At 36.2% G+C, this 72,089-nt stretch overlaps 3 protein-coding genes and 1 long non-coding RNA gene across 4 annotated transcripts; 3 read left to right on the top strand and 1 right to left on the bottom strand.

The window, feature by feature from the left end:
• Positions 1 to 2,415: 2,415 nt before the first annotated feature.
• LOC141627868 (uncharacterized) lies at positions 2,416 to 2,937 on the top strand. Its single transcript, XM_074441074.1, has one exon. The coding sequence runs from the start codon at positions 2,416 to 2,418 to the stop codon at positions 2,935 to 2,937; it is 522 nt and encodes a 173-aa protein (XP_074297175.1).
• Positions 2,938 to 30,939: 28,002 nt separating this feature from the next.
• LOC141627869 (uncharacterized) lies at positions 30,940 to 34,384 on the top strand. Its single transcript, XM_074441075.1, has 6 exons — positions 30,940 to 31,705; positions 32,021 to 32,106; positions 32,248 to 32,526; positions 32,635 to 32,892; positions 33,140 to 33,867; positions 33,976 to 34,384. The coding sequence occupies exons 1-6, from the start codon at positions 30,940 to 30,942 to the stop codon at positions 34,382 to 34,384; spliced, it is 2,526 nt and encodes an 841-aa protein (XP_074297176.1).
• A 13,131-nt stretch (positions 34,385 to 47,515) lies between these two features.
• On the bottom strand, positions 47,516 to 48,121 carry LOC141627870 (70 kDa peptidyl-prolyl isomerase-like). Its single transcript, XM_074441076.1, has one exon. It carries the CDS (start codon positions 48,119 to 48,121, stop codon positions 47,516 to 47,518), a length of 606 nt encoding a protein of 201 aa, XP_074297177.1.
• Positions 48,122 to 60,299: 12,178 nt separating this feature from the next.
• On the top strand, positions 60,300 to 61,229 carry LOC141626493 (uncharacterized). Its single transcript, XR_012536073.1, has 4 exons — positions 60,300 to 60,326; positions 60,452 to 60,524; positions 60,631 to 60,729; positions 60,934 to 61,229. It is a non-coding gene; the product is annotated as an uncharacterized LOC141626493 (long non-coding RNA).
• Positions 61,230 to 72,089: the final 10,860 nt, after the last annotated feature.

Here is a 72,089-nt window from a genome sequence, read left to right on the forward strand (position 1 = left end):
TCACGATCCTCTACTAAGGCCGAGTTTCGTGCTATTGCTGACACCACATCTGAAATACTATGGTTAAAGTCTCTTCTGTCCGAACTCGGTATCTCTTTACCTGCTGCTCCTACTATTTTCTGCGATAATCTTGGTGCAACAAATTATTCTGCAAATCCCATCTTTCACTCCCGAATGAAACACCTTGCCATTTCTTTTCACTTTGTACGGGAACAAGTCCAACTCAGAACCATTCGCATACAACATGTCAACGGTGATGATCAAATGGCTGATACTCTCACAAAACCGTTGTCCAAATCCCGATTCCTTCTTCTTACATCCAAGATTGGCCTTACTCTTCGAGCGTCCATCTTGCGGAAGCGTATTAAGGATATAAACACCAAATCTGTCAATGATAGCTCGAAGTCAAACAACCAACCAACTTGACTTATTCCCTCTTATATTTGTGTAACTTATTTAGTCAATTGTATTATCTTATTCTCCCTTGTTTATAGCTTCTGTTAAACATGTAACTAGGAGTTTGTTTAGCTAATTAGTTCTCCATATTTAGTATATATATGATAGCTTGTAACCTCTTTTATTTATCAATAACAATTATATTAATCGTCTCATTCTCTTCAATAGCACCACTGATTTCGAATATTATTACACTACGAAGTAATGCTCATTATTCTAAAGAGTAACATTGACTTTCTATGTAGTAACATAGATTACTCTATGTAGTAACATTATACATTAGTTATATATTATTAAAGGCTATTAGCTTAAATGGAATAGCAATGTGCAAATTCTTCACAGAGATATGGGTTCGAATCCCATATAGCCTAGTTAATTAAAGAATGTGGTGGCGATGAGTCGATAACTGGTCATGCAGCAAACATGTGTGGGCAAGTATTATTTCTTCTTCTCTTTCTTTTGTTAAGGTACCATTGATTATTTAATTTGGTAACACGGTTGAGGGCTGATTTTCATCGACGACGTTTTAGTAAATATCGACGACGTTTTAAAAAAAAAAGACGATAACTGCCCTTCCACTCATCCAACACTTTCTCTCTCTAAAAAATTTCCTCTCAAATTCTACTAAAAATCAACTAAATTAAAAAAAAAAACCAACAACAACAATTAAAAACATGACGGATCCCAAATCACCGGTACGTAAACAACTTAATCGCTTCATTATTTGCTTACTTTTCATTTTTTTTGCGCATCGTTAATTCTATTCGATAGTTGATTTACGTCATGTATTAACTTAGTAGTAGCGAAATTGCGATTTTTCTGCGTAAGTCTGAAATTTGTCCCCCGAAGGTTGAACCATGGACCAAAGTTCAGATCCAGCGTTCAGCCCATGGTCAAAACGTTGGAAACCAACGTTTACCATGGTTCAAACGTTGGATTTCCACGTTTGCCATGGTCCAAACGTTGGAATCCATTGTTTGGCCATGGTTGAACGTTGGAAACCAATGTTTGGCCATGGTTGAACGTGGAGTTTCCTTGTTTGGGCATAGTTGAACGTTGGAAACTAATGTTTGGCCATGGTCGATTGTTGAGTCTCGTGGTTTAGCCATGGATTACTCGTTTTATATTGTTTTGCTTTCGTATTACGCAATTTATTTAGGTTATGAATCTTTTTTATTGTCTTACTATAGTCCGTATTGCTTGTAACAGGATTCGTGGGAGACTTTTGGCGAGAATTAAATTGATTACAACCCGTTGTTTGAGACTACTATAGATTTCGAAACGCGTGACGATGCTTTCAATTGGGCTAATAAAGTTGCATTCGAGAATGGGTTTGCTTTGGTTAAAGCAAATAACGGAGCTAAAAACAGAAAAAAGAACGGGTTGTTGGCAAGTTATTTTCGATATAAAAGACATGGGTTACCAAACCGATCAGATGATCTTGAAAAGCCAAGGAGGTCGCAGAAGTGTTCATGCAAGTTTCGTATTCGTGCCGTTCAAAATTCCGTGTCTAAAAATGATCAAGTGACGATAGTGTGGAACATTGTAACCACCGAGGGTGGTGGACTACACAACCACAACGTAGCCGTTTATAAGGACGAGGATTGACACTTTGCGGGATTGGACGCGGAAGAGAAGGCATATGTTAGGCAACAAATTATATATGCTCTTCATTTGAAAACCCCAGAAATACCTCAACCGTCAAGCACCAAGCTATATAATAAAACAAGGAAAATTAGGAAAGAAGTTAGGGGTGAAAGAAACACCTCTCAGAAAATGTTGGCTCTAGCGGTAGAAGCGAAATACGTCCATTGGAATGAGATTAATTCCGAGACAAAAGAGTTGACTTATATTTTCATGGCACATCCTGATTCCGTGAAGTTGTTTCGGGCTTATCCTTATGTGGTTATCATGTATTCGACGTATAAAACCAACGCGTAAAAAAATCCACTCATTGAGATGGTTGGTGTCACACCCACAGTATCATCCTTCTTAATTGCATGTTCGATGATTCCTACCGAGTCTGAGGAGAATTACAAGTGGCTGTTGAAAAAGTTAGCTGACAATTTAGATGTCACGGAAGCGTCCCCTTGTGTTTTTGTCACCGACCGGGAATTGGGTTTGATCAACACTCTTGGGGCAGTATTTCCCGGGGTTGATCATTTGTTGTGTCGATGGCACGTGAACAAAGCCATCAATGGTAAAGCCTTGGAATTCTACCGTACTAATAGTATGAAGTCATTTATCATCACAAATCCAGAAGACGGTTGGAATAAGGTGATCAATGCACTTACCGAGCAAGCGTTTCGGCACGCTTGGGTGTGTTTCAGTCGTAAGCGGAGACGTATGTCCGATTATATACAGAGAGCTTGGGGTGAACACGCAGGGAAGTTTATTTTATGCTATACAAACGAGGTCTTACATCTTGGTAACACGGCAACTTCCCGTGTTGAGTCAGCACATTCTCTATTAAAGGCTTAGTTGAAATCTAGTCATCTCACACTTGATACCATGTGGTCCTATATCCACGGCATGCTAGAAGGTCAACACTCCAAGATTAAGAAAGAACTCGAAGATTCAATGAGTAAATCAAGGATAACATTCCGTACTTTCTCCTTATTGCAAGGGAACGTGTCTACTAAGGCCATAGAGTTAATGGAGAAAGAACTTTTGAGAGGCCTTGGATTGGGTATCAGGTTGGAGGATGGATTCCGACACGTGCTACGAACGACTCATGGATTACCTTGTGCATGCTATTTGGTATCTTTGCACTGAAGAGGTAGGAGGGTCTATTTCGAGGATATTCATGTCTATTGGAAGACATTGGTGTATGATATTCCTCAACAAATGCCGAAAAATGATGGTGATTTGTTTGAGGAATTAGTTGACGGTGTGAGAAACGGTGACCCGGTTAAACTAAGGGCAGTCATAAACTTGTTGCATGATTTCTCCCACTCGGAGGACCAAGAGATTTTGCCACCCCCTATTAATGAGCAACCGAAAGGCCGTCCGAGAGGTTCTACAACTAGAAACAAGTCGGGTTTCGAGCATGCAGAAAGGAAGTTCGGGACCCCAAGTACTCATGGTTCAACAAATGCAGATCAATCACAACAAAGACTTGGTGATTTCGAATCAGGACCTCCCGGTGCTCCTTTGGGATGGAACTTTACCATTGGCCTTATATCATCATGGGCCAAACAGTGGGGTGTTTATGAGGTTCTTTGGGGCCACTTCGATGGTTGGGTGGATGTTGGAGATGACGGTCATTGTGGGTTCCGAGTAGTATCTCACGCCTAGCGGGGCCAAGAGACAGATTATATAGTTATGCGGGAATGGTGCGCGAGGGAGATGAGGAGCGACGATATATACAGAGAGTTGTTCGGAATTTATCGATCACCGACCATCGGTATGACAGGGATTGAGGAAGCACTTCAACGAGTTGAGTTTTTTTAGAAGATTAGTTATGGGCCGGCTTACTGGATGTGTAGTGATAATTTGCTAGTGTTTGCAACGCTTTTCAACTGGACGATATGTGTGATTGGTCATACACTAGGGGAAGATGGGAAGAAAGTTTGGGACGGAAGTTGCAACACTATCATGCCTTTGAAGACCCGAACGGAAGGTCGACTACCGTATGGTATTATGAGGATTGTCCAACACCATAGCCATTGGATACGGTTGCATTCTAGAGCCCCACTTGAGAGTCTGCCTATGCCACCACTTGACCCCGCTTGGTTGACCTTCCGAGATGCTAGTTGTGAGATCCCTGAAAAAAAATCTCAATTTAAAAAAAAAATGGAAGGATGGAGTCGCCAGTAGGTTTTATAAAAAACATACAAAAATTAGTTTAACGGAAAAGCCCCTTTTGGTCCCTGGAATGGGGACTGATCCGTCACTCCGATCTGAACCAAAGATTGCGGATTCGGGAGTAAAGGTACGGTCAGGGAAGGTGTTTGGCACCCAGACCGCCCATCAAACTGACGCCCTCTACTATTTATTTGTAATATTATATATTTGACGAAATTAATAAAAGAATACGAAAAAGATACAAATTATTTACAAGGACAAATTAATAGGTTAGTTTATATACAATTATACGATAAATAAAGAAATAAAGAAAATAAATAAAAGAATAAAGTAAAGAAAACTTATTTGATGTCGGTACCCTCAGGCCTATCAGGATATTTGACTATTAATGAATTTCGACTTCGTCGTAAATTAACGGCTCTTATGCGCTTATAAGAAAACTGGGGCGATTTATTTGTGGATGGTTTGATTTGAAATTGAGATAGTATATTTGAGACGGAATATAAGAGTATAGAATTTCTGGATCTGGATATTTCAATAAGTGACTCGGTATATTTCATGTAACTCGCCCGTGAGTTTCTCGTCTGTTTGTATTTTTTGTCCCCTAGCTATTTTTTGTGTCCCTCTTATCCAGCTTGCTGAACATGTATTTATAATAGTCTTTTTTAGTTCCTATTCCTATTAAAACTCAATCACTAAATCAAGATCAGAGAAATAGGGGAATCTTTATCTTTTTTGGGCGTCAAATCATGTCCATCTCTTAGACTTGCAGAGTTATAGTGTAACTCTTGTACAATTCTTACCTTGTTCTATTCTATCCGATAAGTTATTACACAATGCGTCCTATTATTAATTGTTAACATACCGTACAATAGGGCTGAGCAAAACCGGGTACCCGATACGGTTTTCTAAACCGTATCGGGTACCCGGTTTCGAAAACCCCATTTTTTTCGTTCCAGATACGATACGGTTTAACCGGGTATACGGTTTTCGGGTACCCGGTTAAAGCGTATACACGAAATGCGGGTATACGGATACGGTTATCTGAATTTTCTATTAAAAGCAATGGAAACACAAATGCACGGATACTCACTACTCAGTAGCACCCGCCACCCTGTAGCATTGCAATGTCTTTTTAAGGCCAAATAAAGGCCTATAAGTTACAAGTTCAAAGTTCAAAAAACATAAAACACAATTCGAGAATACACCCAATAGTAAATATTACAAGTCTTACAAAAGATCGTCTACCAAATACGCAATACAGTCAAATTGTCTAATACTCGAAACAAAACAAAGCAAGCTAGGCTATGTAGTAAGGCACTAAGGCTTCAATTCTTCAAGATTCTATTTCCTCATCGACCATGATGACAGGATGTTGTATGATCAAGTCTTTCATATCTACAATTACCACTTAACAAACATTGAAATTAAGGAGATACAAAAAAAAGTAAAACTTCAAATATAAAAACAAAGTTTGAAATAAAACTAAACCTTCTTGTAGTCTTTCCATTTTATTCATGGCATCTTCTATGACAAGAGGAGAATTAGTAGTCCGGAGCCAATCTTGTGCACATATAAGGGCCTCCACCGTTGATGGAGCTAAGGAAGTACGAAATGAATCTAATATTCGACCCCCCGTGCTAAAAGCCGACTCGGAAGCTACGGTAGAAACTGGGATGGCAAGCACATCTCTAGCCATCAAAGAAAGTTTGGGATATCTTTTTTTATTATCTTTTCACCATTGTAATACATTAAAAGATGGATCCCTACTTTCCCGGTCATCTTCTAAATACTTCTCCCACTCCGTTTTTTCACAACTCCACCACCCATTTCTATTTCAAATTTATCACCCATAAGGATATCAAAATTGAACATATCATTACTCTCACACTCTTTTGACCTAACTTCCTTAGAAGTGGTAGTAGTAGAACTTGAAGACCATGAAGCTTCTTTGGCAGCCGTAGGGGCAGCATAGAAGTCGAAAAGAGATTGGAAAAAGTAACTGATATTCAAGGACAACATTTTACCCTTTTCCTGCCCATATGCTTTTTTCACCATCCAGTCAACATACCCAAACTTGCATCTTGGGTCAAGGATTAGAGATACAAACAAAAGCAAATTGAGATTCTCAATTTTACCCCAATATTTGTCATATTTCACCTTCATTTTTGCTGCCATTGTTTTAATGCCTTCATTTTCACGGAGAAGATGTTCAGATATTACTTGTCCAACACCAAATATCACATCTACAAAGCTATTACTAGTGACATAACAGGATCCCGACATTTTCAAAGTGGCATCATAAAAATTTTTCAAGAAAGGTAGAAAGTAAGACACTTCTTTCCAATCACTAGCTAAAAGGGGTTCTTTAAGCTTTCTCATTTCTTTTTGAAGTTGAGTGTCTTTATTAAGAAACAAACCAAATGCCTTTTTAAACTTCATGGCCGTGTCTAACATCAAATAAGTGGAGTTCCACCTAGTCTCAACATCTAAGCATAAAAGACTTTTAGTAGAAATTTTTTCCTCACGAGCACAAGCCATAAACTTTTGAGTTCTTGTCGGCGAAGACCTTACAAATTTAACTAAAGTTCGGATTTTGACAATTGACCTTTCCAGATCAGACAAACCCTCTTTCACTACTAAGTTCAAGATATGAGATGCACATCTCATATGCAAATATTTACCTTCCATAACATCACATTCTGAATTATTGAACTTCCTTCTTAAATAATCAACAGCAACATCATTAGAACTAGCATTGTCTACGGTAACCGTCAATACATTTTTCAAATCCCAGCCCAAAAGACATTTCTCAATACTTTGACCAATGACCTTACCCGAGTGACCCGGAATCTGACAAAAATTAATGATCCTTTTATGCAAATTCCAATCGGCATCAATAAAATGAGCAGTTAAACACATGTAGCCTAAATTTTGGCCCGAAGTCCAACAATCAGTTGTGAGACAAACTCTAGAAGACATGTTTCCAAAAAACTTATGTAGTTGTGTTCTTTTTTCAATGTACAGCTGATAACAATCTCTAGCAACGGTAAAACGCGAAGGAATAACAAACTGAGGATTCATATCCTTGCAAAACCCCTTAAATCCCTCTCCTTCAACCGTTCTAAAAGGCAATTCATTAATTATTATCATCTTAGCAAGTGATGATCTAATTTTTTCTTGATCAAAACTCCACATAGAAGGAACATCAACAGTTTGGGTTGTACCATCATCATTCACAACAGTTCTAGACTCCAAAGTAATAAGTTTTTGTTTCTTATCAACATTGGCAGGCATCTTTACACAACGACCTAAATGATTGCTTAATGTCCCAGTTCCATTACTAGACTTACATCTTATTATCTTGCTACAATGTATGCATTCAGCAAAATCGCGAACCTTAGCTTGCACATAATGATCCCAATGAGGTGATTGATTTTTTCTATTTCTAACAAAAGGCTGACCAGGGCACCAGATATTACTTACATTGCTAAAACTAGAAGGGATTTTTGGTGGTCTCGCTCTCTTTTGCTTGGTGGACGTCTGAGGATTTCCTTTCGATCGTTTATTTGAAACTTCTTCAAAGACGTCCTCATCATGGTCCTCAACATCAATGACTCTTTCATCAATGTGATTGAAGGTGTCATTATCGTCATTACTCGATTCCATTCCTAAGAAATAAGAAACATATTAAAATCAAAATACATATTGTGAAACCAGTAAGTCAAAATAAAACACTTTTATGTCGAAAATGTTGCATATTAAAATCAAAATACAATCTGTATTTGACTTGAATCTGACTAACCGTGATATTCTATTTAATTCAAGAAAATATAAACGAAATTAATTCAACAAATTACTAGGATACTGGAATATACATCATTAATCAAACATATAAATTATAAACTGTTTGACAACCTAATTCATATTTTATTACAACAATTAAACAACATATAAACAAAATCGATTAAACAACATATAATCAAACAAAACCAAACAGTTTGACAAATGACAACAATCCAACAATCAACATCTAATCTTAATACAAAAGAAAAAAAACAAATACAACGGAAAAAAAAACAAGGAAATCTGAACAAAAAATACAGAAAAAGCATACGAAAATCGAATTGAAAAGAAAGCAAGTGAAGTACAAACAAAAATTAATTAAAATTAGAAAACAAACCTTGTTAAAGAGATGATTTATTGATTTCTAACGTAGATCTGAATTGGGGACATGAATTTTAAATTAGGGTTTAAATTGAGGGAAATGGGAAATTGGGGATCTGATTTCTGAAATTGTGAAGGAGTGAATGAATGAGGCGGCGGTTGGTGAAGGATGGAATTATTGAGTAACTGAGAGTATGAGACTACTGACCCCGTGACCTAGGTCTAAATTGTTTAGTTTGGGCCTTTGGGGTTATTGGACTTATTGAGTCCTTTTTTTTTTTTTTTTTTTTACTTAAAACCGGGTACACGTTTTACAAATTCTACTGAACCGGATACGAAACGGTTTGTAAAAAACCGTTTCGGGTATACGGAAATTAAAATCGTATATACGGAAAACCGTATAATGAAAACCGTATACCGTATCATATCCGTATTTCAAAACCGTTTCGTAAATTTTTGCTCAGCCCTACCGTACAACACGTACTTAGATATGAGTATGCTAAGTTCTATGTGCCATTGTTTGAAAAAGGTGGATTGCCCTTTTCAATTCTTATTATTAGGCTTATTTGAGATAATATGTCATTTTAAGCGCGACCTCATTTATATATACGGTTTTATGCCGTTAATTGACAATGTGAATTAAGTGAAATAAAAGAGCTAATGAGTGGTTTTAGGCCATTTATAGGTAATTTTTCAGGAAACAAGCGTAAAGAGCCTTTAATTTTAATATCGTCAATTTCCATTTAGTCATTAAATTTAGCCTCATCATCGGGTACCCGTAAGGCTAGTAGACAACTTTGAGGTGTCTACACTAGTATTGCTCACCTAGATACGTTGTACCAACAGAACATTGAGAATTGGCAAGCATTCATGAGAGAGACACCGAGAAGACGTCGTTGAAGCCGAAATTTCACATGCTATCTTCAACCTTTTTGTTATTGTCAAATGATCTTCAATCAACTACGTCACAAAATATGAGAATCGCCCTTAGCCCGAGGCAAGCGGGCCCAAGCCTCGACTAGAGGACGGTCCTCAAGAAAGAATCCAGCGCCAGGTCGGAACTGGGGAAAGTACTCGTATATCCATGCCTGGAGTAACGGTAGACACCCACTAACACCAGTACTATCTCGGCGCGATGCTATCCCTAACTGTCGCTACAAGTAAGCCAAACAAGCGGCACCCCAAGCATAGGAACCAACCCGACTAAGACTATCAAACAAGGGCAACAACTGAGCGTTCACTCTATCACCACTCTTATCCATGAAAAGAGTATGACCCAGTAAAATCAAGAGGTAAGCCCGTAACGAGTCATGCGCGTTCCCTAGGTGAACAACATTCCTCAAGTCTTATGTAAGTAAACCGCCATTCTTATAGCATGGTGGTACAACCTCGGACTCAGGAACTCCATAAAACCTCGCAATCTTCCCCCCTGAGACCACTGTCATCAGCCTCGGCTAAACCGTCAATCACTAAATTAAGATCAGAGAAACAAGGGAATCTTTATTTTTTTGGGCGTCAAATCATGTCCATCTCTTAGACTTGCAGAGTTATAGTGTAACTCTTGTACAATTCTTACCTTGTTCTATTCTATCCGATAAGTTATTACACAATGCGTCCTATTATTATTTGTTAACATACCGTACAATACGTACTTAGATATGAGTATGCTAAGTTCTACGTGCTCCATTGTATGAAAAAGGTGGATTGCCCTTTTCAATTCTTATTATTAGGCTTATTTGAGATAAAATGTCATTTTAAGCGCGACCTCATTTATATATACGGTTTTATGCCGTTAATTGACAATGTGAATTAAGTGAAATAAAAGAGCTAATGGGTGGTTTTAGGCCATTTATAGGTAATTTTTCAGGAAACAAGCGTAAAGAGCCTTTAATTTTAACATCGTTAATTTCCATTTAGTCATTAAATTTTGGCCTCATCATCGGGTACTCGTAAGGCTAGTAGAAAACTTTGAGGTGTCTACAAAAACCTCCACTTTGACCGAGTCTGAGTAAGACGAAGGTCAAGGTAGTCTGGTCGGGACAAATAAAGAATAAGAAACGTACCTGGACCTCTTATATTACCTGTCAGCAGTAGCTGGAATCTGGATATTGACATAGCAAAACTTTGTTTTACTAATCTGGAATGAAGCTGGTAAAACTTTGTTTCACCAATCTGGATACTGGCATGGCAAAACTTTGTTTCGCCGATCTGGAATCTGGTATAGACAAGCTTGGCTTAGCTGTTTGGAATCTGGTAAAGCAAAACTTTGTTTTCCTGCTGGTCTGGAAACTGGTTTAGCCAAACTTTGTTTAGCTCGTCTGGAATCTAGTTAAGCAAAACTTTGTTTCACTTAAGAGTATACCTGCAAAATTTGATTTCACAAGCTCGAATGCCTGTCAGGGCCCGCCGATTGAGGAATTAAAAATTTTATTTTGAAAAGGGATAGGAATGTAAAATCTGATTTTACAAACTAGGAATTGCAAAATTTTATTTCGCAAAAAGGCAAGTTCAGAAAATTTTATTTTAAGAACTCAAATTGCATGTCAGGGCTTGCCGACCAAGAAATTCAAATTTGTATTTTGAAAAAGGATGGATAAGATCATAAAATTTTATTTTACAAACTTAGATGCGTGTTAGAGCCCGCCGACCGATAAGTTTGAAAATTGCAAAATTTTATTTCGCAAAAAGGCAAGTTCAGAAAATTTTATTTTAAGAACTTAGAATGCATGTCAGGGCCTGTCGACCAAAGGATTTGAAACTTGCAAAATTTTATTCCACAAAATTGTCTGGAGAATTGTAAAATTTTATTTTGCATAAAGATTAGACTTAAATTTTTTCACAATCATTGACTGAAATGGGCTGTAAATTTGCAAAATTTTATTTCGCATAAAGAATAGACTGAAATTTTTCATAATCATTGATTTTGAAATGGGCAAGAAATTTTATTTTACGAGAAAAATGAGACTTTATGAGAAGCCCCCACTTGGGATGAATCCGGAAGATGATTGACAAAGTAGTCGATTGCGAATAGTTAGTGGCAAATATATGACACTTAGAATGCAAATGCATGTCCTAGATATGATGTTATGATGAATGCAAAACTTGAGTGTTTTTTTTTTTTGAAAACATTTGGATTGAGATTCTTTTTTGCAAATATTTTGAAAAAGATGGGGTCTGGCCCAAATGTGATCCAAATAGAAGAACTGGACATTGTTACCCTAGAAGTAACTTTTAACAATTTCTCTGGTATGGAGAATGATTGTATAATTTTTGTAACACCCCCTCATACCAAGGTACCTTACCAAGGATTACCCTAGCATGAAAGACTGTTACCATCTCGGTTTCCCGAGATTAGTATATCAAAGTTACCAATTCCAAACAACCTTTATTAAAGTATAAAGAGTTAGTGATTACATGATTCCAAAACCAAACCAAAGTATAAATGTGAAGGGTCTAACAACTACAAAGAATGCAAGCTAAGTCTCTTGACGGCGGAAGCTAGACTCGAGTGATGACTCCCCATGGCTGTCCCATAGCTAAACATCTGCATTACCTGTCATAATCTGCTCACCATCCCCGAATGGATCACCGCAGGTTTTACAAAACAACAACACGGGGTCAATTACTGCATAATCAAAGTAAGACAAGTATGATAAGGTAATCAGCTGATCAACATCCACCTCCGTCTCCCAATCACACACAATCACTGACTACACACCGAGGTGTGTAGCCCTGCCAGATTACCCATCGCAACAGGTAATCCTCGCCGCCAGTGGGGGACCGCAGCCAATCTCCACCTAAACCCCGCTCATCAACGAGCGATAACCCTGTCCTATTAATGTGCACATCCTCTCCCATGGCGGGTTCCACCGAGGCAAAACTAGGGCGTGAAGCTACTCCCGCAAGTGACTCCACCCAGCCGAGGACGCACCTCGCGAACCATTATCATCATCAATCACCACAACACCACCACCAACTCCAATACTCCAACAACAACAGATAATCACAGCAACAATTACCACAATCCCAATACAAACTTAAATCAATTAAACAGGAACTGAATAGGGAAACCCTACCTTTTCGTAATCCGCTATGCTACAATCAATCATACAATGTGCATAACAAATAGCACATCGTCACCTACAACAATTATAATCAACAATCCCCAAATTAACCCAAAATAATCATTAGGGCAAAACCTTAAAGACAATCTATTAACTGATTACAAAGCACCAGAGACTCACCAACGAAATCGAGACAAAAGACGGAAGTGTAGACTTGCGATCAACCAATTAGCCTTGAGAGTGATTAGAGTGATTAGAGAGAGAGATTTACATCGTTAGGTTTTGGTAAAAATGATTTAGAAACTGTAAACATAATTTATATAATCTCTAATCACCTTAACCAAACCACGGAAAATAACACCCGTCAGACCGGATACTCGGTCGAGTATAGAGTACTCGGCTGAGTACCCTCTACTCGGTCAAGTATTCCACATACTCGGCCGAGTGTTCCTGGGCAGTAGCCAAATAGGATACACAACACACTTTACTCAACCGAGTAGGCCATACTCGGCCGAGTACCAGGCTTAGGAAAACCGTAGTATTACAGTCTTCCCTCCTTAAAAAGAACTTCGTCCCCGAAGTTCAAACCCAACCTACAAAAACATGGACACCTAACACTAACTCCACCAACCACGCTCCCTTCCATAATATGGCTCACGATATCGTTTCCACTACAGCATAGTCTCCCAATACTAACTCCATAATACCATCGAACGACCATAAAATAAGATTTGCCAACTCTGTCTCACTTCTATAATGCTCGCTAGCACTCTCAATTCCAAGACAATCCAACGGACAAGATCAACCATTAAAACGGAATGTTACATTCTACCACTCTTAAAACAAACTTCGTCCTCGAAGTTTACTCACACTCGTAAACATCATACTACTACAAGCACTGTCATTACCTGTAATAAAATCAACCCCAACACAAATCCATCCTTTACTCTACACCAACACTCAAACTTCCAATTATACTATAACATGTACAACAATCAAACTCTCTTTGTCGCATCCTACTCCTCTTAAGATACATGTTACGTCCCCGTAACTCATTAATACTAGGTCCTTTGCTATACCTCCCATAAACCTCATTACCATCGCATGTCAACGATCACCCACTATAACCTCAAGACCTACAACCATTTCTATATCTAGGGCTCTCTTTCTCTCATAGTTCTCGTGCCTCCAATTATTCTATACTCACATAACATATAACATGAAATCCTTAGTATCACCATTACTCCATCTCTTCCACATTACCGCAAAATGACATACTTCTATATACATATACACTCATCTCCACGATCTTAACTCACGATCCATAATTATTACACACACTCACATTAGCTTCTCAAGTTCACCTCTTTTATTACCACAAAACTCACTCTTGACTTGACATGATACTAAGTCCCAAAACTCCGTACTCACTGTCCCAAGAAAAGGTGCTAAACCACATGTAGTTGCAGTTCAATACCACACATGGTCCACAATTCTCTTGCCACAACTATGTCCACCAATGCCTCAACTAAAACAAGATCAAAAGTACTCCAACAACCTCTCACTACTGTGTCTCATTAACAGAATATTACTATACCATGATAACAACAAAACCATACCCAACTCTCTTTCATATCATACTCTATACTCACTCCCAAGCCGACACTGGTAAGAAACATCGGAAAACAAAACAACGGTCTATATGCCCCGACCGACACTGACAAGAAATAATAGTAAACAAACAACGATCTATGACAACACGAAGATACTCGTATCACAACACGAATTACCGTGCACAGTGCACAACAACCACATCGATAGCCATCACAACTTTTACAATCTCATAACAATGGTTGAGTACAACTTCCTTCACCAGAAGACTTTCTTAAAACCGCTGTACTAGATCACAACGCATCATACTACACAGAATAACAGATAATAACCTTATGAATACCATCCATACTATGACTCTTGAGGTCGGAACCTCACACCATTACTTTCAGATATCATACATACACATATAAGTATAACATATGACGCATAACACACATATAACGACTCGTAACTATCACACCACACCATTACTCGTGAGGTCAGGACCTCACACAAAGTTTTACACACCTCATGGACCCATAATTGAATCTAACTAGCCAATCCTGATCACGTAAGTTACCACTTGATAGTGAATACCTCCTATCCGGACTTAACTCAGGTGCCCTTCATAACATATCCTCTCATACACACAATTATCACCACCCGGCGGTCGTAACCATATCATCAGTACCCAACTTCTAGCGAACACCTCATATATCCACATCTTGTACTCCCTCACAACCATACATACTGATCAATATCCAAAGAATCAACCCCATTAGGACAACTAACTTTCCTAATGTAACATCATCCTCAACCGCTAGTGACAATACTATGACACCAACATCCTTCATGCGACTACTCTCTTACTATCACTTCTTAATATAACAATCCGTTTCCGCGCTTTATATATCATCCCAAATAACGAACATCAAATCCATCAACAAAATATACCTCATCATTATTTCCAATTCAATCCTTTATCGCGTCGTAACCTAACGCTCCACTAAAATTTCATATCGCATAAACACTCTGCCAGCTTCTTACTCCCTTAATACCTCAAAACCGACGGCTAACATGTCGTCCTGAATTCCTATATAACTATTAAGTAACATCCTCTCATAATGCTGTCTTGCCTTTCCATAATTCCTTATTTTCATCTCCCATAACTTTGATCAACGTTCTCCCAATTTACCTCCATCCAGTAATACCACTTAATAATTTATCTTCTTCCTTCTTCTACCTAACTCCTTAATAATCCGATTACCTTCTTTTTGCTCCACAACTCAAATTCCATTAATTCATATCGATATCTTCTCTTTCTTTTTTATCACTGATCCTCTCCCATCATACTATTCATTCGCACTTGTCACCATCAAGTCCCTGAAGGAAAAGTAGATCTATATACTAATATATTCATATATGTTTTAATTTAATTTGTCATAAAATTAATAAGTGATCTTATGCATGCAAACAATAATAAAAGTAGAGAAGAAATCGTATTCTCACCATATGAATTTCGGTCATCATATGGGCACCAACAAGATCTCCTTCTTGTTAGTTCTTGAGCTTTCCAATAATGGATGAACATTCAAAAATTCCAAAGTAGAGATTCTCCTCTTGATTGCACCCAAGACTATCCCATATCTCTACTAAACAATATGTGCTAGATATTTATTTAATAGTATACCTTAAAATTGATTACTAATACTCATATATTACATTAATAATTTTAGTAATCTTTTATGAACAATTTAGATCAAAAATCTCATGTTTTGATGAAGATAAAGAGAGAAAAAGAATAATGCATGAACTTGCATGTGGTAATGAATGAATGAAAATAAGAGAACTCATATTCTCAAATAAGAGGAGAGGAGCACGGTTTTGAGGAGACAAAATGCCAAGGATGGCATCTTTTCTTTATGCTTTTTCACTTCCCCAAATTGTAGGCATGTAAGTCTACATAGTGTAGGTGTGTAAGCTAGTGTAGGTTAGCCATGATTAGGTCATTTTATCTCATAAAATAATTCACCCACTAACACCTTCCATCTCCATTATTTCGGTCCATATACATAAAATGGACTACCATTTTATTTTGTCAATTTGTCATTTGTCACACAATATGTCACATATAGTATGATACATGTTATTAATTAATTAAATGCATATTTATCACATAAATATCATTTTATAAATTAATTAAATTACATTCAACAAATTGACTAGTGATACTTGATCACATAAATAAAATAGGTCATTTGATTATAATTCACAATACCTTGTAATTATAATTAACCATTCATTCCTATCTCTATTGTTTCTCAAACAATAAATAATTTTAGTAACAAAGCATTTTATTACTAAAATAAATCTTATTTAATCCCATTACAATAAGATATTTATTCTCTCTCACAAATCGAATTGTTCAATTTTAAGGAATTGATCAACTTGCATCGTCATACAATTAATCAACTTTGTAGATAAGGGCATCATCCTTTAGGTGTGACCTTAAGGGATCAATCGACCACCACCGTCCCACGACGAACGTCAAACTCTAGAAAGCCAATCGTTACCGATTAATGTTGATCAGTTGACTATATAATTGAATCATCCCTTACGTATTCTTTATATGAGATTTAATAATGATATTTAAATCATGTGATCGCACCATTGTTGAGGACACATTTCCCAACAATCTCCCACTTGTCCTCGACAAGTGTGCGTCACCAATTCTCTTGTCCTATTACTATCTCCCACTCAATGCAAGGTGTCTTTCGGGTCGTACTTGTAAGTGATCATATCGAGAGTGGTTTCCTCGATCTGGAGAATAACTGATTGACCGGATTTATCTATCATAGATACCTTCCGAGTGTGGCCACGCATTTCCAGTTCATTACTCCTCGAGTGGCCCTGAGATATTGTTTTAACCCTGACAAGGGGGTGGACAATTCCTATCGCACTTATTCCCTTCGACTAGCCACAACCATCATAAACCAAAATATGCCCATTTGACCCCATTTACGAAGGTCGTAGTAACACAAATCAAAGTTAATCTGAAACTGTGCCATCTTAGGCGAACAGTCTTTAGTCAAAAGAATTGACTCATTAGAATACTATAGTAGCTCTTGCCACGACCAGGCTTTATGAATTTACCAGAACTCTATAAGTGGTCACTGCCCGACAAGGTGTTCCTAACAGTCTGCCTATGTGATCGACTAGTCATCTCACATGACTCTATGGCACTTGAACTTGCCATCAATCGCATCACACTCTAGTCACTTCGAGACGTCACCTCATACACGTGACTATGGGCTAATACAATGCTAATCTGTGTTCACTTTAACGGGGTTCAATGTTGTCTCTACAACCCGTTTGGATGTAACAAGGTATAAAAGGAGAGTTTTTAAAGTAAAAACTCGAACGACAAATGTGATTATCACATATGAATAGTCAATGCCTGATTACTATTTCATGTTCTATAATCTAATTTGATCTTGTATGTAGTTGTTCATTTCAATTCAATTGAAATGACATGACTCATCATGTTCAACCTATGAGAAGGCTTTGGTTAGTAGGTTTTATCAACTTTTTGTACCTTACTACATACTTATTTTCCTTTGTAATGTATACATTTGCATTACAAAACTTTTTGAGTACGTGTCGAGATCCAATCAAGACATAGGCCCTCTAGCCTAAGAACAGCTCCCACTGTTTTCATAGTGTGCGGGACTCATTCTTTTGCATATCTCATGATTGCAAGTGTACTCAATTTCCGTTATAAATATCTCTCATTGTTCTTTATTGCCTAGAACGATTCTAGAAAATCTACTTCTTAATTAACATAGACACAATGGTATCTTAACCATACTAATGTGTTTTGATTATGGTTTTGTCGGAAACCATGCGCAATCTCAATTGTCAATTGTCACTTGTGTAACACCCTTACACAAAATTGCATCAAAAACATTTTGCATTATAGCCTTAATGCTTCTGCAGGCACTTAAGGGTAATCTTTTATGGCTTACTTGGTAAATATTACTTAAATTCGATTTGAAAACAATTCATCATACTCCAAGTATATGAAGTGTTATACATCATTTTCTATTTAATTGATTTGGCAGCGGAAGCAAATGGAATCAATCAAATATGTTCAACTTTATTGAACTTAGTCATGAATCTTATGAACAGAAGACTTCTTATTTGACGCTAATATCATGTGGATTTATCTTCATAAATCCGGATATTAAAGATGTATTATAATACTCCAAAAGTCTTACATAATTCACAATGATCAATATGTCATCCACATATAAGACTAATAAAAATTTCGTAACTCCCACTAAACTTCATGTATAAACAGAACTTCTCGACTTATCGAGAAAAGTTTTATAACATGATCAAAACATTGATTCTAACTCATTGATGTCCTACTTAAGACCATCTCTTAAGTTGCACATTATTTTAGGATTGCAAGAATCTATAAAACTCATGACATGTATTGAATACATTCCTTCTCTTGAAGAAGTGGGTTTTAGATTCACATGATGTGTGCGTATCCTCATAATGAAACAAAATCCCTAAGAAGATTCAAATAGACTTAAGCATTTCAATTAGTGCAAAACCCTTTGCAACCAATCTTGCTTTGAAATCTCTCTTTATTAGTGCAGAACCCTTTCTCACTAATCAAGCCCTTTTGTTTCGGATTTTCATGGCTCTAAGCTTTGTATTGAGTTGTGACTTAAACACTCTTATGTAAGTCATATGTTCATTACTTTCTAGAAGTAATCAACTTGGAATCAAACAATTTCTTTGTAAGTTCTTTACTTTCTTAAAAGTAAAATGAATTCATCATCTTTAACAATTGACGAATTTAACCTCCTAGGTTTTAAAGAAACAACATCTTACGCAAAACGTCTCATGTAGCCAAGAAAGACCAGTTTCTTGCGACATAACATTCTCGGTGGCATTCTTTGTGGCTCTTGAATAATTTCTCCCACTCTGTCTTCTAGAAATAAACTTGTATTTTAGAAAGACAGCTTCACGAGCCGCAAACCCGTCGTACTCGTGATGATTGAAAAGGGAAAAATGAGCATTTGTTTCTTGTGAAAACTTACAAACATGGTACATATCTCATATGATTCGTTTAGATTTAGTGGAAAAATAATTTAGACAAAATGATAAAATCCCCAAGGGATCAAGTAACTCAAAGTAACTTGATCGAAGTCCAAACCATATCGAATAGCGTTTGATTTCTTATCCAACCACACATTGTCCCATAATGTGTGTTAAGAGAGATTAACTTGTGATATTATATCACATTTCCTTTGGCTTATATCAAAGTCTTCACTTTGATAATCCCATCACGACTAAATCGTGATTCTTTGAATACTTTGAACTTCTTCAAAGATTTCTCTATTTACCTTATTAAGTGAACATATTAGTGTCAACTTAAATCGTTGGTAAAAGAAAATGATCAACCTATTTTGGATCAATGATTTACAATCTCGATCTCCTTTTCAACCAAAACGCACGAGACATCTTGCTTTGAATACAAGATACGCATATACCATTAACAATCTAATGGTTTCAAGAGTACTCGATAACTCTTTGCGTTCATCATTCCAAAATTTAAGGTTTAATCTTGGGTTACCAATTTGAGTCTTACATCATCTACATGATATATCATTCTAGTTTGGTTTAGAATATACTCACCTTGATGATGGGCTAGCCATACATCAAATCGTGGTGTATAGGGTCACAAAAGTCAAAACCTCTTTTGTATCTTAACAAGTTTATATTCTTATTTAGAGTTTATGCACTTAATAGTCATAATTAAGTACAACTTTAAATCCAAAAACTAGATTGAGTACACAATTACTCTATCTCTCGACTTCATTGTTGCTAGTCGTCATATTCTAATCATCCTATGTATCAAACATAATGATGAAAACCACCACCGGTTTCTAATATTGACGAAGTAGTACTAGCAAAATTTATGTTTAATCAAATAAACATTTAAAGAAGAAGATCCCATTAGATGTCCCACAACTAACTTGTTGATTCTTCAATTATTTGGGGTAGTTTCCTTTCTAGTGTCCAACATTTTAAGACAATGGAAACTATATCGGTTGGGATTGATAGGTTTAGTATCGTCATTCTCAATAACTTTACCTTTAACATTACCTTGTATCAATTCCATTATAATCTTTACTTCTTGAACCTCGTCCTCATCTTAACAGTTTAAGAGAATGCTCCCACTTAATTCAATGAGTCTTTGTTTTGAGAAGCAAAATTGAATTCATGAAGATCACTCTTCATTTGTTCGTTTTAGTCTTAAAACTTTCATTGAAGTGGTTGTGTTATTTTGGTCAATTACGAATTCTTGACAAAACTTAATTACCAAAACAATTTATCGCTTCAAGGTACTTAATTCATTTAAGTACATGAAAAACAATCCATTGTAAGTAGATGTGTTAGTCTAGAATCAAAAACCTGTTTGATAATGAATAACTTTAATCTATACTCTTTGTAAGAGATCCTTAGCAATGGTTAATTCGAGGTCTTTAGAATAAAATTCAAATTTTGTCTTTAGATACGATGTTTTAATGGAGTTTTGAATCGAAATGATATCGTATATGAATTGTGGTAAAGAAATAGAATAATATAACAACGGAATAGTGGAAAACTTAACATTTATCGTTTTAATAATACTTGTAAACAACAAGTAAAGCATTTACATAGTGACCTCTACCCAACTATGATAAATGATTCCAAGACCCAAATTCATATCGACTTAGGCACGGTATGGCCGATGAAACCCTTATCAATATAACTCGGTGGATTAACGTTTTAATCGATTCTACTTTTAGAACTCTTGGTCGATAAAATTACTCTAATAATTATCTATAGCCCAAAACACATCCGACAAGGGCACGGTATGGCCGATGAAACCCTTATCGAAAAACTTTTGTTGAGTTCAATCCAAATTTCGAATAAATGTGTCCATGATCCAAATCCACATCAATTTAGGCACGGTATGGACGATGAAACCCTTATCAATATGAACTCGGTGGATAGACATTTATCACCCACTTCCCCTACGTAACAAGGTTTGTACCCCGGTAGGGCCGAGTGCACTCCCTCGCGAAATAGGTTTTCATGGTTTCTACTATTTGGTAAGGCTATGTCTCAATTAATTGTTTTAGCGAGAGGTCATGTCAATTTATTATCTATCACGTTTTAAGTGAACTAAAGCGGTGAACTACGATAATTCTAATTGACACGGTCGATAAACTCGATGAAAGAAGATGCATGTTTTAGTTATGGCGATTTAGCGATGCATGTGACATATAAATAAAATGCAAAACATAAAAATAAATCCTAGTATGGCCTTCCTGAAATAGAAAAACTATTTAACTATTACATATTCGGAAACCAACTCCATTGGTCCCTTGAATTTCGGTTGTGGCACGCATCTCGAGGTAACACCGTCTTTATGTATCGCCAACTTGAAGAAATCCGTCTTTGGGAACTCCGAGATGAATAAAATTACATAATAAATTACATAATTTCCTATTATACATTTGTAACTAAAATAAAAATAAATCTATTAAATTAAAAAACGGTGATACGAGATCACAATAAAATTATAACCGAATCGATATTCCCATACATTTCGGGAAATACCAATTAAAAACTAAGCCCATACTAAGTAAAAATTACATAAATTAAAATTATGACAATCATAAAGAAAATGCAGCATTATAATATGTATGAACATGCCCAATTTTATGCTAAATCGCCTTTAATTAGCCAATATCGTATATTACTCGGTTTTTACGGTTTGCGTGATTTCAACATTTTATAATCACAAAAATTACATAAATTCATATTTATGCATAAGTTAATTACCCTAACCTCTTAGGACTCAAAATTTAGTCTTCACTAATTATTTGACCATAATTAACTCATATTTATAAAATTTGTTCATTAATGGACTTAAAATTACAAAAATAAGCTATAAACTTCAAATAAATCACAAAATTTCAATTAAATTCAAAATTTGAAATTTAAACTCACGAACATTCTGGAAAAATACCATGACACTCATAATATTCAAAACCTTAGGTTAAAAATTTCGATTTTTTCCGGAAAAACAATGTTGCGGTTTATCGGTTTTAACCAAAATAATCATAAAAACATGTGAAAATTTATATACATTAACTTTTCAATTTTAGATCTGAAAAAGATAATAAAATGCAACATTGGACGTTTTTCCTTAGTCATAGATTATGTTTTATTAAATTTTCACTAATAATGTCACTATTTATGCTATTTTTCTTCAAAAATCCATAAATCATGCAAAAAGACTTCACTATAACCTATTATTTTACACACATCTTGTAAAATTGCATGTGACAACATACTAAATTTCTATGACCAGATTCGAAATTTATCTCATATTAACCTATTTTTCACCTAAATCCGAATTTAATAATGAAAAATCCATTTTTCGAGCATAAGAAGTCCAAAAATAATGAAAATTTACAGGTTATCTCAAAATATTATATGTGACAACATATACAAAAATCACTGGAAAATTCGAAGTATAGCTAATTTTAGACCGAAAATGACATTTTTACTCATAAAATCATATTTAAATGCCATTATAGTATAATATGAACAATAAAAATCCGTAAATTTAACCAAAATATCCTAAAACATTTTAGGACCAGAAATTTTAACATTCATGAATTAATTTCTTGATATATCATAATAACACAAATTATACAAGTTTTATATGTTAATCTTTATAACTCGGAAAAACTTTTAACCGATTTGCATGCAAACAACCATGGCTCTTGATACCGATTGAAGGAAAAGTAGATCTATATACTAACATACTCATATATGTTTTAATTTAATTTGTCATAAAATTAATAAGTGATCTTATGCATGCAAACAATAACAAAATTAGAGAAGAAATCGTATTCTCACCATATGAATTTCGGTCATCATATGGGCACCAACAAGATCTCCTTCTTGTTAGTTCTTGAGCTTTCCAATAATGGATGAACATTCAAAAATTCCAAAGTAGAGATTCTCCTCTTGATTGCACCCAAGACTATCCCATATCTCTACTAAACAATATGTGCTAGATATTTATTTAATAGTATACCTTAAAATTGATTACTAATACTCATATATTACATTAATAATTTTAGTAATCTTTTATGAACAATTTAGATCAAAAATCTCATGTTTTGATGAAGATAAAGAGAGAAAAAGAATAATGCATGAACTTGCATGTGGTAATGAATGAATGAAAATAAGAGAACTCATATTCTCAAATAAGAGGAGAGGAGCACGGTTTTGAGGAGACAAAATGCCAAGGATGGCATCTTTTCTTTATGCTTTTTCACTTCCCCACAATTCTTATATCCTACACCCATGTGTAGGATACTACATACTCCCTCCAACCCCCCACTCCCCACTCATCCTCAACTTCCTCCTTTTTTTTTTCTTTTTTTCTTCTTTTACATTTTTTTTCTTTTAAAATTTTAAAACAAAAATTAACTTCCATTTTTAAGAAAAGTTACGACGGTCATATTCAGTTTAAGTGTTACGTAATGTTACATTCACGATATGACACTATTATATTCATTTTAAATTTAGTGAATATGACAATATTGTTTAATGAATATGTGCTTTAAAGTGCGATATTCACAATAGGACACTATCATATTCACTTTCAGTTTAGTGAATATGACAGTGTAGTTTGATGAATATGTATTATAGGGTGTGATATTCATCTGATGGTTCTATTATATTCACTTTCACTTTAGTGAATATGACATTTATAGTTTAGTGAATATGACTTTAATTGTTCAAATATATTGAACAATAATCATGAATGTTTAATTTCATACCAAAATCGCATAATACAAAATAATTGAAGGAAAAAAAATTATGTGATATGATATGAATATGTCAATTACGTTATGTGAATATGTGAGGAAAAATAAAATAAATAACAAAATATATCAAATATGATCTCAATTTGTAGAGGAATAAAAATTATGAATAATAATATATTTTTTATTATTTTCTAATTTATTAAATTTATAATTTATTTATTATAAGAAAAAAAATTAAGAAAAGGGAGTACCATACACCATACTCCTGGGTGCATGGTATAATTTACCCAAATTGTAGGCATGTAAGTCTACTTAGTGTAGGTGTGTAAGCTAGTGTAGGTTAGCCATGATTAGGTCATTTTATCTCATAAAATAATTCACCCACTAACACCTTCCATCTCCATTATTTCGGTCCATATACATAAAATGGACTACCATTTTATTTTGTCAATTTGTCATTTATCACACAATATGTCACATATAGTATGATACATGTTATTAATTAATTAAATGCATATTTATCACATAAATATCATTTTATAAATTAATTAAATTACATTCAACAAATTGACTAGTGATACTTGATCACATAAATAAAATGGGTCATTTGATTATAATTCACAATACCTTGTAATTATAATTAACCATTCATTCCTATCTCTATTGTTTCTCAAACAATAAATAATTTTAGTAACAAAGCATTTTATTACTAAAATAAATCTTATTTAATCCCATTACAATAAGATATTTATTCTCTCTCACAAATCGAATTGTTCAATTTTAAGGAATTGATCAACTTGCATCGTCATACAGTTAATCAACTTTGTAGATAAGGGCATCATCCTTTAGGTGTGACCTTAAGGGATCAACTGACCACCACCGTCCCACGACAGTAACGTCAAACTCTAGCAAGCCAATCGTTACCGATTAATGTTGATCAGTTGACTATATAATTGAATCATCCCTTACGTATTCTTTATATGAGATTTAATAATGATATTTAAATCATGTGATCGCACCATTGTTGAGGACACATTTCCCAACAGTCCCCACAACTAACGGTTACCCTTTAATTAGTTATATCTCCCTTTCGTATCCCTAGCAAACCAACCATTCACCTCATATCGTTAATTGCCCAAAGAATTATACACTAGGCTCACCTCATGATAATCCAAACTCCCAAACTCAGTCACTATCTACAAATCGACGTCGCGACATAACTCCATCTAAGTTCACTACATACCCCTCTCCTCTATCCCTCTATAACAACCTTTCATTACATATATCCTTAAGCAACTCAATCCTAACCGTCTCTCTCCATAAATCCGTACACATACCACTATGTCACTATTCATATTCCAACCCAATATTTCATTCTCACATTTCTTTACACTTACTTCACCCTTGCCCATATACATTTACTTTTCTATTACTCAACACACGACTATATCACTCATCATATCTCACAAAACATGCTCTTTACCTCGATTAGCTCATCATTCTTCCCTTTCCTTTTTCCCCACTATCCCTCACAACCATATATAACTCATGTCCTTCCTATCCAACACATATCCCTCATAAGCCGACATTCTCCATATCATAACATCCGGTAACTTACGTATCAAGACCGTCGCATATATAAAAGAATGCGTTAAGACTCAAAACATACGTATGCACATACCCCACGACTCAAAATAAATGTAAGAACATAGCCACCGACTCAAAATTAAGGTGAAAATATAGCCACCGACTTAAAACGACCGCCAACAGAGGTACTCGGTCGAGTACATAGCATACTAGGTCGAGTACAGTGTACTTGGTCGAGTAATGAGACTACTCGGCCGAGTTCACGACACCAGAAGCTGAACAGAATTATCACAGGAAGAATAATCGGCCGAATATGGAATACTCGGTCGAGTATGAAAGATACTCGGCCGAGTAGGGCATACTCGGTCGAGTATCGGCACAGTTCTCAACACCGTCCAGTTTTCGTAAAATAGTCATATCTCACTCGTTACTTGGTCATTTTGGGCGTGTGACCTATCGTTAGAATCGTAAGAAGACAAGCTATCACATCCAATTGGAATTAAAGCAATATAATTTCTAGAACTAAACTTATGACAATTTTAAGACAACCCTTCCGTAATCGATCTTCATACAAATCAAATTTTCTAAACAAAACAACTTGAACATGAATAAAGCAAATATTAACAACTCGATACTTCTAAAAACCAGTACATAAGTGAACTTTATCATACCCACATGAAAATTAAACACGACATTCATATATATAGACGCATGCCCTTAATCACATGCTACTACCAACAGACCAAACATTAACATCATCATGATCATATACACATGAACCACTACTATTTTGAAAGCCATGTACTAAACAAGGAACATGCTCGACATATATCATGCTCAAGATCTATCGTATACAGATTCACAATTCATCCTTCATATATTACCACGTTCCAACACTTTCACCATTCTTCCAACAACTTCACAAGATTCACGTTATAGGTATCAAACATACATGACTCAAACATACAACAGTTTCCCCCCATGTGACCGGCTTGAGATCTTAAGGGCCTTAATGCGAATTCGAGACGTCTCCCAAGTCTTTGCGGTAGTTCCAAACAACTCTCCCCGGGTTCATTTTATTTAGACTCCCTAAGTTCATTGGGTTCATTAGTTTTAGGTGCCAGAATCGTCGACTCTGATACCACTTTGTAACACCCCCTCATACCAAGGTACCTTACCAAGGACTACCCTAGCATAAAAGACTGTTACCATCTCGGTTTTCCGAGGTTAGTATATCAAAGTTACCAATCCCAAACAACCTTTATTAAAGTATAAAGAGTTAGTGATTACATGATTCCAAAACCAAACCAAAGTATAACTGTGAAGGGTCTAACAACTACAAAGAATGCAATCTAAGTCTCTTGACGGCGGAAGCTAGACTCGAGTGATGACTCCTCATGACTGTCCCATAGCTAAACATCTGCATTACCTGTCATAATCTGCTCACCATCCCCGAATAGATCACCGCAGGTTTTACAAAACAACAATACGGGGTCGGTTACTGCATAATCAAAGTAAGACAAGTATGATAAGGTAATCAGCTGATCAACATCCACCTCCGTCTCCCAATCACACACAATCACTGACTACACACCGAGGTGTGTAGCCCTGCCAGATTACCCATCGCAACAGGTAATCCTCGCCGCCAGTGGGGGGACCGCAGCCAATCCCCATCTAAACCCCGCTCATCAACGAGTGATAACCCTGTCCTATTAATGTGCACATCCCCTCCCATGGCGGGTTCCACGGAGGGCGAAACTAGGGCGTGAAGCCACTCCCGCAAGTGACTCCACCCAGCCGAGGATGCACCTCGCGAACCATCATCATCAATCACCACAACACCACCACCAACTCCAATACTCCAACAACAACAGATAATCACAACAACAATTACCATAATCGCAATACAAACTTAAATCAATTAAACAGGAACTGAATAGGGAAATCCTACCTTTTCGTAATCCGCTATGCTGCAATCAATCATACAATGTGCATAGCAAATACCACATTGTGACCTACAACAATTATAATCAACAATCCCCAAATTAACCTAAAACAATCATTAGGACAAAACCCTAAAGACAATCTATTAACTGATTACAAAGCACCAGAGACTCACCAACGAAATCGAGACAAAAGACGGAAGTGTAGACTTGCGATCGGCCAATTAGCCTTGAGAGTGATTAGGGTGATTAGACAGAGAGATTAACATCGTTAGGTTTTGGTAAAAATGATTTAGAAACTGTAAACATAATTTATATAATCTCTAATCACCTTAACCAAACCACGGAAAATAACACCCGTCAGACCGGATACTCGGTCGAGTATAGAGTATACTCGGCCGAGTGTTCCTGGGCAGTAGTCAAATAGGATACACAACACACTTTACTCGACCGAGTAGGCCATACTCGGCCGAGTACCAGGCTTAGGAAAACCGTAGTATTACAATTTTCATTTGACCTATGAATTTGAGTTATATTTTTGATGAGTTTTACCATCTTTACAGTAACAAGTTCTGCTAATTACGCAAAACTAATACTATAGAAACAAAATACTTTTGTGACCGTATAGGTTTAGTGTACATCCCCCGAATTCTTATATGTTAAACGAGGGTGATAGATGGAGTAGAGTAGAAGGTTCTATGGTGTTAGAAGACACTGGAGACCTGTGTGCCTCTCTCACTCACCTAAGTGAATGAAAGGATCGTCCTAAGAGGAATGGAGACAATCTAAGTGTGTATTAACTCGTCTGAGAAAGGAGAAATGACTACTCTGGAATTTGAATTGTAATTTTCTAAGAAATGATAGATGACTATTCTGCAATTTTTGGCTGGAATTTTGTTGTCTTAAGAATTTTTAGACTTTTGATGCTGGATTTGATTGCAACTAGGCGGAATTTTTTTGTTTTTTGTTTTTTCATGTCTTTTGACACTGGATTCGTATCTCTTTGAGATCATAATTTTTCTCTTTGAATTTTTGAAACTTTTGTCACTGGAGTTGATTTCAAGTTTGACTGGAATTTTTGTCGACTTATGAGAGTCTTTAGTGTGAGTATTTTTGAGCTTGTATTGGTACTTGGACTCACATCTTAAATTAATTCTAAGGGACTAGTGGTCACCTATAAAACAGCACGGACTGCGCGCTACCGTGTCTTATTTAATTTGATATGTTTAGGCACGAGTGTACTACGAATTTGATTTGAACATTTTTGAGCTAGTTTTGTAGCATCAACGGGAATGGTTGACAATATTTGATTAAATGGCCGATCATATGAGTTTGTGCTCATCTGGTAGTCATTTGAGATATGAGAAATTGAAAAATTTGGTAGAAAGCAATTTCTCCTCATTTGGTAATCATTTGAAGTATGGGAAATTGACATATCTTGTAGAAGGATAGAGAGTTGTGCTCATTTAGATTGGTAGTCATATGAAATATGAAAAATTTGACAAATCAGGTAAAATCATAGAATCTCCAAACCTAGAGGTCACCTAGCTAGAGACACGGCGATCAAGGAATTATCACACCACAGAGGTTGATAAAATGGTCAAATGCACGCCCTCGTTCAGGCTGACTCTAAGAGGTCGATTGATCTACACTAAAGAGATACGCTCTAAAGTATTTCAAGTATATTCTACTAGTTAAGGGTAAAAAGTAGAACAAGTGACTAATAAAAATGACATATGCTCATATTTACTTATTCAACTCAAAAAGGACTAGGATGGCTCTATATTTAGTTAGACACTTGATGTAAATGACAGTTATTTGACAATTGTTAGCAATAAGTTTTGAGAACGTAGTTATGAGATTAACTATAAGAGTGATTTTACTTGTTTTATTGACATATTTGTGCTTACTCTGTGTTGTTTGGAAATTGATGAAAAGACTCGAGGTAGAAGGTGACACTTAAATTTCTACATTAGATCACAAATGTACTTTTTTTCCTAAAAAGAAAATTTTTAAAGAGAGAAAAAGAAAAGTTGTTTTATTTTTCCAAAATAAAATAAATAATAATTTAAAATAAATAAAACTAAAAATTAAAATAAAACCCCATATTTTAGGGAAACAAAAACTAAAGATTCAACCCTTGAAAAAATGAAGAGAGAGAAAGTAGAGAGAAAAAAGCTCTAAAAGTTAGGTTTCTTTTCCTTGTTTTGAGTGTGCCGTCATGACAATAATGGCGAGATCTTCCTCGTCTAGATCAAATTCTGCAACAAAAAACCAAAAAAGTTCGTCTATTTTACCAAATAACCAAAAAAAGACAGGGCCTTAGCCATCAGAGGTGAATAAAGAGAATAATGTCAACGAGATTGTGGGTCTGGCTTCTTTTGACCTTGAATCTGTTGAAGTGGATGAGAATGGTGACGAATGAATTGTCCAGGGGAAAAAGAAGCAGGTTTTGGACCCTATTCCTGAGGAACCAAAGGAGATGCTACAGTTTACTGTTGAAGACGTACGTGATGAACTCAACTAATTGAAACCTTCAGTATACTGTTTCATTCTTGGAGCTAATCCACCTCCGGAGGTTGTGGAGGGCTTTATACGGAAGATTTGGGTGAACTATTCAATTGACAAGGTAGCTTTTCTTCCCAGTGGTATTTTTCTTGTTCGTTTCATGAATGAGTAGAGTAAGGAGGCTGTCCTCAAACAGGGTCATTTCTTGTTTGATAACAAGCCCCTGATTGTTAGGAACTGGACTGCAAATGTTGAGTTAACAAAAGACAATGTTAAGTCTGTGCCTGTATGGATTAAGTTGTGGGGTTTGCCTCTAAAATTTTGGGGCAAATGCCTTCCTCGAATTGCAGACTTAGTTGGGAAATATATTTGTAGTGATACTTCAACAATGGATAAGACTAGATTGGGGTTTGCTCATGTTTTGATTGAGGTACCATTTGGCAAAAAACTCCCTGATTTTGTGAAATTTTTAGATGAAGTATCACAGGAGGTTAAGTTTGATGTGGAATGTGAGTGGAATCCCATATTATGCACAGAATGTGGGGTGTGGGAGGGGGGAGGGTGGTCATGAGAGTGTGCATTGCAGGAAACCTAAGCAGAAAATGGCTCCCAAACCTGCCCCTATCAGTCAGAAATGGGTTCCTAAGAAGATAGTTGTGCCTTCTGTTGTTCAACCCACTGTCCATGTATCCTCTACTGTTATTGTGTCTGAGACTCCTGCAGTGACCAAGACACCTGAGGAAATTTAGCACAAACTACAGGTTTCTTGGTCCAGGGATGATAAATATGTTCAAACTCATGCACGTCCAACTATCACTCTCAGCAGGCAAGAGATAATCAGAGCTGGTAAAAATTCTACCACTCTTAGTCAATATACCTTCCAGGATGCACTTAATAATGCACCCTCCAAAGCTGGTGTTGGAAGTGTTTTATCTAGTAATACTCCAAGGGTTGGTGTTGGTACAAATGGTAATGCTTTACTCCCTTCTGGGAGTAATGCATAACATCGGATTCTGGAATGTTAGGGGATTAAATAACCCATCTAAGCAAAAACAGGTGAAGTGGTTCATTCATACTCATATGGTGGGTTTATTTGGTCTCCTTGAGACAAAGGTAAAACCTTTGTCTCTAAATACAGTAAGATTAAATGTTTGCGATGGTTGGTCTCTTTCTACTAATTCAACTTACCATCCTGGTGGGAGAGTGTGGGTACTATGGAATCCATCACTTTTCTATGTTCATTTTGTCCATTACATTCCCCAGGCTATTCATATGAAGGTTACTGAAATTAGCTCACAATTCCATTTCTTCTGCACCATGATTTATGCCTTTAATGACACCACTGATAGGAAAAGTTTATGGCATGATTTATGTTCTTTTTCTGATCATATCCATGATCCCTGGATCCTTTGTAGGGACTTTAACTGTGTGTTAAGACCTTCTGAGAGACTTGGGGGTCAATCATCTGATGAGGAAATGGTAGATTTTCGGAAGTGTCTTGATTACTGCCAGCTGATGGACAGCCCTGCTGCTAGTTCCTATTACACTTGGAATAATAAGCAAAAACCACAGACAAGGGTTTATTCCAGGCTTGACATGGTTCTAGTTAATATTCATTGGCTTCAGCACAGATGCAACTCTTATGTTCATTTTTATAATGAGGGTATTTTTTATCACACACCTTGCATTATTTAAGAGCCTGCTAATCATATGAAGGGGAGAAAGAGCTTTAAGTACTTTAACATATGGAGCCAAGTGGCAGAGTTCAAACCTTGCATTATAAACCACTGGAATAAGTCTCGGCAGGGGACTAAGATGTTCAAAGTTGTTATGAAATTAAAGAGCCACAAAAGACCTCTGAAAGTTTTAAATAAGAGTTTATTTGCTGATATAGAGAATAGCGTTGTTCATGCTTGGAAGGTTTTGGATAATATTCAAGACTAACTGAGAATTAATCCTAGAGACCCTATTCTGCTAGTCAAAGAAAGAGAAGCTGCTGGTGTTTATAGAGAACTTCAAGCTGCTTGTGCTAGCTTTCTCATTCAAAAAACTACAGCAACTTGGGTGAATCAGGGGGACAATAACACTAAGTATTCCATAGTCTCCTGAGAGGAAGAAGTGCAAAGAACAAGATATTTCTCATTGAAGATACCCAAGGAATAGTTCATACTGATGGATCTCATATTCAAAATGTTTTATTTACAGTTTTATGAAGGGCTGCTTGGGACAGATGGAAATATTACAAAGGTTTCCACCTCTGTGGTACAACAGGGACCTGTGTGTAATACAGATCATCACACTATCCTGCTGGCTCCTGTCACAAAGAAGGAAATTAAGGATGCCATTTTTTCTATTCCTAACCACAAGGCCCCTGGACCTGATGGCTTTTCTAGTGCTTTCTTTAAGGATTCTTGGTCAGTCATTGGAGATGAGGTGTGTGATGCCATCTTAGATTTTTTTCAGTCTGGCAAGCTGCTTCAACAGGTGAATCATACCTTCATTACTTTGATACCAAAAATTGAAAATCCTCAAAATGTCACTCAATTTTGACCTATATCTTGCTGCAATGTTTTGTACAAAGTCATCTCTAAGCTTCTATGCACTAGGCTCTCTGCTATCTTGCCTGATATAGTCAGTAAAACTCAAGGTGGGTTTGTAAAAGGGAGAAGTATTGCTGAAAATATCCTCATTTGTCAGGACATTGTAAGGCTTTATAATAGGAAAACTGTCTCTCCTAGGTGCCTGATGAAAATTGATCTCAAGAAAGCCTATGATTCAGTGCATTGGGATTTTGTGGAACAAATGCTCATTGCTTTAAAGTTCCCAACTAAGTTTACTGATCTTGTAATGGTCTGTGTAAGATCTGCCTCCTACTCATTGGTCCTTAATGGAGAGAATTTTGGGTATTTTAAGGGCGCAAAAGGTTTAAGGCAGGGGGATCCTATCTCCCCTCCTCCTTTTCACTATTACAATGGAATATTTGAGTAGGATCTTGAATCATGTTACTGCTACTTTGCCTTTCAAATTTCACCCCCTTTGCAGCCAACTCAGGTTAAATCACCTCATGTTTGTTGATGACCTTTTATTATTTTCAAAGGGTGATACTACTTCCATCATGATTCTTCTTAGAGCCTTTGCCATCTTCTCTGTTGCCACTGGTCTTCAAATGAACTCTATGAAGTCCAACATTTACTTTAATGGTGTTGCTTCTAGTGTTAAACTTGATATTCTTCAAGTCTCTGGCTTCTCTGAAGGGTCTTTACCTTTTAAGTATTTGGGTGTACCCATTTCTACTGGCAGGATCTCAGTTAAAAATTGTTCATGCTTAATAGAGAAAGTTACTGAGAAAATTACAGGTTATGCTGCCAAGAAATTATCTTATGCTGGTAGGTTAACCCTGGTGAATGCTGTTCTTACTACTTTGTATACTTATTGGGCATCTATCTTTATACTGCCAAAGGGAGTCTTGAGGAAAATTGATGCCCTCTGCAGAAACTATGTGTGGGACGGGACATCTGAATATGTTAGGTCTCCCCTGGTAAGTTGGGATAAAATGTGTGTACCAAAAGATGAAAGTGGACTTGGAATAAGGCATAGCATTGCCTGGAATCTTGCTTCAATTTGCAAGTTATCTTGGTGGATATATTCTAATCAAGATAGCTTGTGGGTGCAATGGGTACATCATATTTATATGAAAGGTGTGCCTTGGTCTGCTTATACACCTAAAAATGATTCTCCTTGGTCCTGGAAGACTATCTGTAAAGTTAGAGACAAGTTCAATGCAAGCTTCTCCCCTTCTGGTCTGTGGTTGGCTTGTCCTTCTGGGTATTTTGTTAGAAGTGGTTATCAGTGGATTAGACAGAAACAACTTGCTATTACTTGGGATAGAGTGATCTGGAATTCCTAGCGCATTCCCAAACACTCTTTTATCAGTTGGCTAATTGCTCGTGAAGCCTTGCAACTTAAAGACAAGTTACTCATGTTGGGGAATACTGTTGAAGATACATGCTTCCTTTGTGGTACAGATACTGAGACTCATAGTCACTTGTTCAATCAGTGTTGCTATACCAGGCAACTGATCAAGCTTCTCAGTCTGAAATTGCAGTTGTGGCTGCCTGCAACCAATCTGCTAGCCTGGATCCAAGCTAAACCTTGGGCAAAAATCAAGAAACGGGTTACTATTGTATGGATTAAAGCCTTGTGCTATGCTATTTGGAATCAGAGGAACAAGGCTAGACTTGAAGGAGCTGTTACAAGACCTGAAATTGTGTTTCAGCAAATTGGCTGCCTGCTTAAATGTCGTTTCTTAGCTTGGCAAGTATCCCCTATCTATAAAAGCTGAAGCGTTTAAAGCTTTCTGATTGGTTCCTTATTTTTAGAGAGTTAAAAATCTTTTATTTCATAAGGGACCCCACCATTTTCTCACAAGAATTAATTACCCTCTCCCCAGTTTATAATTTTTAAGGTTTCATATGGTTTAATTTCATTAATTAGTGAACATTATATCGTTAATTATGCTGCATCTTTAATTATTCGAAAAAATTCTCCAAAATAATACTGTGTATTGAACTATTGATACGAACATATTGTTTTTAATGTTTTTAAATGAAAAAAACACAAAAATTGGTACAGCTCCTTAATTTCTACAGCTACAATACTATCAAATATAGAAATACATGAAATCAACTATACAAAATTACAAATCCATATAATATTTACAAATAAATTCTTAACATCAAGAAAGTACAAATTGAAAAGTTACAAATTTACAAAAATATTCTGAATAAATTAAAAAATTACGAAAATTATACTTTTAAAAATCCACATCAGATCTGTATGACCTCAAAATTAAAATACAATACATTAACTCCAACTAAAATAGTTAAAATCGAAAAAAAAAACACCTTTGATACCAAAAAAATCTAAATATGCGCTATTTAATACACCAAGAGTAGTTAAAAATCTCAGAATAATAAGTATAGATTTCATAGAGTCAAAAAATCGATACATTAGAAAGAAATATCATGGAGTAGTATTTCATGTGGTACATAAATAAATATATAAAAGAATGTTATTTGTATGATTTAATAGAGTGTTAGATGCAAAGATGGAGTTAATAAAATATTTGAAAGGGGGTGAGTGAGAGGAGGGAGCCGACGGTAGTGAGGGAGATGTGAGAGTGTAGATTGGGATAGAAAATTAGGTGGTGAGGGAGATGTGAGATTATGAGTGACGACAAAGAAGGAATTAGGTTAAATACTTAAATGTGAGACAATTAGTGTGGGGAATATATTTGGGGGGCTATAAGGCTATTGGTTATAATTGGGCTTTAAAAGTAAATGGGTTGAATTTGGTTACACTAAAAATAAAGATTTGAATTAATAGGGAATGAGGGATGCCAGCGGGTACTGCCCCGCATCAGTTGGGGCTGGTATGGGTACAACTTTAGTTGATGGCGGTGCGGGTACAAAAATTTCACCGTTTAGGTGGTGGGCGGGGATGAGTTTTACGTCATACCCACCAAATACCCGCTTACCCACCAATTGTTAAAAAAAATATACTTAGTATATTATCATGACTTTCTATAATATTCTTTATTGATTTTATTATTGAAAATCTTAAAATAGGATTATAAATATGAAAATTTACGGATATTTATAGTCATTAAAGTACATTTTATTTAAAAAAAATATTGATAAAAATTATAACATAGGTGGTTGGTAGGTAAACAGGGCGGGTACGGCTCTAGATTTTCACTCAGTGGGGCGGGTACGGAAACATGTACCCGCCGTGGGTGGTGGGGCGGTACCGATATGAGAATTACTTGGTGGGTACGGATATGGGGGAGCCTATATCAACCACGGCTCCGCCCCAATGACATCCCTAATGAGGGATATATGTGGTGTTCAAATTGGGTCAAATGAAAATGAGTGAAATAGAAAGAGAGTTTTATATACTTTTTTTTTCCGTTTCATTTATTTGTTTAGCTTTTATATTTTTTGTAAAAGATATTTAATCATAGGAATATTAATGATCGCAATGGAGGTAGCAAATTTGTATAATAATGCAATATAGTTCGGTTGTAATTTTTTTTATCATAATTATATAGAAATAAATTGTCGGGATTTACGTACTATTTTTGTATTGTTTGCTATTTAAATCAAAATTATTATTTTTATTATAGTTATTAAACATTTGGCAAGTGCTTCAAAACTATCTCAATTATTCAAATGGTACATTTATTAATACGTTATTTACTCATGTTCTTGAATATTCAATCCCGAGCAATTCTATCAACATGAGCTTAATTTACAACTATATTATTATTATTATTATTATTATTATTATTATTATTATTATTATTATTATTATTATTATTATTATTATTATTATTATTATTATTATTATTATTATGAGTTACTGCATGAAAATATTACGCCATAAATAATCGTCTTAATTAACATATTTTGGATATTATAATTTAAAATTAAATACTAATAACTAGGAAAAAGAAGTATTTTTAGCTATTTGATTGCTGAAAACTGGCCGCTTTCTAATTCTTCAAAAGCGTTTTCTAACACTTCCTTAATTGTTGTGAAATATTGTCAAACGATATATAAAAGAAACGAGAGTAAGAAATACTATATTTTGCTTGCTTTTTCTAAAACCAGCCCGTGCATTGTTTGCACGGGTGTAAAACTAGTGTATTAAAAAGAGTAGTGATGAGACTTGGTTCAAGGCAGTAACATATTAACTGTCTTTGCACTTAATCTTATGAATTGTACCCTAATTGGGTAGTTTGTAATAGTTTGTTTACATACTTAATGAGAATTTCTAACCTTTCACCTAAAAAAGAACCCATATTTTAAATAAAAAAAATTAAAATCATCAATATGTGATGTAAAGACTAAGAATCTAGGTGGTTATGCATCTAATGATTAGATAAGCTTAAAATTATGCATATGAGACTTAAGAGTTAAGAGTCGGTCATTTTGTTACATCGTTTGGTCACTACGTAGCTATTGGTAAGACAATGCTTATGAAAACAAACTAATACGGAGTATAGATTAAAGAGTACTTTATTACGCTATTACCCTTTCTGTATGACTAACTTGATTGAAGATATGCATACACGTGTTACTTAGCTGGCTAGTGCATATGGTGAACGTGTTTAGTCTAATCATCATTAATATGTAGATCAGTATAGATGCATTTAATTTTTAGCAAGACCAAGTGAAGCAAAAGCTACTACGGAGTATATCCAATGCGTATGCTCATGCTATGGAACATATTACTCACTGCCACTTTCGAAAGATGACACACGTGTACAAACAAATTTAAGTTTGACGCAAACAACGACGTTAGAGTCATGGGACGGGGAAAAATAAATTACAAGATTACAAACAAATAAACAATAAATAGTCCTAATTAAGGGTTCTACGGGCTTTATGGTTAGATTTACGGGTTGAAAAATTGGGTACTCAAGACATTAAAATACCATTACATCTACGGTGCGAGCGCACGATGAGACAAGGGTATCTTTCATTTTTGTGCTCACCCAGTCATATGGACCAAGCGAGTTGTATTGCCAAAACACGACATCATGAGGTGGAAAATACGTGTAAGGCCTAGTCGGTCGAATGGACCTTCTAGGTATACAACGTACTTTACCGAGGGTGAATTAGGGTAGATTAAGATGGCGTAATATTGGCTTACGGAGAGCCTACACCTCTTTTTTTTTTTTTTTTTTTTTTTTTTTTTATAATACTAGTTGGAACACCGCGTGCTCCGCACGCGACATCCAACGTTTTTCATTTGTAACGGTTGTGGTTGCGGACGATTGTACAACCACTGTTTAAGTTGTTTAATCGGTTAAATAATATAGAAAACTGTTTAAATTTGATATAAAAAATATACAAGAACGTTACGTTATTTATAAATACAATTATACATTTTTAAAACACATAAGGGATATATTATACAATTACAATTATTGTGTGTGTGATGCATTTATATGGTGTTTCATTTTAACTATGTTAATTGAGCTTTTGAATTAACATCATAATAACATGACGATTTTGTCAAACTTTAAGGGTATCATGTAAATCGTTGAGAACTATAAACTGGTAGAATCGTATCATTGATTTTAGAAACTCCTTATAATTTAAAAAGTATTTTCAATTGCGGAGCAAACCTGTTGTTAATAGAGTAAATCAATTACGATTACTCCGTGTAATATTCCAAAACTTGTATGAAAAACATAATCTCCTCGAATCAATAAAGGCAAATAGATTGAATTCTTAAGGCAAGTTATTTTTTTGGATGTGAAATTGAAAAGTGACTTAAAGCAGGATTTCTCTAATAACAAGGATATATAGTGATTTTAAGAATATATTCCGCATGAAAATATATCCTAGCAAAGCTAACATATGAAAATACAAAAATAAAATAAACTTCGTGTTACACTCTAAACTATAAACTACTCCCTCCGCCTCAATGATTTGTTTACCTTTTTATTTTTTGCGAAACTATTTTAATTAAAGGAAAATAATTGAGTGCACTCGACCCAACTTTTTTTTTTCCAGGAATAAAACACATGTAAATTTTGCGTACCAAAAAAAAACATGTAAATTTTACCCTACGACCCGATCGATTCAAACCTGAAATTATATGTAAGTATAGGGTCCAAAAACCGACCCAATATAGCTAGCCCGCTTGACTCGATGACTAAACGATAAGTTAATAACTAAGGATATAAAACATGATTATGTTCAAAATTAAACCCATTATGATCAAATTACTAATAACTAAAATGAAGCAACAAATTGTTAATTGAACAACTAATTATAAATTAAATTAAACTAATAAAATTTGACAATGTTTTAGACAAATAAATCAATTAAACTAATAAAAACAAAAAACTATTCAAGGCGGATATGGGATTAATAAGACAAAAGTAGAATGCATTTGAAAAGATAAAAGGTTTGTCTTATATATCAATGTGGGTGGTATTTAACCTATCTTAAGTTCAAGACTGATAATACAGTCTTAACGGTAAATTATTACTCGAATTAAGCTACGATAATACTCTATACGGAGTATACCCAAGATAATATCTAAAATCAAGTACTACGCGTATTTCGTAAGACCATTGCTCCTCGGCCCAAACTAAGAATAGTCTTTAGACTCCAATTTCACTTTAACCTAATTACACTCACCCTTATTATCCACCTCCATAAATGTCCAGCAAAATTGCTCGCTGCCTATAATGCTATAAGTATATAACCCCTTGTCCACTACCTCATTGAATCTCCCTCCATTCACAATCTCCTTCTCCCTTCACCTCGGTCAGCCTCATCCGTCGATTCATTCTAACTCTGATCTAATTTATATAAAAATTGTGTTTTGAAATAATTTCGGTGCGAACAATCGTGTAATTCCGCTGTTTAGAGTTTCAAATTTATAGATATGCTGACTATAATAAATGTTTCAAGTTTATGTAAAATTTATCTTGAATTTTTTCAATGTATTCCATTTAAAATAAGTGATCTTGGTTTAAATATTGTTTATAAAACATTTGAATAATTTGCCTTTAATAAAATATAATCTTGTTTTCATTTATTAGATTAAATTTATTTTAATTTTGTCGTTAATTGAATAATAGGTGAACTCTTACTTTTTCTAATGTATCAAAATAATTTACTTACTATTTCGAAAGTTTTATGGCATTATCGGATTTTTTTAAGGTCAAAATTGATGTATTTAACATTCATTGGTAAATATTGTGCGACATTTTTTTTGGTATTGTATTTTTAATCTGGAGAAATCAGCATTTTTATATAAATTCTTTAACAATTCGTCCCATTGTAGACGGATATTCGTATAAAGCTGTAGACGGATAGTGACCATCTCATAAAAGGGGGGGGGGGTATCCATTTCCCACCCACTTGCAATATCCACTATCATTTTGTGACATGGGCAATATCCGTCTATAGCTTTAGACGGATAGTGTCCGCCTATAGCTTTAGACGGATTGTGTAACCGATATTGTCCGTTTAAAGTGAGAATTTGTGATTCTTTAAATTAAGCTTGAGCCTTATAGTATCCAATTTTGAACAGACTAATTACAAACAAAATAGTTCTATAGAACGTGAGGGATGAATGTGGGGCACATAAAAAATGCTTTTATAAAATATAAATTTTCAATCACATGCTGATACGTCAGTTCTATGGTTATTCTTTTAATAAATAGGATAGGATTAGATATTTATATAGTCCAAAGATCATGTCTTCACCAATGATAAATTCATTACAAAAAATTACAACCATCTTTCATTTATCCATATTGAGGTGAGGCAACATTTGAAGCATAAATTTGTAAAAGAACATTTGAAGCGTAAATTTATAAAAAAAAGTAACATCATCAGGTAATAAGAAGACCGAAATCTATTTACCATAATAGAGAAAATAAATGCTAAAAAAGAAAAATTGTTAGAGTTTTAGTTGAGACAGTTCACCGGATTTAAAAAAAATACAACGATCAGATATGAAAGGAAAGCAATAGAGTTTTAGTTGGGGCAATTATTCGAACACCTGTTAGTTGTAGTTGTGACTTGCGACCACAATTTTGCTTACTAATTAACTCCACCAAAATTCCATCAAAATATGAACTCTCACACAATCTACGTAGTGACGTCAAGCAAACAAAACCAAATCCCACCTAAGAGAAAATCGCTTGCCGGTTTAAATAAATAAATCACCTGATGCAATATGTTAATATATCATAATATGGGGAGCAATTTTCAGTAAACATGAAAATACATAACAGAGAAAAGTGGAGATAAATAGAAATCGAAATATTCCCATTAATTAACAATAAAGAGAATCAATTGTGTAAGGTAGTACTACGGTGGTTGGCGGTTACAAAAGGTAACAACATTGTGACAAAAATAGTCTTGACTCTTGAGCATTAAATCGAAAGATGTTAATGGTGGCGTGATCAAGATAACTAAAGAATTCTATTCCTTCACAAAAGGAAGATCAAAATCGCCACAACCTCTCAAAAAAAAAAAAAGATCAAATTAAATTCATTTCTTATTTTCAAAAGAAAAATGAAAGAAATGAATAAAACTAAAAAGAGAAGGAAAACATGGAGGGAGATAGAACGACATCCCAGACCTCCAATCTTTCCCAAACAAAAAAAAATCAAGTTGATTTTAAACAATGTCATAAAGGATGTCCAACACCAACTCTAAGAGCACTATCATGTTGATCATCATCCTCGTGGTGGTACTGTGGTGGCTTGATAAACATGGTGTTAGGAAGGCACGTCCATGTAGGCGTATGAGTATTTGGGCACCATCAGGATGGCCAAGCTTCGAAAATCATCGATCACGCCGCAATAACGAAGGAACATGGCAAGTTCAAGGATAGCAATGCACTTGACTCGGCAGTGAAGTCATCTTTGCGTGGCCATTTTGACAAATCATTGTGGAGGCTCAAGTTTCGAATTGGAGTTGGCTCTAAAACGGCGCAATTGTTAATGGTGGTGTGAACAAGATAACAAAAGAGAGGTATAATGGAGGTGAGTTAGATGACTGATGATGAAGGAAAATTGAGAAATAAAAGTAAAAAATGATTTTCAGAAGTGAGAGGCATGAACGTATGAAGTATAACAAGAAAAGTCAAAAACGCAACTGAATGAACAATCTAATGGCAGTACCGTAAATAGTGATGTCAGCCAAGGTTACAAGCACACTGAAAATAGGGTCACACCCATATCCTATTATAAGGTATAGATATAGAATCTGGATGAACTCAAAAAAACATCTGTACTAGAAATTACGAGAAAATAAATAAATAAATAAACGAAAAGAACAAAACCAGTATTCAAAACATTAGTTCGTGCGCAACTTAAAGATGTGACACTAGATACCTGCTTTAGATTGGAATAAACGAAGATGCAACACAAGCAATATTTGATACGGAATGACAGTAGCTCAACATGAATAAAGATTAGTGCTTTCTTTTATAAATTTTTTAACGTTAAAACACTACCTAACATGCGAGCAGCCGAGCAGTACTTTTAAAGTCGAGCACAAAAAAAAAAAAAGCGGTCAAATATAATAATATTACAAGTAAATTTCAAATCTTACTCACTAATTAAGTCCCCAGTGGAGTCGCCACTGTAAGATCCCTGAAAAAATCTCAATTTAAAAAAAAAAAATATGGAAGGATGAAGTCGCCAGTAGCTTTTATAAAAAACATAAAAAAATTAGTTTAACGGAAAACCCCCTTTTGATCCCTGGAATGAAGACTGATCCGTCACTCCGGTCTGAACCAAAGATTGCGGATTCAGGGTAAAGGTACGGCCAGGGAAGGTGTTAGGCACCCGGACCGCCCATCAAACTGACGGCCTCTCCTATTTATTTGTAATATTATATATTTGACGAAATTAAAAAAAGAATACGAAAAAGATACAAATTATTTACAAGGACAAAATAATAGGTTAGTTTATATATAATTATACGATAAATAAAGAAATAAAGAAAATAAATAAAAGAATAAAGTAAAAAAAACTTATTTGAAGTCGGTACCCTCAGGCCTATCTGAATGTTTGACTATTAATGAATTTCGACTTCGTCGTAAATTAACGGCTCTTATGCGCTTATATGAAAACTGGGACGATTTATTTGTGGATGGTTTGATTTGAAACTGAGATAGTATATTTGAGACGGAATATAAGAGTATAAATCTCTGGATCTGGATATTTCAATGAGTGACTCGGTATATTTCATGTAACTCGTCCGTGAGTTTCTCGTCTGTTTGTATTTTTTGTCCCCTAGCTATTTTTTCTGTCCCTCGTATCCAGCTTGCTGAACATGTATTTATAAGTGTCTTTTTTAGTGTTCCTATTCCTATTAAAACTCAATCACTAAATTAAGATCAGAGAAACAGGGAAATCTTTATTTTTTTGAACGTCGAATCATGTCCATTTCTTAGACTTGCAGAGTTATAGTGCAACTCTTGTACAATTCTTACCTTGTTCTATTCTATCCGATAAGTTATTACACAATGCGTCCTATTATTAATTGTTAACATACCGTACAACATGTACTTAGATATGAGTATGCTAAGTTCTATGTGCCATTGTATGAAAAAGGTGGATTGCCCTTTTCAATTCTTATTATTAGGCTTATTTGAGATAATATGTCATTTTAAGCGCGACCTCATTTATATATACGGTTTTATGCCGTTAATTAACAATGTGAATTAAGTGAAATAAAAGAGATAATGAGTGGTTTTAGGCCATTTATAGGTAATTTTTCAGGAAACAAGCGTAAAGAGCTTTTAATTTTAATATCGTCAATTTCCATTTAGTCATTAAATTTTAGCCTCATCATCGGGTACCCGTAAGGCTAGTAGACAACTTTGAGGTGTCTACACTAGTGTTGCTCACCTAGATACGTTGTACCAACAGAACATTGAGAATTGGCAAGCATTCATGAGAGAGACACCGAGAAGACGTCGTTGAAGCCGAAATTTCACATGCTATCTTCAACCTTTTTGTTATTGTCAAATGATCTTCAGTCAACCACGTCACAAAATATGAGAATCGTCCTTAGCCCGAGGCAAGCGGGCCCAAGCCTCGACTAGAGGACGGTCCTCAAGAAAGAATCCAGCACCGGGTCGGAACTGGGGAAAGTACTCGTATATCCATGCCTGGAGTAACGGTAGACACCCACTAACACTAGTACTATCTCGGCGCGATGCTATCCCTAACTGTCGGTACAAGTAAGCCAAACAAGCGGCACCCCAAGAATAGGAACCAACCCGACCAAGACTATCAAACAAGGGCAACAACTGAGCATTCACCCTATCACCACTCTTATCCATGAAAAGAGTATGACCCAGTAAAAGCAAGAGGTAAGCCCATAACGAGTCATGCTCGTTCCCTAGGTGAACAACATTCCTCAAGTCTGATGTATTTAAACCGCCATTCTTATAGCGTGGTGGTACAACCTCGGACTCAGGAACTCCATAAAACCTCGCAATCTTCCCCCTTCAGACCACTGTCATCAGCCTCGCCAAACCGTCCACACACACCCGCTCACCAGTAACAGGTATCCCTAGAATATGCTGGACATCATGGAGCATGATACTAATCTCTCCAAAAGGCATATGGAAAGTGTTAGTATCCGGGTGCCACTTCTCGATAAAAGCACTAAGGAGGTTATCGTCTAGACCGGTGGTAAAACACTCACTCAAAATCCCAAGCCCACTCGCCTCTACTCTAGCGGCAACAGCCTCACTGAGACATATCTCCCTAATCTCCCTCGCAGCTTTCAGCCATTTGTAGAGCTTGATCCGCGACCTCATAATCTCCGGGTTAGGGTCCGATCAACAGTTGAACGCAACGTGTCCACCAAAATTCCGTAAGATGACAATGTTACTAGGACCACCAGGAACGGGCTCTCTCAGGATCCAAGAAGTATCCCTCTTCGGCCTCCTCGACCTATCCGTGCTAGAGGACGTCTCTCTAACACTCGAATAGCGTCCTCTATGATCCCGTCCCAACCTCTGAGTCAACAATCTCTGCGATGACGGGTTCTATTAGCTTGGACCCGATACTCTCCATCCTCCTCCTCCTCCGAACCGTCATCCGATGGCTCATACTCTCTATCATGCCGGCAACTACCGACAACCTCCCGTGACCTCGCCTCCTCCGAATCACTACGGACGTGACCGGGAGTAGGCCTCATAACCATGCGAGATGTCTCTCGAAGTGGCAGTGGTTGTTGGTGGGCCTTCTTAACACGCAAACGACGCTTCGACATCGTAACAATCCGCCCATCGGTACGGTCGTGTACGTTTGGCGGAGGCGGAGCTTGCATGATGACCTTTCCTCTCTCATTTCGATCTCCCATCTGCATTAATAAAATAAAAGTTGTTAGAAAACACGTTAATCGACTAGAAAACTTATAAAATTTAAAAAAAACCCGCAAATAATAGCAAAAAACACGGTTTTTTTAGAAAAAAAATTGAACTTACCACGGACGAAAGTTGAATTTCAACGTTTGACCATGGATCAAACAAAGAGATCCAACGTTTGACCATGGCCAAACGAAATTTCCCCACGTTTGACCATGGCCAAACGTAAAATCCCCACGTTTGACCATGGCCAAACGAGATTTCCCCATGTTTGACCATGGCCAAACGAGCAATCCCAACGTTTCCCCATGGTATTCCCCAAATCGACAACAACACCGCATTAACAACACAAAAAATCGAGTCAATTTCTAATCTATTTCACAAAAAACATCAACCTAATTGCAAACAAAAATAAAATTAACATCATACTAACTAATTAACAACAAATTCACAAGATAAACTAACCTATTTCAAAACTAATTCAATTAAGATTAGTAAAACCTAAGACATAAACTAATTCAATTAAATAACAAAATTAAAGTCATATAATCAATTAACAACAATAATAAGGGAAGGGGAAGGGAAACAATCAATTAAAAGCAATTATTTAACAAGAATTTAGCTAACTTTAACAAAAAAAAAAAATTTAAAAAAATTGAGACTAACTTGTTATGGTGGTGTTGGAAGTAGTGGCACCAGTGGCGGTCGTGGTCGGCTGGCGGCAGCATGCTGGCGGCGTGGTGGTGTGGAGGAATCAAGTGTTGGTGGTGGTGGTGGTTAATTGGTGGTTAAGTTTCTTATTTTTTGGGTTTTTTTGAATTAGAGAGGAAAGTTAGTTTGTTAGTGAAACGTCGTCGATATTTATGAACCGGGGTTGTTTTATATTAACAATTAGTCTCACTATAGATGAATATACCCGTCTATAGTGAAAAACGGGTCAAATATACTTAAAGTGGTGATATTTTTGGACCCTACCATGTAACTTGTTATTTATCTTATTCTTAAAGTGGGTGGATATTTAACCCGTCTATAACTATAGACGGGTATCTCCCGTCTATAATGAGAATTTGTGTTATACTAAAGTGAGGTTAGTTATTTTGTAAAGTAACAATGGTTGTCCTATGTAGTAACACAAGTTCTTTTATAAAGTAACATTGGTTTTTATAAACAGTCGCACTAGTGGCAAATTCTCTTGTAAAACCATTTTATCTTAATAATCCTCCTAAAATAACTTCTATTACCACTATTATCCTTAATAGGGGCATCGTGGTCTCTTATAAATGGTTTTGTAATGTTTATTATATAACCGTATTATAAGAGACTTACTCAACAATAATCATTTCGAAAAACAACACTAATTATTTTATGTTGTAACACTAGTTAGTTTATGTCGTAACACCGGGGCCGTCCAACGAAATTCGGAGGTCCGGTTCCAAATATTATTTAGAGGCCCTATAGTGATTAAATTAGTATTTTATTTATTTATTTATATTTTTTTTTACAGCGGTAAAAAAGTTATCCTACACACTACAAACCCGACTCTCACAGTCGGATTTTATTATTACATTATTTGAATACGAAATTAAACTACTGGGGTTAACAACCAAACAAGGTTTCTTAACGCGGCGATCAGGGGCGGCGGCAACTAGCGCGAACATTTCTTTTCTCTTCTTTTTCAACTGAGCTTCAGAGGAGTACCTGCGACAAGACACACTTACGCCACGAGGACGTAGAAGTTTATGAAAGAGAGATCTACTTTTTGTGAAAGAAGATAAATTGTGTCTTGGAGATTCATCTCCTTGGCTTTGATTCTTCTTGGAAGTAGTCATTTTCCATTTCTCACGCGCATGATGAGCAGAGGGGTACCTGCAAAATATTGGGGTAATCTGGGCGCATGATGGTTTTTCAGATGATTAAATCTTACACTTCTTAGGACGAGCTGAAAAGGTGAAGGGTTCATGGTCATTTGAGTCATTCTGAGCTCGAAGGTAAAAAGAAGTAGCCTTTTCATTCACGCGACAAACAGGGACGTTTGGATATCTAGCAACACCCTTTGTGTTATCATGGTGAATATGAGTATCAGGAGGAGAAAAATTGTCACAAGTTAAAGATGCACTTGAAGTCCCAATCTCAGCATCAGACGCGCTCGAACTTACGCTAGGATTGACATGTTTTACATTGATATTATCGGACGGAGTTATGTCTTCATTCATTTCCCCCATCGCCTTAGATTTCCACCTTTTATGACATCTTCGTTTCTTCTTCTTCTTATAGCGTTCTTTGACAGTGTCACTCTCCTTAGTATCCTCACTCGTTAGGATCCGAATTGTTAAAGTTGTCAAATCTCGTTTGCGGTAAAAACTCATGTTTTTACCATCCAGCAACTTTTTATAAGATTGCACAGGGATCCTTAAACGGGAACTACCACATCCCTTTTTGGAGAACTCAAGAATCGACTTTTTAGCACAAAAACTCTGAAACCCCTTCTCCTCCATAGTCACACTCTCATTATCCTTCATACTCACATCACTTTGATCTTCCATCACCTCCGTGACCCCGCTTCACTATCTTTTATACCCATGTTAGATGCCGAGACATGGATATGCTTCTTATTACTTCCCTCCACACAATCATTAGTGGCAACCTCCAACACTCTTTTACCATTTTCCTTGATGAGAAGGTGCCCTCTTACCACATCTAATTCCCTTAACACATCCTTATTACTAGGTTCAACCGCTAAGGCCTCAACCAAATCCAATTCAGCCTTCGAAAACCTTTTCAACTTTATAGAAGCAACCGCCCTTCGAAAACGTGCCTTAACATTACGAGGAAATGAGTCCAAAATCATGGAGCATAAATCCGAAATAGCCCTGTATTCCTCAAGTTTCAGGGCACAAGCAGCCATATTAGAAATGAGGGAAACAGCAAGGTCAGATAATGATTGAATATCTTCACCTCCAATATTTCCCAAACTTAAACTAAGCAATTTACAACCTTCATCATAACACGCTGCAGCACTATCAAAATAATTTTGCCTAAAAAGATTGTTCCCCTTAACTTTAAGCTCCCTCACCTCAGCTAAGATTAACGGAGCTGACTCCTGTAATTTCATAAAGGAGCCTAACATCCTACCCCCATCATTCTCCATAAACCCATCTCTAACATGGGCACAAGCAAAAGCTTCAAGAAATTTATGATGAACGGTAGTAGAAGAGATAATTACAATACTGACATAGAAGAAGCAATCACCCTTTAAACCCCAATCTACGATAAGAAAACAACAGTAGTCCTCAACACAAACCAAAGTCCCAGCAAAAGACGTCAAAAGAAACAAAAACACCTTGAAAAAACAGGCCAAAAAGACCACCACAGGCCGTTGAAGAGACAAGGCACTAGAAACGTTGATTAGGGCTTAGGTGAGAACCCCAACCATGGAGAAACCAACAAAAGCAAGAATCGAGAGATGAAACCGAGAAAATAACTTGCAAAAGTGGGGATCAAACCTGAAGCGTTTTAGGTGAAAACCAAAAAAACGATCAGATCGCTGAAGACACACGAAAGACGCCGGCGAGCAAGACTAAATGGGTTGAAGAGAACTAATTACACCCGCCATATGGTTTAATCGAAAGGTAAAATCAGAACAACAGTCAATCAAAGGCAAAATAGCGGAATCGATTTTAAGAACTTGATCGAAAAACGATTAAATACCACCAGTAGTTGATGTTCAGGACGAAAATAAAGAGAAAGTGCGATAAAAACAGAGGGAAAAAAGAGAGGGAAACCTCGCCGGCGACCAGAAAAAGTGTATCGGAGGTGTTGTCGCCGGCGAGAAAACGATTTTAAGATGATTTTAGGGATTTTCTCGCTCCTGATTTTCTCTCTCTGTTATTTGCATGTCACATTGTCACAATCAATTAATCATGCATTTCTTGTTTTCTAAGCATCTAATAACACCCTCTTTCTTAGCTAGACTAGAATTAGTGATTAAATTAGTAAAACACTTAAATGTTCAATACTTTTTTCAGCTATTTAGCAAAAAATGATCGAAACAAAAGATTAGTAATCGAATTTTTTGAATTATTTGAGCGAGACTTAAAATATTCGCAAAATTATCGTCAAATGGGGTCTTTTAGTAATCACTCTCTCCAACTAATAGGGTTGTATTTGTATCCTTTTTACAACTATATATTAGTGTAAAACCGCCTTACACAAGACTTACCCTAAAATATTTGAGATTTTATTAAAAAATGATCATTATTAATTTTATAAACCACTTACAGTAATAAGATTACTTTTAAAGATAGTTTTATGTTATGTTAAAGTTCATTTCAATGGTTTTTTATACTCTCAAGAAATGACAACAAATGTATACAAGTTAAAAGAAACATAACATCAATGTAAGAACAGAGAAAAAATTGCATGATGAGGCAAGCAAAGACAAAAAACTTAAATGGTCAATATTTTTTTCAGCTATTTAGCAAAAAATGATCGAAACAAAAGATTAGTAATCGAATTTTTTGAATTATTTGAGCGAGATGATACGTGCATTTTATATAGTCTTTTTAAGTTTCTTATGCACATATTTCTATGCAATTCTCGTGGTTCTATGCTACGAAATGCCCCGAATATTCTACTTTGGTTTGTTTTGCTTTATTTGCAGGAATGGACATGAAAGTAGCGGAATCAAGCCTTTTATCGTCCGTTTTGCTTGCATTTAGAGGATAAGTGGATTTGGAGCGGAAACGCTGCTGTCTTGGGACGTGTAAAGTTATTTCGGAAGCTAAATAAACAAGTCAATGCTGGAATCAATGAAACAAGTAGCTGGCTGAGTCAAAGTCACTCGATCGAAGGCTTTTATGATCGATCGAGTAGTTTTGGATAGCAGAAGACTTCGATCGAGTGAAATCCATGTTCGATCGAATTGCGCGTAATTGGAGTTCCTCGATCGAGTAGGTTTTCTACTCGATCGAGAGGTTTTGCTATGAATCTGTTCGATCGAGTAGTTCTAAATTGCTCGATCGAGTAATTCGCTAATGGGCTCGGGCTTCTTTAGTTTAATTTAGTTTTCTAGGTTTAATAATTGTCTTTCCTATAAATAGGAAAGACGACATTAGGTTTGGGCATGACTGGAGACATCACATTTCCTTTATTTGCTGTTCGACGTTACTATTGCTCTTTTTCCCGGATCTCTTAATCCGTAATTCTTCCTTTTACTCTTTCTCTTTCTTTTACTCTCTCCTTAATTTGTGATGTTTATTATTCCTCTATTTTTTCGCTTTTGTTCCATCACTATTATGTCTAGCTAATTTAATTGCTAGGATTTAGGGGATTCAATGAATAATTGTTAGTTGCTAATTAGGTTTACAGATCTTCCGTTGTTATCCTGTCTTTGTTGTTAATCACTGAAATTAACTGTTATTAGCTGCTTGAATCGATGCATTTAGCTAACTTCATTGGTAAGCCTTGACCTAGACCGGAAGGTTGGAAGGGGTGAGACCTGTAGTGAACATTAGGACGCTTTAGTGAGGGCGGAAGCATAGCTAATAGTATTTTAGGGCGAATTGAGACCGGAAGGAGATATTCGTTGCCCCTTAGACTGATACAATTGATCGATCTGTGACCTTAGCTGCAATTATCTGACATTCATTGATGACCCGACAATCCTAGTAAACTTCATTTACTGTTAATCTCTCTTACTCTTTTCTCACTTTGATCATCTTTAGTTTTAGTTCAAACAACTTAAACCCCCAATTGTGACCATAGACAGATTAGGATTAATGAGTAGATAGTGACCGCCTCCCGTGGAGATCGACCCTACTTACCGCTAATTTCGGTTAGTAGTACTTAGGTATTTATTTTTGGTACTGTAACGACGGTATCACGAGACTAAAAATATTCGTAAAATTATCGTCAAATGGGGTCTTTTAGTAATCACTCTCTCCAACTAATAGGGTTGTATTTGTATCCTTTTTACAACTATATATTAGTGTAAAACCACTTTACATAAGTCTTACCCTAAAATATTTAAGACTTTATTAGAAAATGATCATTATTAATTTTATAAATCACTTACCATCCCCAAGCAGAAGGTCGACTTAATCGGGTCACCAAATTTTTTTCTCTTAATCACACCTTATTAATTTTGACCCACTTTCACCCTCGCAAGCAAAAGGTCACGACCCATGACTGTCCCAAGCAGAAAGTCACCACTTTAGGTCACTACCCATTTTTTTATTTACTTTGTTGTCCTCATTATTTGTGTCTAAGCAATTAGAAGGTGACACCTACTAGGTCACCAAATTGACCTCTTCTACTTCAAGGTCACCAATTGACCACCAATTGACATATTCTACTTCAAGGTCATGCTAATGTGGTGCTTAATTATAGATTAGCTTGACCCAACGAGGTCATGAACCTCTCCATGACCTTGCTTGGGCATGGTCTTACAGTAATAAGATTACTTTTAAAGATAGTCTTATGTTATGTTAAAGTTCATTTCAATGGTTTTTCATACTCTCAAGAAATGACAACAAATGTATAAAAGTTAAAAGAAACATAACATCAATGTAAGAACAGGGAAAAAATTGCATGATGAGGCAAGCAAAGACAATAAAAACTTTTATTGAAAATGAGGTAGATCAAGGATTCGATCCTCCAACATTTCGCAGTAAGTTTGTATTCCAATGTGTTTGCTTCAAGAACTTGCCATTATGATAGAATAACTTGTTGAACATATGTCTTTCATTTTTTATATTTGCGTTCTGTTAATGAGCCAACTGAGGTATATGAGGCCCTTTTCAGATTGGGCCCCGGTTCTAGGAACGGTCTGAACTTGCTAAAATACCGGCCTGCGTAACACTTGCTATTGCATGAAGTAATATTGATTGTTATAAACGGTAACACTAGTGTGGACATCGGCCCACTTGCAAGCCCGGTCGATCTGCGGACGTGCAGCGGTCTTTTGAAAGCCACGCTCGGCGGCGTAAAAAAAGGCTTTCGACCGGATCGTTTTAGATCGGTCGGTTTCGTCTCGGTAAGGGTCTCAAAACGATTAGAGATGTTCGGAGTCACCACCAAGCATTTGTGGGATGCTTGTAACCCGTTTGAATCCACTTTATACCTCGGTCAAACGAAGCACAAAGCAGTGTTTGACATAGGTACTAAACATAAGGAATCGTCCCTCTTTAGCATCCTATCTCTAGAATGACTCTCGTACGCCCTGGATAAGGTCGTCCACTATCCAAAGTTTCTGAGTAAGAGGTGAAGGTACGTATTGGGAAGCCCTATAATCAGACACCCAATCCCGCCCGCGTAGCGCCTCTCTTGATCGATCTTGGTTGGTTGAATGCAAAAGTTGATAAAACGGTTTAAATGCATGAATGCGCATCCAATAATTTAAACCTAACATGTGGGAGCTTTCTAAGTCGGTTGATTTAATCCAAGTATCAAGTATAAGATGTCGAATTTGATTAATGGTTGATTTGCATGCAAGACGGAAATTAAACATCCATTTGCGGTATTAGGTTTATGGTGCATAATGTGATCTATTTGTCTTAGTAAGGTGTTACGCAAATATGATTAGTCGTCTGATCCGTCCTATATCCGGGTTAACCGGAGTCGGGATCGTCCTAGACTAATGCTGGAAGGGGAAGAGACCCTGCACCAGGCAACCATATGAGGCGCGAGCCTGTTGGCGATGCAAGGGGGGTCTCCCCTTGTTTTGAAAACAGGAAAGAAATGGCCCGTTTAGGTGCGGGTCAGTCAACGGTTTAAGACGCGTTCTGACCATTTGAAAAACGTTTATAAAACGTGTTGAAAAATGGGTATTTAATCCCGTTTTGGTTTGAAAGGGTCATTTAGACCGTATTTGTTGATTTGAGGAACGAGACTCGAATAGTCATCATTATTTTGATGATATTCAGCGTCGGGTTCGACTTGACATGGATAGTTTTGAGAATGATCATGAACTAATTGTTTTAAGTTCATTTGAATATAATTAGTCGATACTCATCATCGTACCCGGGATAAAATGCGGCATGGTATGTGGAACCAAGGATGACTTTGTGTTGGTGACTAATATGTTTATTTTGGAAATGTAAAGAAATGATGAAAGGCTTTAAAATATCTCTCAAAATGTGAAGAAATGAAATAAAAGACTTTAAAATACGTTTTAAATGTTATTAACCAAATATTATCACCGGAACACGGATTAAACCGTCATGGTATTAAGAACCAAGGGTGAAAAATGTTTTATGGTTAAAATTTGTAAAAATAAATAAAAGGGTTTGAAAATATTCGAAATGGTAAAAACCGATTACAAATATGAAAATAGATTAATGAGGAAGGACGAGAACAACCACGGTTGAGTTCTGACCTGGGCACCCCATTAAGGCGCGAGCCTTTGTGCAGAACAAGGGGCTTCTGCCTCAGGTCAAAACTCAGTTTTGGCTCGTCTATCCTATGTTTTGGATCGTGTTATGCATGTTTTAGCATGTTATGGTCATAAAACAAGCAAAGGCATGATAAAAGAAGGATTTTTACACCCTCATACTTACATGTTTGGTTATGGCGAGAAACCGACGTAAAGTGTAACAACTCGTTTGGTCGGAAGAGACTCAGTTTAAAACCGTTTTGGTAAGTAAAAAGAGTGTTTTATTAAGATTAGTGGCGGTGTAGGGGTCGAAATGGTCGGTCAAGTGATTTAATGCACGATGACAGTACCAAACAATGTGTAAGGCTTGTATTTAAGATCGGTAGGTCGTAAATACGCATCGAATTGTGATTTAAGAAGTCGAGTCGAGAATTATAAGGGACAAAAGAGGTGGCGGACACTCGCGTAAGTTCTCAAATTGGGGCATTTGAGGGGTATTTGTAGGAAAACGAGTGGTTGTGTGAGTTTTGAGCGACGTGGCCACCTGGGCTGCTCAAAGAGGCGCGAGCCACGTCGCGGGTCTTCGAGTTGTCCTGTCACTTTCACACAAATGCAATCATGATTTGTTCTATCCTAGGATTTGTAGTCACATATTTGGTACTTGACCATTCATGAATCCGGGAAATCTTAGTATAGAAGGTTTGAAATGGTTTGTTTTTTGTGGTTGACTCGGTTTGACTCGTTGTTGGAGTTGGGATTTGAATTTTTGAGTCGGTTTTTGGTCCGGTGTCGGTTTTGACTCTAGTTAGTGTCATTGCGACCCCGTCGTCGTGCATTAAACACTCCAGGTACTTTTGAAAAGTTTTGAAATGTTTTATTTTTGAAATCGTTTTAAGTTTTCCGGCGTAAAGTTGTACACAAACTGTCGATCAAACGCCGCGATTCCAAAACATTTTGTAGTCCGATAATCATCGGGTGTTTTTTGGAGTCTCAGCAGATACTGGGTATCTACAGAGCCCCCACTTTGACTAAGGCTTGGACAGGGCGAAAGTCAAAGTAGAGCCCCTAGGTCAATCGAAGATTACAACCTGGAGACCCAAGCGACGTCAAGGCCGCTCGAAAGGATTCGGGCCAAGGACTTGCCGTTGGGAAGGGTGACGCCAAGGCGACCTGAGGGTACGAGCCAAGGACCTGTCATCGGGAACAGTTTAGAGTCTGTCGACTGTCCGTGCGGGTTGTTTAAAGTCCGTTAGACTATATACAAAGGCTTGCCAGCCATAAGAAGGAGTCATACCTGAGGCATCTTCGGATATGTCCTCGCACGTTTGAGGACAAAGGCTCGCCAGCAATGGTACGTACATGAGGAGGGCTCGCCAGCCACGATCCATAGTAAGGCTCGCCAGCCATGGTGCTTATATGAGTAGGGCTCGCCAGCCGCGATGCGTTGTAAGGCTCGCCAGCTGTGGTGCGTATATGAGGAGGGCTCGCCAGCCGCGATGCATTGTAAGGCTCGCCAGCCATGGTGCGTATATGAGGAGGGCTCGCCAGCCGTGATGCGGGTAAGGCTCGCCAGCCATGGGGCGTATATGAGGAGGGCTCGCCAGCCGCGATGCGTTGTAAGGTTCGCCAGCCATGGTGTGAATATGAGGAGGGCTCGCCAGCCGCGATGCGTAGTGATACCGTCGTAGAGTATCACAAATAAAATTAATAATCCAAACTACTACTATAGATAGTGGCAGTCAGGGTCGAACCACAAGGAGGCAAGCTATTTAAAGTTGTCTAATTTAAGTCTAAAGTAACAGTTTTGGGAAGTTTGATTTGAATGATTCTATAACTAAAGGCAATAAAATTAAAACTAAACTAATGCAAATAAATGACCAATTAAAGAAAATAGATGAAATCAAATATTAAAAGGATGCTAAGATGGTCGGTTCCCTGTATTTTCGACGGCAGTATCCTAGGTAAGTCGGAAATAATCACGTAAGACGGTGTCACTTAAGAAGGCGATCCATTAAAGACGGTGTTACCTCGAGATGCGTGCCAAAACCGAAGTTCAAGGGACCAATGGAGTTGGTTTCCGAATATGTAATAGTTTATTAGATTTACTTTTTTAGGAAGGCCATACTAGGATTTATTTTTATGCTTTGCCCTTTATTTATATGTCGCATGCATCGCTAAATCGCCATAGTTAAAACATGCATCATCATTTTAATCGAGTTTATCGACCGTGTCAATTATAATTATCGTAGTTCACCGCTTTAGTTCACTTAAAATGTGATAGATAACAAATTGACATGACCTCTCGCTAAAATAAACAATTGAGACATAGCCTTACCAAAAAGTAGAAACCATGAAAACCTATTTCGTGAGGGAGTGCACTCGGCTTTACCAGGGTACAAACCTTGTTACGTAGGGGAAGTGGGTGATAAATGTCTACCCACTGAATTTATAAAGATAAGGGTTGTTTTCGGCTTTACCGATGCCCAAGTTGATGTAAATTTGGATCATGGACACATTTATTCGAAATTTGGGTTGAACTCAACGAAAGTATTCTCGATGGTTGCCGGATGTATTTCGAGCTAAAGATAAATTTTAATGTAAATTTATCGACCAAGAGTTCTAAAAGTAGAATCGATTAAAAGGTTAATCACTACTACAGAATTCATCAAGGACATCAGTGGATGGACATCGGATTTTTGAAAAAACAGATGTAATAAGTTTGCACATCGGATTTTTATAAAAGTCTGATGTAATTATATTATATGGACATCGGTTGTTATTTTCAACCCATGTCCATTATAATGGACATCGGATTAAATTACAACCCATGTCCATATAATCCTTAATTTGGGCGCAAAATGAAAACAATTCCCCCCGCCCCAAATTATTTTCACTATCATTCTTTTTTTTTTAGACAAACCCAAACCCAAACCCTTAGTATAGCTTACTCGATCATCCCTTTCTTCTCTATCTCATGTTCATCCCTTAGCTTCTTCACTTCAAAACCCGATCAAAAACCCAAAATCCTAGCTGCTGCTGCTGCTTCATCGTTCATCCCTTCTTCTCTCATCACCGGCGACATCATCCTTCTTCTCTTCACCGACGATATCATCAGTCTTCGTTCTCATCACCTCGCGACATCAAACCCTAGCTCTTTCTTTCGTTTCTTCGCTCTTTATTATTAGGTAATTAATCTTCCCCTATCATTTATATATTTATTCTCGATCATTTTATGGTTTATTTGAATATTTTACTGAAATTGATTTTGATTTGTTTGTAATTTTGACTGAAGAATGAATTATAGGGTTATAATTTAATTGATAATCTAATTGGGGGTTTATTATTATACATTGCTATTATTGTATTACATGCATTTATATTCCTGGTTTATATATGAATGATACTCGTTGTTAGTTGAATTGCTGTTTGTTTAAGTGATGAATTTGTGTATAAGCAGATGAGCCGCTGTATTAATTATTTTGGCACCGCTTTGCTTGAATTTTGCCATTTAGTTTTTTAATAATCATTCGAAAGTTTCAAACTTGACTATTAGATTATCAAACTTATCATTCTAATGTTTAGTTGAATTGGGTCTCTTTTGATGTGGTTGTATGAGCGATTAGTTGGTAGTTGTGTGAATGTATGGTCAGAAAGAATGTATGTGAATGTATGCTCAAATTGGGGGTTTCTATGGTGCATGATTAGCATGTGTGAATGTGTAGTGAATGTATGGTCAGTGATTAGCATGTTTGCAAATCTGCTTACTATTTTCGGTCAATCTGCTAGCATAAAAAGCATGTAAATAAACAAAGTAAGGAGTAAAAGTAAGGTAGAATGTTAATTAAGGAGTAGAGAGTTAAGTAATTAGGTGAAGTGATGAACTCGAAAATAGTAAGCGATTTTAACCCTCTTCCCTATTATTGCGATAAATTTTGAAGATGGATATGGATCGCGAATGGATGTTTGTTGATCGTTTGGATTCTAGATATAGGGAAGGGGTGGAATATTTTGTTAGACATGCTATGAATAATGCGAGAGAATGTGGAACAACTTTTCATCCATGTGTTAAATGTGGGAATAATGAGTATGTTGATGCGGTAGAATTGGAAAGTCACCTCCTAATTAATGGTATTGACAAGAGTTATACAAGGTGGATTTGGCATGGGGAGGATGTGCTGCCCACTTTGTGTAGTAATTTAGGGGATGATAGCGACTTTGAGGGAGAGGACTTTGATGAAAATGTTGATCGAGTAGACAATCATATAAATGATTTGAAAAAATCCGCTGTAGACCCAAGTGAAATTGAGATGTTTGATAGGCTGTTTGGTGATGCAATAAAACCCTTGTACCCTGGTTCAACTTTCACACGCCTATCAGCAACTTTAAAATTGTATAGTTTAAAGGCTAAAAATGGATGGAGTGATAAAAGTTTCACAACTTTGCTTGAGTTTTTGGGTCAGATGTTACCGGAAGGCAATGAACTCCCTAGGCGTACGTATGATGCTAAGAAAATTTTGTGTCCAATGGGAGTTGATTATGTAAAAATACATGCATGTCGTAACGATTGCATTTTGTTTCGGAAAGATTATAAAGAATTAGACAAATGTCCAAAGTGTGGGAGTTCACGTTATAAGTTGCCGAAAAAGAATTCCACAAATAGTAAAGGTGTCCCAGTTAAAGTCTTGTGGTATCTTCCCATTATCCCAAGATTTAAAAGAATGTTTGCAAATAGTAAAGGTGTCCCAGTAAGGTTGCTGCAGAGAGGCAGAGTAAGAACAAGTACCCTCACAGAATGTCTCGTGGAGGATATCGAAAAGCCAAGCAGAAATTGGAAGAAAAATTGAAAGCAAAATTGAAGATCAAAGAACAAGAAAAAGAGAAAGGAACGGGGATAGACGACTCAGCAGAAGAAAGTAGTCAAACCCCAACTATCATAAAACGAGGTGACTTATGGATAGAGGGAAGAGTAGGCAATGACGGAGCATGTATAAATTCAGAGACTGAAAAAATAGTTGAAGAGCTGGTGAGTACTCCATTTCTGTTTATCACTACTCAGTAAAAATCATATATAATACTCAATGCCATGTGCTACAATTTAATGAAAATAATTGCAAATAGGAAGTGTTGAAGGAAAAGGTCAAGAAAGGAGAATTTGTACCTAGCGGAAAAGTTGATGAATTGACAAAAGCGCTTGGAACTGCTGAGCATTATGGTCGTGTTAGAGGTGTTGGGGGTCGAGTCGGGCATAAAGCGATGCTTTGGCGGATGCAAACGAACTCGAGATGAGAGTACTACTGTCATTTCACCAGAGTTTTTAGAGAAGCTTACAAAGCAGATCACAGAACAAGTGAGGTCAGAGATTTATAAAGACTTCGAAATAATGATGGGGGAGAAATAGACAAATGGGAATGTTAGTTATTCCGTTCACAATGAGAAAGACGCAGCTGAGGTCGAGATGAATTGCAACAGTGGGAATGTTAGTGATCATATTTCTGATCCATTTGATGCCATACCTGAGAAGGTAATTAAATCTAGCAACAATTGACTGTGTTAGTGATCATATATATATTTACGAATTGATAATAAACATTTTACTTATCTTTTTGGTTGCTTGCTTGTCCATCGCTCCGCGAGGATTTGAATGTGAGCTAGCTGTGCAAGATACTGATGACTTCACTAAGGTGGCACTTGGACGAGTATTCAAGACCACAAGTCAGGCATCAGTTTGTCACGGCCAAAAATTGGAGCAGAAACGTTAAGGGTATGCATTTACGTTCTCATGGAAGGTAAGGATGACACACCATTACCTATACCAACTGAGGAATTTGCTATTGTTGCTGATGCCCTTGGTTCCTTTGTACTTTGGCCGAAAAATGGAATCACTTTACGCTACGTAAAGGTATGAAAGCCATACAGTTAACCGTCTTTTTTTAGTTCTTGCCACTGAAAGCAAGCTCTAATAATTATAGGTGTAATTCTTTTTCTCGGGAATGTCGAAAAAACCTGGAATCGAGAGAGGGGAAAAGACAGGGGGAAGATGGGGGAAAAGACTGGGGAAAAGATTACGGAAAAGACTGCGACGACACCTAAACCCAAAAGACGGAAGACATCTGGAACTTCTAATTCCCAGAAAGTAGAAAGTGGTAAAAGTAAGATAAGCAGTGGTGGATCAGTGACAAGATCAAACAACCAGTTGAAAGCGCTTTTGGACCAAAATTACGATTGTAGACGATTACTGGCAAGGGTAGTTAGTGTGATGCGCGATAATCAAGTGACCGATGTTAATTTGATCGAGAATGTCCTAGGATCCAAGAAAAGGTTGCGCCTCGCCAAGCAAGACATAGCTTCATTGTTGAACATGAATGAGATCTCCCTTGGAGTCATTGACACTTTTCTTGGGTATGTATACTACAATTATTGCATCTCATTATTTAGTTTTGCATTGGTTATTCAATCAGCAACATCTATTGTATTGGTTATTCAAACTGCAACATCTACTGCCACAACGTCGAGTAGGTTTGCGAAGCTACTCGTTACGCTCGTTCCTTTAACTTTTAATCTGCTTCCATGGAAAAGGTTGATTATTTACCGTAAATGTTGGTTATACTTATACGTATATTGTTATAGGTACTTGGATAGAATCAGACCAAAGAAATGTACGGGTTCTTATGTCCAGAAATTATTTCACAAATAGGCTATGCCTCGGATAAAGCATAACCATACTTTCTAAAAGGATGAAAGACTTGAAAAGGAAATTTTACATCGCTCCATATTACGATGAGTAAGTCTTTGATCAACCTTGCCTTTTAAATAAACAAAACTGTCACCATTTATTATTGATTATCATGTAAATAAGTTACAAATTATTTACAGTGATCATTGGATGCTCGTTGTGACTGATGTTGCTGATCATAATCAAGTGCATTGGTTCGACTCATTAGGAAAGTCGGTCTTAGTCAAAGTTGAGATCTTTAATTAATGCGTAAGTTCATCTTAATAGTTCATTTATTGATATGCACATAAATAAATGTTCAACTGATTAGAACATTAAAAATGGCAACTATTATTGGTTGACAATCATTTATTTGAAACCATGTTTATATTTAGATCAGTAAGAGTATACGGCTACAATGGTGGGGAAAGAATGCGTTCTCAAGCACCGCAATGGCTGCAACATAATGTAAGTTATTGCTTATTATGACGACAAGTTCAATGTCTGATCATCAATCACTTTTAATTGACAAAGTCATGTTATTGGTTTAATTCTTGTCGAGTTGTTGTTTTAGTGTGCTCGTCAACAAGGTGTTGTAGAATGCGGGTACTACGTCATGAGGTACATGCTGGAAATCGTCACGCGTTCTAATCCAACAAAAGCTATCAATGAGGTCAGTTTCGACATTATAGCAAAACTCGGTATTTTTTCAAGTAATTATCCTACTTTGACCTGCTGCCTATACGCATTGTGGGCGAACCTGCTGCCAATTCAATGAGCTAGCTGCCGCACCCTCTTCCCTTAATTATTAGCTTATATGAAGCTGCCCTTGTGAGGCCATGTCTGACTGCCCCATTGTCATTAATCTGCATTACAGGTTTTTCAAGACACCACGCCATATTCACAAGAAGAATTAGATGAGGTTCGGGACTTGTGGGCGAACTATTTTCTCAATATCTAGCTGTAGATAGCTAGCTAGCGTAGTAATGTATTAGGTAGTTGCATTTTGAAAAACTGATTACATGATCTGCAAGACCATATGTTATGTTGGCTGGGATTTGTTATGCCCTTTGTTGTTGTTCGTTAGTTGTTGAATTCGGATGACGGAGACGGTTGCGTTGTATGTTGATTGGGATCGGTTTTTATTAATTGAAATCGATCATTTTGGTTGAATGGCAGTTGGCATGTTTTGTATTAATGTTTTGGCATTCAAATTGGTGTAATGCAATATGAATTGGCCTGCTCTTTTCAATTTTTTTTTTTAAAAAAAAACAATATAAAGGACAGCGGATTTATAAAAGTTCGATGTAATTCTAGCTTCAAAGGACATGGGCTTTCTATAAAAATCTGATGTACATTACACATATGGACATCGGATTAATGTTAAAATCTGATGTTCATTACTCATATGGACATCGGATATATTTAAAAATCCGATGTGCATATATTAATGGACATCGGTTTAAAGTCCCATGTCCATTACACCCCATATGGATGGGACTGAACTCTACATCGGCCTATAATCCGATGTCCATGTGTCTAGAAGTCCGATGTCCTTGATGAATTCTGTAGTAGTGAATCCACCGAGTTATATTGATAAGGGTTGTTTTCGGCTTTACCGATGCCTAAGTTAATATGAATTTGGGTCTTGGAATCATTTATCAAAGTTGGGTAGAGGTCACTAGATAAATGCAATAAAACTTGTTTAAAGTAAATTTTTACGAGTGTTATTATTATTTTTGAAAACGACATATGTTTTATTCCTTCTATTTTGTTTTGTAGACCACTCTTATTTCTCATAACAAATGGCGACTCCAAACACCAACGCCACACCTCTCACTAATACTTCATGGCTCCGATCCTTCATGGATCGTTGTAAACTTGAAAAGAATGGGTCAAATTTCTCCGATTGGGATGCCCAACTCAAATTAGCCGCCCAAGGTGACGACAAGCTTCGTTACCTCACCGAGACCTCTCCACCCGAACCTAATGCTAGGTCGAGTGCCACTACTAGGGAAGCATATGAGGCTTACCACAAGGAGTCCGCCGCAATGAAAAATGTGTTGATCTTTGCGATGGAGGCGGATCTCCAAAGGAGAGCCTTTAAAATGGGCACCGCTAATGAAATCTATTCCAAGCTTGTGACAATGTTTTCACAAACTCCGAGGATCGTCCAATATGAGGCGGCCGCGGCATTCTTTGATCTCAATTTTAAGGAGGGCCAAAAGGTTAGCCCTCACGTGCTCAAATTGATGGAGCTAGTCGAGACTTTGAAGATTCAAAAGGTTGAAATCCCCAAAGAGCTCATTGTAGATAGGATTCTACACTCCTTATCCAAAGTCAAGGCATATGTTCAATTCCGGGTGAATTTTAACATGCAAGACAAGGACGTGTCTCTTGAAGAGTTGCACAAGTTACTTGTGCAAGCCGAAAGGGACATGGGGTTAAATGTTAACCCACCTAAGGATGTGCTTAACATAAGCACCAAGAGCACGGGGAAGTTCAAAAAGAATGGGAAGAAGGGTAAGAAGCAAGCTCCCACTTTCACCAAGGCTAAGACTTTTGATGCTAGCATTTACAATACCAAGAAGGGTCCTCTTGACAAATGTCATTATTGTAATGGTGTTGGACATTGGAAGAGGAATTGTTCCAAGTATCTTGGTGACATCAAAGCTGGAAAGATCACTTCAGTAGGTAATTGACTATCCTTTCTTTTATGTTTCTAATTCAACTATGGTATTGTGATACAAAGTTGTGATAATGTATCCCATTTTTATTATAAATAGGGCCTCTACCAAGCAAGGACAAGGGAAAGGAAAAGCAAGCTTGAGAAATCATCAAGAAGCTAGGAGTAGCTTCCATGAAGCTTGGCTTTTTATTGTCTTATTTTAATTTATGTTTCGGATTTTTAGAACCTTTTGATTTCCGTGTTCGACATGGAAATGTTTGATCCTTTCTAAACAATTGTTGTATTTTGGATTATGGTGGCTTGGTTTGCAACCCAAGTCACCCGTTTTATCATATTTTTCCTTGTTCTAAAAATTCGTCTATATATGCTTGCACATAGAAACATATGATCATCCACTTAAAGTGATCTAATAGACAACTATAATGATGGGATTCATTATATGTCCACAAGCTTAAGGCTTGTGTATGATCAATTAAAAGTGATGATTGAGTTGATGAACTCTCTTAAAGAAATGTCAATCACCAAGTACACTTATCAAATCTAAAACTATTAGTCAACCTATGAGATAGTCCTCCTTATACTTCAAAATCATTATTTGTGTCTCATAAGCTATATTTGAATCTCTAGTGTATTCATTCTAAAGATAGAGTGGGAGAAAAATGAAGACACAAAGAACACCAAGCAAAATTTGTGTACTTGTGTCAATGAGATCAACGCAAGAAAGAATGATTTGTATACCTATACAGATAGTATACACGAATAGATGAGATCTATGGTCTCGAATAGATGAAATCTACATGACAAAAGAGACCAAGTGAAGTAATCAAAATAATATGTTCTCAAGATAACTACACGAGGAGACCAAAAGAAAGTTTTGGAAGAAGAATGACTAATGTAATGTCTTAACAAGAGATTTGGCTAGTTTATGAGCGACTTTTGACCAATAGTTTCAATATTGATATTTACTTAAGAGCCTAAATGAAACAAAGTTGCATCCTCAAAAATAAATGTGATTTATGACTAAAAGTTGCAAAGAAAGATATGCCGATATCTACAAAAGCTAAATTAATTGTTAACCACGCTAGTGTCATTACTTAACCTCATTATGAAAATGAAATGGTTAAACCTCCTTCCAGAAAAGGGTATTTTGAGAAGGACGTATATTACATGAAATTCACATTTAAATAATGACATTGCTACGCATCATTATAAAATGAATGAGTTAGAGATTAAAATCTCTTTCCATAAGTTTAAGATTGAAACCTTTTCAAAATAGGTATTTTGAAAGGATATGCTGGGAACATATATGGTTTTATCTTAATAACTTGGCAAAGCAAAATATAATTCAATTCTTGAAATGTTTCGATTGAGTAGTCAATTGCGAGACATGTGAAATTAAGTGGGAGTTGGAAATTATCATGTGAAGACATGGAATTTAGTGGGAGCAATCATCTTGTAAAATTGATAACTCATTACTCATTGAGAATGACGAGCTAATACTATCTTTCACAAAGAAGTATTTGAGTTTTCAATTCTGGATGAAAATGGACTATGATGAATTCAATCACATCATGAGATGTTGGATAGGTATTGAGATATACACATCGAATCAACGAGAAACGTAGGTTATTCATGTCAATGAAAATGGAATTGTCATTAGCAGTCACGGTTGTTCATTGAACCTAAGAATGGTTGATCACATGATTATTAGTTACTAATGTTTCTGCCATTAGAATAATTATTCACATGTCCAATAATGAATCATATGCATAAGAGCAGGATGAATCATAGGCAAGCCATAGAAGAATCGTCATGAATTCTCGAGGAGAACTAATGAGCGATTCCAGTGATGGATAGAACACTCTGTTATGTGCCAAGAGGTTGCACATTTTGAAGTTCGATCACACGTAAGGATTTATGAAAATCCTAAGCTATTCAAGCTAAAAGGAGAAATAAGAAGCTTTGAAAAATACTTAGTTGAAGTAAGAAGTTACTCAAAACTGATATTTTCTAATATGCTAGGACTTATGAGAAGTGCTAGGCTAATCATCTTGAAAATTGTTGCAAGACTCTACAAAACGTATACCTAGTGCATTGTGAGTTAGTAGAACACTTGACCAGTGCAAGTTATATCATCCACCACAATTCGTTGGTTATGTGATAAACAACAAGAAAGTTCTTTCAGATAAAGAACCCAAACCTAGGTTGGGAACCTATATGTGTACTTGGTAAGGTTCATGCTATGAAAGATAACATGAATATAAAGGAAAATGCAATATAAGAAGTTTGAACACATAGACACTTGGTATGTTAAACTTCTATTGCAATCAACTAGTGTTTACACACTTTCGATATACATCACAAGGTTGTAATATGGTATTGACTACCCGAATGTGATGTCGACATTTGTCGTTTGCGTTATTATTAACTCACCTTATACTTTGTTACATCCAAACGGGTTGTAGAGACAATTGAACCCCATTAAAGTGAACACGAATTAGCATTGTATTCGTCCATAGTTACTTACATGAGGTGACGTCTCGAAGTAACTAGAATGTGATGCGATTGATGGCAAGTTCAAGTGCCATGAAGTCATGTGTGATGACTAGTCGATCACATAGGCAGACTATTAGGAACACTTTGTCGGGCCTTATGACCGCTTATAGAGTTCTGGCAAATTTACATAGCCTGGTCGTGGCGAGAGCTACTATAGTATTCTAATGAGTCGATTCTTTTGACTAAAGACTCGCCTAAGATGGCACAGTTTCAGATTAACTGTGATTTGTGTTACTACGACCTTCGTAAATGGGGTCAAATGGGCATATTTTGGGTTATGATGGCTGTGGCTAGTCGAAGGGAATAAGTGCGTTAGGAATTGTCCACCCCTTGTCAGGGTTATAACAATATCTCAAGGCCACTCGAGGAGTAATGAACTGGAAATGCGTGGCCACGCTCGGAAGATATCCATGGTGGATAATTCCGGTCAATTAGTTATTCTCCAGATCGAGGAAACTACTCTCGATATGATCACTTGCAAGTACGACCTGAAAGACACCTTGCATTGAGTGGGAGATAGTAATAGGACAGGAGAATTGGTGACGCACACTTGTCGAGGACAAGTGGGAGATTGTTGGAATATGTGTCCTCCGACAATAATGCGATCACAACTGTCGATCATGATGATCACATGTTTAAGTCTCATTTTAAGAATACATTTGGGAAGTATTATTTTACTGTCAACTGGTCCACACATATCGGTAATGATTGGCTGACTAGAGTTTGACATTACTGTCGTGTGACGGTGGTGATCAGTTGATCCCCTTAGGTCATACCTAAAGGGTAACACTCTTAATTGATTATTTAATTGATCGTATGATGATACGGGTTAATTATATTACTTAAAATTGACGGACGATTTTGGAAGTAATATTTACGTATCTCATTATAATTTGATTAAATAAGATACGGTCTAAGTAATCGAATTGTTTTATTATTTAGATGAAATTATTGTTTACGGAAACAATTGATACAAAATGAATTGATTATTATAAATACAGAATGTTGTAATTTATGACCCGGGATCCCATTACGTTACAAGTAATTATGAATTACTAAGTAAACTTTATAAGTGACATATTTTATTAATATGTTTATTTTTAATTGTTAAAAATACATTTTATATACCTAATGTCATGAAACATGTTACATGTGACAAATTAACAAAATAATGTGTAAAATGAATTTTCCATTTTACACTATATGTGCCGAAAATTAGGAGGGAATATTAGGCTTATTTGTGTTAATAATGTTTACGTGGAAGGCATAATCATAAGCCCTAACATATAGCCTTACATGCCTATAGTTCTTGGGAAGAATAGAAGCTCATGTATTGGCCATACCCACCCCCTCCTACCCGGTTTTCCTAGTGAAAAAGGCCAAGGGTCTTTTGCTCATTTTACCTAATATTCACTACATGCAAACTAGTGATTATTCATTCATTCATCATCTAAAATATAGAGTTTTAGAGAGATAAAAAATTACTTCTTCTTCTCCCTTCTCTTAAACCGAAAATTAAGAGACCAAAACAATATTTTGGGTCAATTTTATTTAAAATTAAGATTGTTCTAGTATCAATAATATTAATTTTATTAAGTGGTTATCTTGGGTATTATTCCTTGGGAGGGATTCTATACTTGAATCCTTTGTTCATCCATATTAGGAGAGCTCAAGAACAAGTGAGTAGGAGAACTCACTTGTACCCAATAATCCGAAATTTCCAATGTAAGAATGGTGATTTTTCCTCTATATTTACTTATGTTTGCATGCATAAGATCTAATTAATTTTGTGACTAAATTAAAATTGAAACATATATGAATATGTTGTAATAATGAGATATTGATTTCAAACAATATATATATATATATATATATATATATATATATATATATATATATATATATATATATATATATATATATATATATATATATATATATATATATAATGAGAGAGAAGAGATCAAATGAGTCCACCTATATATCTTGAGTCTATAAATCTTATTAAGGGCACTTGAATGTTGAAGATGGATGGCCAAGATGAACCCACAAAAAAGGGTGTTTAATGACTAATCTCATACACTCTCTCCTCCCTCACTAATCCACCCTAATCAATCCCTAATTCATTATATATTTTTGGGTTAATTTATAGAAATAATCCAAACTATTGGTCATCTTCTCGTAATAATCCGAACTTCAGTTTAACTCAAAATAAACCACACTATTGCCCTCCTCTTCTCTAAACACACCAGGTAAACGACTACCTATTTATCAGGTCACACCTTTAAAAAAAGGAAAAAGAAAAATCTAATAATACTAATCATCTTCTTCAACCCCTGTAATCCTTCATTATCCCTCACCAAACACAAAAAGACCCTATCTGCCGCCACCCCCATCTTCCCCCTCATCAGTCATCACCAGCCCTACACCCTCCCCACCACTATCTCCGCCGCCCTTCTCCAATACGCCTCCACCGTAACCACCACTCCACGCATGTCTCCTTCCAAACACACCACCACCTCATCCACCCTCCACCACTACCACTAAAATAGCGACCTCCTCGTGGCTTTTCCCACAAATCCCCCATCTGGCATTTCCTTGACTCCTCATCAAACTAAATTAATAAATTGTAACATTATAGCAACATAATTCCATTTATCAATCAGACAATAACTAATCTTCAATTTCATACACACTCAAGTAACACCTTCAATTAATACACAATCCCTTATTAGTTTTAGGGCTTATATACAAGTGCAAAATTTAAAATGATTTGATTTTGGTAGTAGTGACGATGGTTAATCATCAAGAACTCTAATTTTGATGCAAGCTTGGATATAAATGCACCACCACAGTGGGAAAGTTGACGTCGTCCGTAGGTGATAAAGCTGATGCTGGCGACAACTTCGATGCGGCGGCGCTGCGGTAGGAACCGATGTGATGAAATCAATCAATGTATTGCCGGAGGAATCCGTCAGTTAAGAAACGGAAGTGATGGTGGTTTTGCGTAGGCCTGGTTCAGTGGTGGCGGGATGGTGGTCGGCTGAGTGGAGGTTGGTATAGTGGTGATGGTTTGTCATGAAGGTCATTAATGGAGTAGGAGGAATTAGGAAAGACGGTTAATTAAAAAAAAGGGAATGACCCGATAGATTACCGTATTTTACAGGTTAAAAGTGGCTCAAGTACATTATTAGAAGAGATGGGCATTAGTGTGATTTATTTTGAGTTAAACTAAAGTTTGGATTATTACGAGAAGGTGAGCAATAGGTTGGATTATTCCTATCAATTAACCCTATATTTTTTTCCTCTCATCCACTTCTCTCTCATCTCATACATTTCACTTCCCTCCTCTCTCAAAAACCCCAATAAATAAAAAAACCCAAAAAACCAAATAAATAACACACTCATCCTATTCCTCATTCATCACCACCATCCACCACCCTACCCGACACCACCATGCACCACCACCGCCTACCCCGCCAACACGCCACCACCAAAATCCCACGCCACCACCAAGATCCCGTATTTTTTCAGTTTTCATTTTTTTTTTTTAAAAAAAAAAAATTGGTGTTAGTTTTGATGTTTGGGTCATTTTTTTTTTCTATTTGTTATTTTTTGTTTGTTTTTATTTTATGTATATATGTAATCTCGTTTTATTATATTTATTTTCGTCTTATTATTTTTTTTGTCTTTTATTTTTTTCAAATCTCATCTTGTTATACATTTTTTTTTCTAGATTTCGGGTTTTCAAATTTCGTTTCTATTTTGTGAAATCCTTTTATTTCAATCTTAGATCTACTAAAATAGATCTCATATAATTTGTTGATTGTAATTGTAGATCTACTAAATAAGAAATAGATTTCTGAAAAGTTATTAAAATTCAAATTTTCATATAAAAATGACTTAAAATGACTAAAGTTACACCGTCATGGATTAAAGTTACAGTAGGACCAAAACTATATAAACTTGTCTTAAATTTACATAGATTCCAATTAATTTATCAAAAAGGACTAAAGTCAAACTATTATGGACTAAAGTTACACTGTCAATTGACTAAAGTTACACTCATAAAATCTTATTTTATAATAGATCTCAAATAATTTATTGATTTTAATCTTAGTTCTACTAAATATGAAATAGATTTTTGGAAAATAACCGTATTAAAGTTACACCCACGATATATTAAAGTTATCATAATTCAAATTTTTATATAAAAATGACTTAAAATGACTAAGGTTACACTATTATGGATTAAAGTTACACTGTCAGTGGACTAAAATTACACTCAGAAAAAACTTGAGTTACATAAACTAAAAATAATGTATAAAATTGAGTATATGACTAAAGTTATAGTATTAATGACTAAAGTTTCATTCTTAAAGCATGAAAGTTACATGATTTTGAATATATAAAATTGAATTTATATAATTTTAAGTCAATTTCATGTAACTTTAGAGTTTGACGACTGTAACTTAGCTCAAATTTGTATAACTTTTGTACTTTATAGGTAAAACTTTATTTCTTGAGAGTGAATTTTAAACCTCTATGTTATATAAATTCAAAATAATGTATAAAATGGACTATAAGACTGAAGTTATAGTATTAATGACTAAAATTACACACTTAAAGAATTAGAGTTACATGATTTTGAATATATAAAATTGAATTTATCTAATTTTAAGTCAATTTGATGTAACTTTAGAGTTTGACGACTTTAACTTTAGTCCAAATTTGTATAACTTTTATATTTCATTGGTGAAACTTTATTTCTTGAGAGTGAATTTTAAACCTCTATGTTATATAAACTCAAAATTATGTATAAAATGGACTATAAGACTGAAGTTATAGTATTAATGACTAAAGTTACAACCTTAAAGCATTAGAGTTACATGATTATGAATATATAAAATTGAATATATATAATTTTAAGTCAATTTGATGTAACTTGAGAGTTTTACGACTGTAACTTTAGTCCAAATTTGTGCAACTTTAGTATTTTATGAGTGAAACTTTAGTCCATAATGATATAACTTTTATCCTAAATAGTACAACTTTAATGTTTAAATAGTGTAACTTTAATCACAAAAAGTGTAACTTTAGTCTATAATGGTATAACTTTTATCCTAAATAGTACCACCACCACTCTTTAATCCTAAATAATATAACTTTACACTATTTAGGTGTAACTTTCATCCTAAATAGCACTCCTACCATTCAACAATTACCACCTCCTTTCTCTAATATATGTGAGAGGTATTATATTGAAATGGGGTGATAAAAGTTGAATGGAGGGAGTATAACTTTACACATGCACTTACACTCCATTTTATGAACTTCAAAAAAACAATTACAGATCTGAGGTTAGTGACGAGTGACGGTTTTAAATCTGAAAAAAATATATATATTGAAAATAAACTAAACCAAAAACACCACCACCAATGATCAAACAACCAAACAACACCAACAATAACCAAAAAATACCAAAGTTGGAAAATAAAATAATAATAATAAAATTTATGCTCCATGTAAAATAATATAAGAGATCTGAAAAAATAAAAAAAACAAAACAAAAAAACGAAACTAGATATGAAAAGGAAAATGACAAAAGAACACCACACCACCACACACAACCACCACTCAGCATCTTTATAATACCACGATTTTCTGGTCCTTAGTTACTCGGTAGAGTAAGTGGAACTCGACCGTGTAGGTTGTTGTTTGGGCTAAAAAATAACACAATAAAGAGAAGGCCCATTTGATAAAATAATGGATTGTGGAAGGAGTGATAAGGAGGAAGAGATCCCGTGATTAAATAAAGCGTGGAGAAAGGGAATGGGTCGGCACGCACGAAGGAGAAGACTGAAGCCCATCAGAGGAGGCGTCTGGGATTAGGAAAGGGGGAGTCAGGGAGATGTCAGGGAGATCAGGGAGAATTGAGGGAGACGACCAAACATGGAAAGAGTTATTATGGAAGTTATATTCCCTTTCCATAATCAAGGTAGGACATGCCTAGGGTTCTTACCCTATAAATAGCGAAGGAAGCAATCGAAGAAGGAGAGACATTCATTCATACACACATCCACACGCATACATCTGAGATCTCATCAACACGATACCTCGCGTCAGCAAGAATAGCATTACTATACAATTGTAATCATCCTCCCATTCGAGAATAGTGCAATATTTGGCAGGGTACCGTCCCTCCCGCGGTTGTTCCCACATTGGGTTTTCCGGTCACCAAATCTTACGTGTCAATTTATATTTTATTACTTTATTTCCCTATTTATACGTCGACATACGAACAATCATTCAATCAACCAACGAGTAAGACCACATTGACCCGAATCAACTAATTCGGTAAAAAAATACCTAAACAGTTTGGCGCCCACCGTGGGGCATTGTGGTCGTCAATTGTTGATAGTCTAAATACACAATGGATAAGCAAGCATCGGACGCTATGTCAGGGAGCAGACAACCGTCGTCACCACACACTTCTACTCAACATCCAGCATCAACAGTGGCAACACAGGCTCCCGGACATACCTCGCGAACAACACCAACAACAAAAACCTCTCTACCTTCTAAGACTCCTGTTGTCACAACCCAAGCCAGATCAGATAAGGGGGCAGCAAGCTCAGGCCTCACCCCACCACCTAGTCCCACACAAATCTTGCTCACTGGCGTGGAGAACCTCCATAAAGCCATGGAAAACATGAGAGAAGACCAGAAGAAAGCAGAAGCTGAAGCAAGGAAGAGGGACAGAGAGCTCTGGGCACATATAGACTTCC

Source organism: Silene latifolia, chromosome Y (assembly GCF_048544455.1).
Source record: "Silene latifolia isolate original U9 population chromosome Y, ASM4854445v1, whole genome shotgun sequence".
NCBI classification, from domain to species: domain Eukaryota; kingdom Viridiplantae; phylum Streptophyta; class Magnoliopsida; order Caryophyllales; family Caryophyllaceae; genus Silene; species Silene latifolia.

Bases quoted from the DNA above. Each gene is read 5' to 3' on its own strand.
- LOC141627869 (XM_074441075.1), top strand. From the start codon at position 30,940: ATGCACCCTCCAAAGCTGGTGTTGGAAGTGTTTTATCTAGTAATACTC. The intron at 31,706-32,020 runs GTATTTTTTATC...CTATTCTGCTAG, and splicing joins TGTTCATTTTTATAATGAGG to TCAAAGAAAGAGAAGCTGCT. The intron at 32,527-32,634 runs GTGAATCATACC...GTCATCTCTAAG, and splicing joins CTGGCAAGCTGCTTCAACAG to CTTCTATGCACTAGGCTCTC.
- LOC141627868 (XM_074441074.1), top strand. From the start codon at position 2,416: ATGGTTGGTGTCACACCCACAGTATCATCCTTCTTAATTGCATGTTCG.
- LOC141627870 (XM_074441076.1), bottom strand. From the start codon at position 48,121: ATGGAGAATGATGGGGGTAGGATGTTAGGCTCCTTTATGAAATTACAG.